This window comes from Hevea brasiliensis, chromosome 4 (genome assembly GCF_030052815.1).
Source record: "Hevea brasiliensis isolate MT/VB/25A 57/8 chromosome 4, ASM3005281v1, whole genome shotgun sequence".
Lineage (NCBI taxonomy): Eukaryota > Viridiplantae > Streptophyta > Magnoliopsida > Malpighiales > Euphorbiaceae > Hevea > Hevea brasiliensis.
In genome coordinates this window covers 101532656-101604744 of record NC_079496.1, presented here as the reverse complement: position 1 = coordinate 101604744, position 72089 = coordinate 101532656, and the positions used below count along the sequence as shown (strand labels likewise).

Genomic DNA, 72089 nt, shown 5'->3' with positions numbered 1-72089 from the left:
ATAAACAAACTTTATCAAAGAAAAGATTATTTTTCAAAAACTAGAAATCATTACCTTAGACCAACCCAATCAGATATATAGTAGGAAAAGAGAAATCAAGTTATACATGCTAAATATAATGGTGAGGCCATTTATAAATGGAATATAGATGGTCTATCCGAATATCAATTTTTAAATATTTTACAAAAAAATGACTATGGCATATTTTATACATAAATATAAAGGTAATTCTAATGTTACTATTGCACATTTTCTTGTTTCTAGGTTTACTAGTCAACTTAAACGATGGTGGAATAATTATCTTACATTAAAAGAAAAGCAAAAATTTCTTGGAGTAAGAAAAATAGTTATAAAATTAGAAAAAAAATCAAACAATAAAAATTGAAGAAGAAGAACCAGATAATTACTGTATGCAATTACTAAAAGCTTTATAGGAGAACCAGGTAATTATCAAGCAAGATCTTAGAAGTTGTCAAACTTAAACTTTCCAAAATTACAGGATTTTAGATGGTACAAAGATGTTTTTCTTATAAATTTTTTTTCGAGAATTGACTATAATCATTCTTATTGGACAAAAAAGTTTATAGCTGAATTACCAAAGTTATTTCCTGACGAGGTTAAACAAAGAATCAGAGATAATTATAGTACTAAAATCCCTTATGAAAGTTTGACTTATGGAAAACTTATAGACTTTATAAATAATGAAATTATGATTTAAAACTTAAACCAAAAATGAAATATGAATTACATTAAGTCTATAAAAGGAGAAATTATATAATAAATCAATGATACCATATAAGATATCCTATATGAAATGGCAATCTAATAGTGAGTGAATATGTATACATGTGTGAGTCCCAATGAGTGAATATGTAACACCCCCGTTTGTATAGCCTGGTATATTTCACTGTTCCGGTGACCGGTGTCGGTCCGGACAATTAAGGAGATTAGAATCACACTTAAGACAACTAAAGAAGCTATAAACACAAATAATTAGTAATGTCCAATTAGTTAAGTATAAATAAGAAAAACAGAACATAAGAGGCTAAATGAGCCGAGAGTCACAACGATGGGTGACCTTCTCGGGAACGACTGCGAAGTCATTTTAAACTCAAATTTCGAACCGTAAAATGTGATGCTGCAGTCCTTAAGACCATTATAAACACAGTGGAAAAGAGAAAATCACGAAAAAGAGTTGTCAAGCCAGTCAAATAATTAGGTCAGGGAGCTGGAAGAAATATTAAATTATTTGTAAACCGGGATGAACCGGCGAGGGGCAGTTTGGTCAATTGACCCCAAGAGCTGACTCCTGACCTAACTGTCACATAAAATCGGAGAAAAGAAAATTTCGGAATCGAGAATTAAATTAAAGAACTAATAGAAAAAAAAAAAAGAAAAAGAAAAGTTGAAAAGGTGATGACATCATCATGATGATGCAACTATGACTTCATAATTAATTTTAATTTAATTAAGTAATTGACTAAGTCAAATTAAAGAATAAAAAAAAAATTGAAAAGCCAAATTTTATCTTCTTCTTCTTCTTTTTTTTCTCACTTTCCCGTAGCTTCTCATCCCTCTCCCTTTTCTCACTAAATCCTCCATGGCTACTTAATTTCAAGCTTTTAAAGCTTGAATCAACCCCATAAATCCCATAATTTTCCTAAATAAAACTTGTTCTTGGATCTTGGCAAGCCTATTGAGAAAGAAATTTAACAAAAAAGAAAGAAGAAAAGAGGAGGAAAATTGAAGAATTGGAGCTAAAAATTTTGCTCACTTAAGGTTGGTACTCTTCCTTCATTCTCTCTTTGAATTTATGTTTAAGTAGCTAAGTTACATTTGTAAGCAACAAATAAGTGAATAAAATCAAGCATGGTGGACCAAATAAAAATGTGGGCAGCTAGGGTTTAGGTTTGAAGATGGATAATTTTGATACAAATTATGAATTAGTTAAGTGTGAATGAGTGTATAACTTTTAAGTATGCAATTAGAATTCAACAAGTGAGTTAAACATGGAAGTTAGGGTTTGAGACCTAGGGTCTTGAGGCAAAAATTTGGAGAAATTTGTAAATGGTGTCTTTGACCTAATGTGAAGTGAAAAATGGTCATTTTTGACCAAATAAGGTGTGTTAGAAGTGTGGGTTAGAAGTGTGGGAATCAAAAGCCAATTCGGATTGGATAAGGTCATGTGTGGCAGCATGACCAAAATCTCCTTTGAGGGACCAAAAATAAAATTTTACAAGTCCAATGGATATGGGACCAATTGGGGATGAAAATAGGCACTAAATGACACAATTTTCATTTAGGAAGCCTGCCCAAAAAGTGACTAAACCTAGTGAACAAAGTGGCCGAAGTCGGAAAATCGCAGGTTGCCTCTGCACAAACTGACCAAATGGACAGTATTTGTTCATTTGGTCATAACTCGAGCTAGACAGGTCAAAATGACTTAAAATTTTACCAGAAATTAGATAAGATATAGATCTAAAACTTTTATGAAGAACACCAACTCAAATTATGCCATTAACCCAATCAAAATACTGAGCAAAGTTGGTGACCTGAATCTGTGAGCTATGATTGCCATATGAACAGTAAAGTTTCAATGGCTATAACTCTCTCTAGAAAACTCTGATTTAGGCGATTCTTGAACCAATGGAAACCTAAGACATAGTAGAAAATTTCATATGAAGAAAATTAGACCAAATTATGGACCTAACTTGATCAAATTACTGAATGAAGTTAGATCAACAAATCTGCAGAACCAAAATTCTATAGCATGAACAGTAAAAGTAAATTGCTTATAACTTGAGCTACAAAACTTCAATTGGAGTGATTCAAAAAGGAGAATAAACTTAAGACAATAAGGAACATTTTCTATGAAGAAAGTTTTACCAAATTCCAACAGTAAAATTACCAATGGAACAGTGCAACTAGGAGCACCAAAACTGAAAATTTGACAATTTTGCTAAAAGGACTTAAGCTTTGAGAAAATGACCAAAACCAACAAATTTAATGACCAAAATGTGGTATGTGGGTGAAGTTGGAATTATCATACCTATTAAGCCTTAGAAAGTCAACAAATTGACTTGAATAGTATAGTGAATAGTAACTCGAAGCACAAAATTTTAAGAACGTCGAGTTTAGCACGTTAGAGCTAGGTAAAAATAAGGCTAAATTTATTTTGGATTTATGTTAAGTTCTAGTACTGAAACATTGTAAAATTGTGTATTTCAGTTGAAAAGAATATCGGGAAGGAACCCGAGGAACCGAGTCGAGGCTAAGGGACGACTCGCTTGAAGTTTGTGCACAACATCACTATGCTTTAAAATGAAGTGATAAAGTGAATGAAATACGTATTTTACATTTGCTTTGAATTGTTGAAAATTTATTTGTGACATTAGTTATGATGTTTTGACTATATATTTGAAATGACAATGTTTAGCAAATTGTTAAGATAAGTTTTGAAACCACAGTGTCATGACCATATATTTGAACACCTCACTAGCATGACTAGTGGGGGTAATTAGTTTCGAATTTTGATTCCTTCTCTGGAGAAGTGTTGAGGTGTGCCAGTAGAAGAGGATATGAATGGATATCCATATATTTGAGCTAGCTAGCCTTGTGATGTGATTTCTCTTTAGCCTCTGGCTATTGAGATTTTATTTGTTTCGAATGGCATGATTTAACTGTGGGTTTTATGAAATGTGTTTTGATACTTTGAAATGAACTTGGTTTGCATTTAAAATCTCATAATGCATGATTTGTACTTAATTCTCATGTTCAGCTAAATTTTTGAATAAATGTGATTTAAGTTTTGCATAAAGATTATTTTAGTATGTTGTGCACCACTGAGTCCTAGTACTCAGCGATAGCTTCTATTCTTTGTCGCAGATCTGAGAGACTAGAGGAGCAGCAGATTGAGCTGCTGAGGTGTAAGGAGCTATCAGCTTAAAGTCTTCGGGTATAATTTATACCCTAACTGTAAATATTTCTTTTGATGTATATATTGCACATAAATGTATGGACATGTAAAAATGGGTCTTGAGCAGTTTGTATAAAATTTGTATAAAGTTGTAATATATATTGTAGTTTGAAATTCTCTTAATGTTGTAATGATGTATATAAATTGTTTTATTTCTAATGAAATATGAATGAAACTATTTTATTTAATTTGAATGAAATGTATTGCTAGTGTAACACCCCAAAGTTCGGTAGTGCGTTCTGCTTCTCCGGTGACTAGTGTTGTCCGGACAGCTAGGATGCCAAGAACCGTACTTCGATATGAGTGAGAAGACATAAAATAATGAAATACAAGAAAAGAAAGTACAAGAAAAACAAAGGAAAAATGATAGCAAAGAAATGTGATCAAGTAAGTGAGCCGGGAAACCTAGCGATGGGTGACCGCACCGGGAGGTCACGGCGTGGACCGTTGACTAGCCCTGGACTGCGGGGAACCCTGGAAAATATTTTTAGGACTTAAATAGAACCTTATTGAAGTATAAATCTCATTAGAAAGATTAAAGAAAAATTAAATAATTAGTACAAAGAAAAGTGAGAAATCGAAAAAAACAGACAAAATACGGTTTTACCGAAAAATCGGGAACGTAACCCGAACAGGGGCATTATGGTCATTTGACATCCCAAAGTGTCTTTTGACCTAAATTTCCATTAAAAATAAATAATGTTACACTTAGAAAATGAAATGAAAAATTAAATTGGTGGTACCTAAAGTAAATAGTGAGAATTAAGGGTTTAATGTGGGATTAAGTGAAAGTAACTTATAATATGAATTAATTAGAGTAAGTGGACCACTAAGGGAATAAAATAAACACATTATGGGGCTGATGTAAGTCCACTATGTCCAGCAGCCACTTCATCTTCTTCATTTACCATCCAAGCCGTGAATGAAGGAGAGAAAACTCCATGGACATTTTCATGCAAGCTTGATCCCTCCTTCCATTTCAACTCCAAACACTTGAGTTCCTTCATTAAACTTTGTCTACACATCACAAGGAAGATATTGACACCCAATTTGAGAAGTTTGGTGAAGGTTTAGCAAGTTACAAATAAAGGTAAGTTTGCATTTTTGAGAAATCCTTTGTTAAAGTTTTTATGCATGTTATGGGTATTGGTTTGGTGAAGGAAAATTTTGAGTTTGAAGGGTTATTGTTGTTGCCATTTTGGACAGCCATGGGTCACGTTTTTGATGAGGTATTTGTGTATATAATTGATGAGAAATAATGTTAATCATGGTGATTTAGTAACCTAGTGATTTAATGCATGTATATATGGTGAATGATGCACTTTGATGGGAATTGGCATATGGTACGGCAATGTGATGTTGATGAATGAATTGTGGCAGCTTGTGGACACTTGAATAATGGTGTATATTGAAGGGAGTGTGGGCAGCATATTGACCTAGAAGGATTGATGATATGTATGTCAATTTACATTGTAAAGTGTATGTAAAGTTTGTAATGTTTAGATGTGTTTGTAATGGTACTTAGAAATTGTAATTGTGAATGATATTTGGTGTGTTGAGGGTGATTGGAATCTGCCCAAAATAATGCTAATGTTATGTAGAAAATGTTGTTGGTAATGTGCCAAAACAGTTTGGTAGGGTATGGAAGTAAACCTTGCAAAGGTAAGTGTGTGTTTGAAGTTGGGGTGTGAAATGCATATTGAGGGCAGTGAATATTTTAGCCTATAACCTTGAATGTGTAACCTCAATTGGTATGAGACCAATTTGGGGTGAAACTAGGCACAAAATGTGCCAACTTTCATTGAGAAACCATGCCAAAATTCTGCTTGCAAGGTGACCTAAAAATTTGACCAATTCGGATTAGGTGCAATTAGGACCTGAAAAATGACCAATTGGGCAGCAGTGAGTATTTAGGCCATAACTCACTCAAACCAGGTCCAATTGACCTGAAATTTTAACCATGAATAGTTAAGACCCATACCTACAAGTCTTATGAAGACACCAAAACCCAGAAATGACCATAAGCAAGTCAAACAACTTGCACAAGTTCGGGTCCAAAAACTGGCCGAACCAGAATTGACCAATTTGACCTAAAATTGACCTAAAATGGTACCACTTGACCAGCAATAGTGTAATGACCATAACTTGGTCTACTTAACTCGGATTGACCTGAAATTTTGCACCGCGTGCAATAAGACCTAGATCTACAAGTTTGTAGTTTCGACCGAGACCCGAAAACCGAGGGAACTAGATCGTCAGGTTAGGTCAAACTAGTGTCGGAATCCACAATTTGCATTAAAATGCACTAAGCGAGAAATGACTTTGGTAAAACATACCAAACCTAAAACCCTATCGAATATGACATATTAATGACACTAAGACCTAATTTACCTAAAACGCAACGAGGGTCGGTATATTAGGTGACTTAGCAGATAAAGGTATTTAGTGAATTATTTATCGAACATTATCGTTAGAGGCAAATTAATTTAGTACTGAAACACTTCAAATTGTGTTTCTCAGTTACCAAAGACTCAGGAAAAGGGAAGGAAACACTGAGTCCGCATCGAGAGATTATCGAGGTTTGTGCACAACTAGTTTTTAAGCGATTTTGTTTGAATATTTCATATGATTAAATGACATATTTTCTTATGAACTATGTTTAATGAGCATTGGATTTAATTCAATGGTTATTGAAATTGTTATAGTATGTATGACTTGACTTTGTGAAATGATATTTCCACCAGTATTAAGCATTGTTATGGATTGAATAAATTATGTTTCGAAAAATTGTGATAGAACATGTTTTGAATTGTAATGGTAATTTTCATGGAAAAATGCAAATTATTATTTGAATTGTGATGAGCATAAAAATTATTGGATATTGGAATTGAATTTGAATCGAATTATATTGTGATTTATGCTCACTAAAAGAATTGTGATATTGTTTTATATCTCACTATAGATGCTTGACTAGGTTATTACCCGTCTCTCATTTGTTGAGAAGACAATGGAGTGAGTTGTGTTTTGATTACCATGGTACGTGCATAGGCTTAGATTTTCCTCTGATTTGAGGTTAGATCTAAGTTTATTTTATCGTTATGGCCCTTGCGGAAGATTCATTATTGTGATGGTACTGTGCACGATGATTCGACCTCACCGACCATAGGGAGTTAGAATCGATTCGACCTCCCGACCATAGGGAGTTAGAATCACATCGAATATGGCCCTTCGGATTAGTCTTGCATAGTTAGTGAGATAAAGATTGATTTTTGAGATACAACATGGTTTTTGAGATGCATAATGACTTTTGAGATACTGATATGATTTTGAGATACAAAATGATTTTGAGATCTGAGAATGGCTTTTGAATGGTAAGGAATGGTGATTTCAATTATGGTTTGTGTGTAATTGATTTTGTTGGAATTACTTAAATGAATAGTCATGATTTGATAAATTGAATTTTGTGCTCCAAGTCATTTATACAAATGATTTACATTATTGGCAATGAATATTTTGAGTTGTGAAATTTGATCAGTATTGATTCTCAAATTATTTCTTGTAAAATTTGTCAATGTATATTGTACTATGTTTTAAATTATAGTTGTGCACCAGAAGTTCACCACTCAATGATAGCTTTGTATCTTGTCGCAGTAAGCATAACATAGAAGTTGATTAAGTTGCTTTGAGGATACATTCAGATCGGCTCGGGTATATCATAGATATACCCATGTACATAGGTTTTGATGTAAGCATGTAATAATATGTATGTAAATTACTTGAGCAGTTGTATAGAAACTCTTGTAAAATATTTTGGTATGTAATTAAATGTAAATTATCGTGAATGTAAATCTGAGATTTCATTTACTTAAATAGTTTTGTATTATATTTCTTGTATCTCAGTCTTTGAAAAATCACTATGGATTTGAATTGAGAAATATGTTGTGTTGAGAAATATATTGGAGTTGATATTTGCAAATACATATTGAAGTGCTTTTCTGAGTTTTCAAGAACTGTTTTATCCAAAATACAGATGGCACTCTGCCAAAATTTTCTGAAACTCCAATTAAGTCAAATGTGTCGGTTTATCACTTGATTCAAAAGGTTTTTAACACCTGTAAATAGTGCTCACCACTGTAAAAGAAGTAAGAAAAGTTTTGAAAATCCCTTGTAGTGTATTTAATGGGTTATCAGTAGACGGAGTTGGTAATTCATTAGGTATACTACGGGATCATGTTATGCCTTACAGAGGGGTAGGGTGTGACAGCTAGTATTTTGAGGATTATTGAATTTTGAACTTGAGAAATTGATTGAAATGATTGTGGAGTTGTTGAAATGGATTGAGTTTGATTGTGAAATTGAAGTAGTTGTTGAGAAAAATTTTTAAAAGTGCTTTTTACAGGTATTTGAAGAACTGTTTTCTCAAAATACAGAGGGAACTCTATCAAAATTTTTATAAAATTTGTGGAAAAATAAAATGGACTAAAAATATTAACTAGATTTACTTTTAATCATATGTTTTAAATACCTACTAGAAAATGCTCACCACTTAACAAAAGTAAGAAAATTATTTTAAAATCCCTTGTAGGGTACTTAATGAGTTATCGGTAGGTGAAGTGCGGTAGTTCATTAAGTATTCTACGGGATCATGTTATGCCTTACAGAGGGGTAAGGTGTGACAGAATATGTATACATGGGTGGGTCTCAAAAAATCTAAAACTACCTTGTCGTTTTCTTTAAAAAAAAATAATAATCATATAATTATGTATTTAATTATTAGTTGTGTATCATTCCATGTCAGATGTTGACATATAATTATAGTGATAATATATAATTTCTCCTAGAAAAGAATTAGGAAATTTTTGTTCTCAATATGGGTATAAAAAAAAAGATTTTACTACCTTTTGCAAAAGTAAAGAAAAATTTTCAAAAAAATCTTGTAAAAAAAAATTCAAAAGGAAAATCCAAAAAGAACAATAAAAAGCCTCATGGAAAAGTAGGGCATTATAAATCACAGTGTGAAATGTAGGGAAAAAAAAGCTTTAGAAAAAAAAATGCTTTAGATATTTCAAAAAAATTAAAAAAATCAAATGTAAAAGCTTTAGAAAAAAAATGCTTTAGATATTTCAAAAAAATTAAAAAATCAAATGTCAAATTTCTTACTTTCTAATAATGATTCTCATAATGAAGAAATTAGTGATTATCATGAAAATAATTTAATTATTTTAAGCGACTCTTCAAATTCTTCTAATAGTGAGTCTGTTTCACCTGATGGTCTTGAAATATGTACCGTCCTTGTTGAAATATTTTTTTTTATTAATATGATTTTTTTTGAAAAAGATTTGTTTTACTTAGATATTATAGATAAAATAGATGATCAAAAAATTAAAAAAGATTTTTTTCTTAAAATTAAAAAATCTTATTTTACAAAAAAAAATTTGCTACTAATACTGAACCTTATAAGCTCTCAAAAATATTTAAAAATTTTTGAAGTTCAAAAAATCTATTACTCCCACTATATAAGACTTACAAGAAGAAATAAAATATATATATATATATATATATATATATATATATTAAGACAGAAATTCAAGAATTAAAAGAAGAAATATTAATGTTAAAAAGAAACTTTTAATTGAAAGTTACGCAAATACATGAAAAAACTAATTTAAAACAAAAAAAAAATTATTAAAGAACCTTCAGAAGATAATAGATCTAATTATATCTTAGATGAATTTATTAATATTGTGTCTAGAATTGATTTTCAAAAATGGATTATTTTTATTATAATTTCAATTGGAAATGACTTTTTTCCTAACTGTTTTAATTGATTTTGGTGCTGATTAAAATTGTATTAAAAGAGGATGAATAGTAACTATTTTTTATGAAAAAATTGCTAAAAAATTACATGTTAGTTCTAGATTGTAGACTAAATATAAATTAACAAAAGCAAAATTTATAATCAAGGGGTATGTTTTAATTTGCATTTTATTTTAATGAAAAAATTATCTCAAAGAATAATTTTTAGAACTCTATTTTTATCTATGATATGTCTTTTTCATGTTGATATAAATTGTACTAATACTATAAAATTAGAAAAAAATTTGTTTTAAATTTATCTGTCCCATATATGAAAAAGTTTAATTATATTAAGAAAAGCATTTATATTCTTTTTAAATATTATTGAACGAAAGAAGAAACATATTAAATTTTTAAATGATCAAATAAAAATGTTAAAAATTAAGGATGAATTACAATAAAGTTTTATTTTGCAAAAAATAAAAGATTTAGAATTCATTTTTTAAAAAGATGTTTGTGCATATGTTTTTAATGCTTTTTATAATAAAAAGAAACATGTATTATATTTACCTTATAAAAAAGATTTTAATGAAAGAACTATTTCAATACAAAAGCCATACTATTCATATGAATTATTGCAAAAAAAGAAATTAATAATTTATTAAAAAAAGATTAATTGAAAAATCTAAGTCTCCGTCTAGTTGTTATGCTTTTTATGATCAAAATGCTATTGAAATAGAATGTAGAACGCTTGAATTAGTTATTAATTATAAATATTTAAATAAAATTTTACAATTAATTATGCATCTATTACCTAATAAAAGAGATTTATTAAAGTGATTATATACTATAAAAATATTTTCTAAATTTGATACAAAAAGTAAATTTTGGCAAATTCAAATTATTGAAAAAGATAGATATAAAACAAGATTTAATGTTTTTTTTGGTTATTAAGAATGAAATGTTATGTCTTTTGATTTTAAAAATGTTCTTTTTGAATTTAAAAGAGTTATGAATGATTTATCAAATAATATTAATATATACAATAAAATTTATTTTATCATAAAATAAAGTTATCTTTGAAGCAGTTTAATAATAATAATAATAAATATAATGATTAGAGAGTTAAACAATTTAAAAATACTTAAAATGACAATAATCGACAAATAAAATAGTGAAAAATTTAAATTTATATTCATACACTTAAGCAGTTTAAAAATTAAAATAAATAATATAAATTTAAAATTTAATTTATAAAATAAAACACTTAGATAAAAATTTAAAAAGGACTCAAGTGTTCCTTTTAACTACGAAGATTCAACTAATTAAAAAGAAAAAAAAATAGGGTGGCATGTGAAAATACTCCAATATATATCATTGAAAATTAAAAAAGAATCATATATTTTCAGTAAAAAATTAAAATATAAAGATACAAAAAGTGAGAAACTGCAATAGAGTAAAATGATCTATAACACTATTTTTAGAATATCACTTAATTTCAAATAAAATTGTTTTAATATTATATTAATAAAAAATAAAAAATAATTAAATAATTTTCAAATAATATATATATAAAATGGTTTTTCATTTAATATTAAAAACTTGTCACACTTTACCCCTCTGTAAGGCATAACATGATCCCGTAGAATACCTAATGAACTACCGAACTTCTCCTACCGGTAACTCATTAAGTATCCTACAAGAGATTTTAAAACAATTTTCTTACTTTAAACAAGTGCTGGGCATTTACAAATAAGTATTTAAAACATATAATTAAGTTGAAAGCTAGTTGAAAATTTTGGCCCATTTTATTTTTCCACAAATTTTATAAAAATTTTGGTAGAGTTCTGTCTATATTTTGAACAACCAGTTCTTCAAATACCTGTAAAAAGCACTTCTAAAAATTTTCCTTAACAACTACTTCAATTTCACAATCAAACTCAATCCATTTCAACAACTCCACAATCATTTCAATCAATTTCTCAAGTTCAAAATTCAATAATCCTCAAAATACTAAAATACATTTCATTCAAATTAAATAAGATAGTTCCACTCATATTTTATTAGAGATAAAACAATTTATATATATACATCATTACAAAATTTACATCAAAGAAAATTCAAACTAAATTTTTTTATTACAAACTTTTGTACAAGCTGCTCAAGACCCATTTACATGTCCATACATTTATATGCAATACATACATCAAAAGAAATATTTACAATTAGGGTATAAATTATACCCGATGACTTTAAGCTGATAGCTCCTCACACCTCAGCAGCTCAGTCTGCTACTCCTCTAGTCTCTCAGATTCATGACAAAGAATAAAAGCTATCGCTGAGTACTAGGACTCAGTGGTGCACAACATACTAAAATAATCTTTATGCAAAACTTAAATTACATTTATTCAAAAAAATTTGACTAAACATGAGCATTAAACACAAAACATGAATTATGAGATTTTAATGCAAACCAAGTTCATTTCAAAGTATCAAAACACATTTCATAAAACCCACAGTTAGATCATACCATTCGAAACAAATAGAATCTCCATAGCCAGAGGCTAAAGAGAAATCACATCACAAGGCTAGCTAGCTCAAATATATGGATATTCATTCACATCCTCTTCTACTGTCACACCTCAACACTTCTCCAGAGAAGGAATCAAAATTTGAAACTAATTACCCCCACTAGTCGTGCTAGTGAGGTGTTCAAATATATAGTCATGACACTGTGGTTTCAAAACTTATCTTAACAATTTGCTAAACATTGTCATTTCAAATATACATAATAACTTTCAACAATTTAGATCAAACATCATAAGAATGCCATAATCCAATATTTCACATTATTCAAAACAGTATGCAAAAGATGATTATAAAAAGTATACGTTGTGCACAAACCTCAAGCGAGTCGCCTCTTGGTCTTGACTCAGTTCCTCGGGTTCCTTCCCGATATTCTTTTCAACTAAAACAGACAATTTTACAATGTTTCAGTACCATAATTTAACATAAATCCAAAAATAAATTTAACCTTATTTTTACCTAGTTCTAACATGCTAAACTCGACATTCTCGAAATTTTGTATTTCGGATTACTATTTATTATACTATTCAAGTCAAATTGTTGACTTTCTAAGGCTTAATAGGTATGGGAACTCCAACTTCACCCACATACCACATTTTGGTCACTAAACTTGTTGGTTTTTGTCATTTTCTCAAAACTTAGGTCTTTTAGGCAAAATGGCCAAATTTTCAGTTTTGGTGTGCCTAATTGTACTGTTTCATTGGTCAGTTTACTGTTAGAATTTGGCAAAACTTTCTTCATAGAAAATGTTTCCTATTGTCTTAAGTTTATTATCCTTTTTGAATCACCGCAATTGGAGTTTTGTAGCTCAAGTTATAAGCAAATTACGTTTACTGTTCATGCTGCAGAATTTGGTTTTGTAGATTTATTACTCCAACTTTGTTCAGCAATTTGATCAAGTTAAGTCCATAATTTGGTCTAATTTTCTTCATATGAAATGTTCTAATATGTCTTAGGTTTCCATCGGTTCAAGAATCACCTAAATCGGAGTTTTCTAGAGAGAGTTATAGCTATTGAAACTTTACTGTTCAAATGGCAAATTTGCAGTCTGCAGATTCAGTGACCCAACTTGGCTCAGTAATTTGATTGGGTTAATGGCATAATTTGGGTTGGTGTTCTTCATGAAAGTTTTAGGTCTATATCTCATCTAACTACTGGTAAAATTTCAGGTCATTTTGACCTGCCTAGCTCGAGTTATGACCAAATGAACAAACACTGTTCATTTGGTCAGGTTGTGCAGGGCAGCCTGCGATTTCTCAACTTCGGTCACTTTGTTCACTAGGTTTTAGTCACTTTTTGGGCAGGCTTCCTAAATGAAAATTGTGTCATTTAGTGCCTATTTTCATCTCCAATTGGTCCCATATCCATTGAACTTGTAAAATTTCATTTTTGGTCCCTCAAAGAAAATTTTGGTCATGCTGCCAGCACATGACCTTATCCAATCCGAATTGGCTTTTAATTCCAACACTTCTAACACACCTCATTTGGTCACAAATGACCATTTTTCACTTCACATTAGGTCAAAGACACCATTTACAAGTTTTTCATATTTTTGGTCTCTAAACCCTAATGTCCAAACCCTAATTCACTAACCTCATGCATTTACTTGATTCCATGCCTCTAACCATAGTCATTCAACTAACTAAAGTTTATATACCCAATTAAATCCATCAAACCATGCAAATATACTCCCATATACATGCTAGCTGAAAATCATTCATGTTCCCTCAACAAATTTTTATTTCATTTTAAGCATTTTTCTAAGTTAATTAAGTTATAAACACAAGTAATAAACTCATTTGCAACTTAAATCACTAACCTTTGTGTAGCAACTTCTAACTCCCCTTTTCTCCAATTTTCTTTCTTCTTTTCTTCTTTCTTTGATGACCAATCTTCTTCTCAAGTTGCCTAGACAAGCTTTAACTATGGTGGCTTACTTTTCTATTGTGAAATCTTATAATATGCAAGCTCAAAATTGAGCTTTAATGGAGGTTTTGGTGTGGGAGAGGGAGAGTGACGTTTTTAAAGAAGACTTTTGTGTTTTTTTTTTTCTTTTTCTTTTATGTCTTAAGAAGACCAAAAATCAATTTAAGTAAATTTATTAATTATATTGTTTATGACATCATGCATGATGTCATGCATGATGTCATCTCCCTACACCTTTTTCATTTTATTTTTTTTTTTTTTCTATTAGTTCTTTAATTTAATTCTCAATTACGAAATTTTCTTTTCTCTGATTTTATTTGACAATTAGGTCAGGAGTCAGCTTTCAGAGTCAATTGACCAAATTGCCCCTCGCCGGTTCTTCCCGGTTTGCAATTAATTCAATATTTCTTTCGGCTCCCTGATCTAATTATTTGACTGGCTTAATAGTTCTTTTTCGTGATTTTCTCTTTTCCACTGTGTTCATAAGGGTCCTAAGGACCGCAGCGTCACTTTTTACGGTTCGAAATTTGAGTTTAAAATGACTTCGCAGTCGTTCCCGAGAAGGTCACCCATCGCTGTGACTCTCGGCTCGTTTAACTTCTTATATTCTGTTTTTCTTGTTTATACTTAACTAATTGGACATTACTAATTATTTGTGTTTATAGCTTCTCTAGTTATCTTAAGTGTGGTTCTAATCCCCTTAATTGTCCGGACCGACATCGATCACCGGAACAGTGAAATCTATCAGGCTATGCAAACGGGGGTGTTACAAAACTAATTAGAAATAATACGTTAAATTAAGCCTCTAAAATATCAACTTACTTACTAAGTGATTGAATTAATTTCAATTTTCATTTTCTATAAAAAAATAAGGAAAACCAAAGAAAACATATTCATCTGTAAATAATAGAAATAATTTTCTAATTCAAAAAGACAAGAAAAAATCATTATATTTTTCATAATTCAAAAAATTACTATAAAATGTATTTAAAAACTTGTTTAATTTTAAAAATTTTTTAATACATGTTATTCATTCATTTTATAATGATGTGATTATTTTTTTATTTACAAAAATAAATATTTTTTAAATAATTACTCAATTTTAATTATGAAAATCATAATATAATTTTAATTATAAAAAAGCTATTGTTTTCCATTTAAACAAAACATGAAAAACAAAATTTTTGTTATAAAAAAAATTTCTAAATCCAGTATTATATATATATATATATATATATATATATATATATATATATATATATATATATATATATTTGTTATTTTAATTTCAGTTGATTAGATAGAGATTAAATACATTTAAATCTCATTAATCCCATATTAGTGCTTAAAATTGGAGACTCTCTTACTGGTTCAATTCCAAATACACTATTTCGACTGTGTTGAAAAGAGAAGAAAAAAAAAAAAAACAGAGTTACATCAAGCAAAATTTAGGATCAGCAACTTCTCAAACTTATGGACGAACAATGTTTACTTCCCTCAAGTTTTGGGTGATTTTAGGTTACTCAATTTTTTTTCCTTTTTTCTTTTTAAGATAAATTGGTTTTTTCTTACAATTTGCCAATGATTTAAGAACCAGAATTTTGCTGCTTTTCCCTGCAAAACTTTATTCCATTTTTGAATGATTTGATGAAATATGAAGAGAGACAATAGTAAGTCCAGAGGTTTTCAAACAAAAGGAAAGGAATTAAAAACAATTAAGAAAGACTTTCTGGGTCCTGAATTTTTTATTACCAGAAACAATAAACAGGAAATCAAAATTTATAATTTTTATTGTATCATTTTTAAAAAACTAAAACATTTATGAATAACTAACCAAAAAAAAAACCACAACAAAATTAACTGAACACATTACGTGTTTTTCTCTCAAGCGTAAAACGAATAACCGCAAACCACGACTTCTATGAATATATCCTTTAAAAATTAATTTTCAATTCCTCATTTAAAAAATTAGTGCATGTAAACATGAAATACAGTTTTTTTTTATTTTTTTTAATTTCTCTATAAAATTAATACAATTTTCTATAGTTAAGCGGATACTTAGAGGGTGTTTGGTTTACCTGTTGGGTGCAGCTGATAACTGATAGATACCCAAACAGGTAAATTGTGGTGTTTGGTAAGCTTAAAAAAATAGAGCTGATAGCTGATGGATAACTGATATGATACCCATCAGCTGCAGTTTGTATCAGCTCTATTTTTAGAGCTGTTTCTCATCAGCTGATAGCTGATCTGATTTTATTTTTTATTTTGATCATATTATCTTTTTTTATTTAACTTGAAAATTAATATTATTAATATTTTTATTTATAATTTTAATATTTTAATTAACGTATTTTAACTTTGTTAAAATATTTTTTATTAATAACATAAAATATAAAATATTTATTTATATCTAAAAACTTAAAATTAATTATAAATTTTTCTATTAACAATAATAATTATTTTATTATTTTATCTATATTTTTAAAATTATTTAATTATCTTAAAAAATAATTATTTTCTTATTTCAATATAAAATAAATGATATAATATAAAAGATTAATAATTATATATTTATTTAAATAATATAATATATTAATTTAATAATTATATATTTAATTTAATAATAAAATAAATAATATAATGTAATAAATTTATAATTTTATATTTATTTAAATAATAAAATAAATTATATAAAATATATCCTTATCAGTCATTTTACATATTAACAGCAACAGTTAAATATAATTTTACCAAACATTTAATATAAAACAATTATCATCAGCTATCAGTTAACAATAACAGCTATCAATTAACAGCTATCGGTTGTATTCAACAATTAATCCAAATAGGCCCTCACTGTTTTAGAGCAAAGAGGATTTGGTAGACGGATTAGATGTGAGCGCCCAAAGTTAGATATTTATATGAAATAAAAAAAAATAAAAAAAAAAAACTGCAAAAGAAAAGGTAAAAAAAAAATGTGGTTACGATATCTCAAATCACTGCTCGGAGTCATGTTGACAAGCTACAATGCTTGAGTGATGCTTAATTTTTTATTATTAAAATTTTTATAATATTAAATAAATAAATAAATTTTTTATATGTATATATTTTAAATAAAAGTATTATTTATAATTATTGTAAAAAATATTTAATTATTTATATTTTTTACACAAGCAAAATATCTTATATAGTTTGGCAAAAAATAATGAGATGATTTTATAAATTAATATTCTTTAGGGATTATAAATCAATAATCTAAAGTGAACAATTCGATAATTTTTTAAAAAATTCTTTCTCAATTTCAATAATCATTATAATTACATTGTATTTTTATATGTATATATTTTATGCAAACATTTAATAGTTAAATACATTTAATCATCTTAAAAATATTTTTAATGAGATAAAATTTTAAAATTAGATATTACAATAAAAAAATTAAAAGTGAAAAATTGAGAGGGTTCATATATCTAATTAAAATAAAAAGAAAAAGAGATTAAAAAAAAACCTAATAAAATTTGTAAATACGTTCAAATAAGTTTATGAACTTTTCTTCCAACACAAAATAAGTCCAAAATGATCTTAGCATTAATTAACCAACAATTTTTTAATTAAATAAAAATTAATTTTTACCCACATATTGTGTAGATTATTTATTATTTTATTTTAATAATATAATTTAATATATATATTTTTTGTAATATATAATTTTATATACATATTATAAATTTTATTAATAATAATGTTCTTAATTAATTATGTTTTTATTTAAAGTGATAATCTATAAATAAGTTGGTCAATAGAATATTTACTATGATAAATTAATTTTTTATTAATAAACATAAAAATAAAAATAAAAAAGAGATTACGCTACATGGTAATTTTTAATATATACTTTTATTAAGATAAGTAGCATATTTTTATAAAGTAATTTTAAAGGCTTATATATATATATATAGTCTAATAAAATATATATTTTTTTAATTTTTAAATATTAAAAATTATGCGGCATGCATTATTTTGTTGAAAGGAATTTTATGTTAATATATATGCGAAAGAACCACTGAGCTTTACTCTTAAAGTATAAATGATTTAAAAAAATCTTGGTGAAAGTCCATTGGTTAAAATCTTGAAAAAAAAAAAAAAAAGAAAAGACGTGATAATTTGTAAGTTGGGACAATGTGCGGGTAATTTTCACTGGGTTAACAACTGTAAAGTAAATAAAAATTAGTAATTCTAAATAAGGTTTAATAATGAATCACTCATTTAATCAATAAATTAACGATTCAATCATTAAATTATTAAAGTAATAATTAAATATATATAAATTAAATATTATATTTATTAATATAATTAAATAAATTTTATTAATTAAAATTTATTTTTAAAATCAATATTTCAATATTTATGAAGTTATATTTGCTTATATTATATATCTTAATAATATTTTTAAATTTTATGTGAAAATATTTAAATTATTTAAATTTTAAATATTTTTATTTTCAAAATTTATAATTAATATATAAATTAAAAATAATTTTATAAATGCATATCTATCTCTTTAATATTTATGAAATATTAACTATATATTAAAAAGTAAAACATGAACATATTATTTTATAAAATTTATTGTATTACTATAAATAAAATAACTAAATAATATCTTATTTATTAGTTAAATATAAATATATATTTTTAAATATGAAAATGTTAGTATCATTGATATATTTGAAAATTTTTTATTTAAAAATTGTAAATTAATTGAATCGTTGGGTTAATGGGTTATTGTCACTGGCTCATCCAGATTTGTCTGGATCAATTTCTTGTATGGTTAGATGAGTGAGTCGACCCAATTTTATGTCTGAATTATCCGGTCACTGTGTCAATTCGCGGGGTCGGTCTTTTTAATAATTGGAATTAGGTTATGATTGGCATTTTGAAAAATTGTTCGGTGGCATTTTCGCCACTGAATTTCCAACCTTTCTCCGCTGTTCTGTGCCTCACGAAACTGAAAACAAAGCTTCTCAAAGCCAAGCCAAGCGACTACCATTTCTCTTTCTCCCTCGCTCTGTACTGCGTCTGCAAATCCAAGAAAGCAAATAACAATCCCATACTTCACTTGTTTTCCCAACTCTCAAAACTGCTCAATTTTGATTTTCTTCGGACTTCAGGTTGCCTTCTTCTTCTCAACAAATTCGCATTGACAGACTTTTGAAAATGTATCGGAAGTGGAAACTTCAATGGTTTTTCTCTCTTATATGATACATAGATAGCAACTTTTCCTGATTTTATTATTGTTGTTTCTGTTTTTGGTTTCTTTATGGGATAGTATGTGTTTGGTCATTGGGAAAGGAAGTTAACAGGAAGGAACATGTTTGTTTATTTAGGGAGTGTTTCTTTTGGATATGTGTTTTCTTATTTTTTTGCAAAAAAAAAAAAAAAAATTGGGGAATTCAATCTCTTAACTTCTATTTGTTATGTATTGGTTTCAATGCATATTTGCTTTGTTTGAAAGCATTTCATTTATTTGTTTGTTTCTTCAGGTTGGAATGATTGGATACATTGTAATATTGTGAACTATTAGGGGACTAAGAACAGCTTCTTGGTCCCCATCAGATGAGTTTCAATTTTGTCAAGAAGAGGCTGTGTGAGGGATAATAATGAGCTTACAATTCCAATCCTCGTTTCTTGGGATTCCGCTTTCCAGCTCTTTAAATGGCCAAAACCATGCCAATTCCTTGTATTTGGGAAGAGGTCCATTATCAAGAAGGATATTTCGCAAATGTATGTGCGCCAAAAAGCATAATGAATGGATTACTCAAGCGATTAGGTTTTCAAATTTTTGTGGCAAGTATGTAGTGTTTGTAAGGAATGCCATTGGATCAAGAAGTGGGTTGAAGGTGGAATGTGTGAGAGAGCCTTTTGCTCAAAGCAAAGCTCTTGTGCGGTCGTTGGCTCCTTTGTGGAAAGAGGGATTACTTCTAGTCAGAGGTTCAGTTTTTGTTGCTGTTATATCTGGGGTGTGCTTGTTGGTGTGGTATGGGCAGAACAAAGCCAAGGGTTACATTGAGTCCAAGCTTTTGCCTTCCATTTGTTCAGTGCTTAGTGATTATATTCAGCGTGAGATTGATTTTGGTAAGGTTGGGATGGTTTCTCCTTTAAGCATAACTCTGGAGTCATGCTCAATCGGGCCTCATGGTGAAGAATTTTCTTGTGGTGAGGTACCTACTATGAAGCTCCGTCTTTGCCCTTTTGCAAGTTTGAGAAGGGGGAAGATTGTGATTGATGCGGTTTTATCGCATCCTAGTGTTGTGATTGTGCAAAAAAAGGATTACACTTGGTTAGGTATACCATCATCTGAAGTTTGTCTACAAAGACACTTATCCACTGAAGAAGGGATCGATTATCGTACCAAAACAAGGAGAGTTGCTAGGGAGGAATTAGCTGCTTGCTGGGAAAAAGAGAGGGATAATGATGCAAAAGAAGCTGCAGAGAGGGGTTACATTGTTCCTGAGAGGGATTCTAACTTGTCTGAAGATGATGTTTGGCAGGAGGATGCGACCCATTTGACAAATTTAACAAACTACAAGTCTTTCTCTTGCATGGATGAAAAGATGCACTGGAGGGATCATCACTGCATGGATACAGGTCTTGATTATGATATGAAGCATGCTGATTTGGAAAAATCTTTTGGTGTAAAATTTCCTGGTTCAGGTCTTAAATTCTGGTCTAGTGTGATTAAAGGAACCAAAAAACGCAAATTTAAGAGGGGTAATGGGTGTAATAACTCAGCAGCTGGTGTAAATGCTAAAAGACGAATCCTTGAACGCAGTGCATCAACAGCAATTTCGTATTTCCGTGGCCTGTCCAATGGGGAGTTTGATGAACCTTCTCAATCATCTGATGGTTATGATATTATGAATCTTGACACTCTTTTGGTGCAAATCCAAGGTGATAATAATGCAGACATATCTGTTGATGCAAGAAGTGGGGAAGAATGTTTACCTGCCGGCAACTATAATGGAGGACCTGATGAAAATTCAGGAATCCAGCCTCTCCCAAGGAAGCGGCATTTACATAGTCATATGTATGATTTCAGTCTTATACGTGATCCATTTCTTAGAACTCTAGATAGACTTATTGAAGCTGCAAAAGTTGGTGAAAATTTTCCATCTAGCACAAATGTTGTAGGAGATGCTAAAACCAATGGTGTAAATGGTGAGGATTCATCAGTTGATGTTGTAAATAGAAATATGGATGCAAATGCATCTGAGATTAATAATTATACTTCTGAAAAGCTTTATTCTGAGCCTGCAATGGACCATTCAGTTTCAAGTTCGTCCCTGAGCTTAAATTCTGGCTTATCTTCCTTTTCAAGAAATATAAGGGGATTGCTATCTTATCTTTTGGTTGGTCCCATTCAGAAACTGAAGTCAGGATTGGGCCCAAAAGTTGAAGATATTGTTGCAGGGCTTGTTGATGGTGTAGATGTAGTGCCAAGTGAAGGAATTGAGAAGATGCTTCCAGTTTCACTAGATTCTGTTCATTTCAAAGGTGGAACACTAATGCTGCTTGCGTATGGTGACAGGGAGCCTAGGTGAGCACCATTTTAAAATCATATATTATTATTGTTTTATTCTTCAACAGCATTGCATTTCCTCTGGCTAAGAGTTTGTTACATAATTGATCCATTGTAGAGACTGAAGCAGGTTTATAAATTGCAAATTTTTCTTCCTCTTACAATTCATGGAATCGAATGACTTGTTGATTCACAAGTTGAAAAGTTTTATAGCATGGCCTGGTGGAGAGTCTTTATGAGGAAAAGGAAAACCTCCATTATTTGATAATTGAATGTTGTAGTTATTTGATTCTGTAAGAGTTACTAATTGGATGGCGTAGTCATTGTCTGACTGAGATAAAATAAATATATGTATGATTGTCAAAAACTTATAAAGAGAAATTATGTGAGAAATTTTCTTTACTTGTCAAATCAAGATTCGAATTTTGAATCGAAATCTTCATTTATGAATTGAGAATTGAGAATTGAATTGAATTGAATCGAATCAAATCGAATCATAAGATTCTATAAAAATTCACAAAATTAATTAAAAATGACATGTTCTAAAAAATAGTAAAAAATATCATAATGATATATTTTGATAAATATAGAATTATCAATTAGCTAATGAGAAGGATGGTTAGCTAATGAGAAGGATGCTTTATAATAAAACAATATATTCTTATTGTTTTATGTGATTTTATGTTATAAATTATGAACTTTTGAATTGTAAATAATGATTATTACTGTGCATATGCTGAAACTCCCATTTATATTTGATCAAATAATTAATTAATAAAAAAGGATAGTGGGTTAAATTAAAATGTTAGAATATATTAATATAAAATGTCATAATTGACAACTATAACTTCAGAGAAGTAAATTAATGAAAGCAAGGAAAAAAAGAAAAAGAATGAGGAGGGAGAGGGAAAAGAAAGGCTAGTAGAAGAAAAACAGCTAAGGGAAGGTTTTATGTGCACTTTTCAAAGTTAAAATGAAGTCAAATCTTAAATTTTGAAGCTATAGAATCTAACAACCTCAAGAAAAAGAATCAACTGAAACAGTGGATTCATATCTATTCATTTGATTCACTATTGTATCATAAGATTCGATCACAATTCAGGTACATTTGTGATTCACCTCATAGATTTGAATTTCTTGGATGAGGAATCGAATCAAATCGTACGATTTGAATAGAAAATCATACAATTCTAACAACAATGTGGTAAAACAATAATTAATTTTCTACTACAAGCAAGTAATGAATTTTAGCATGCACTATTATAGTGGTAAAACTGTAGCTAATAATTAGATGAGTGATTTTGTATAAAGATGCATTTTCTGATTGAGGATGAAGTGTTTTTTAGACAATTGAGACATTAACTATTGCTTTATGATTGTACTGCACTGGATTTAGAGAGATGGCGAACGTCAATGGACATTTGAAGTTCCAAAATCACTATGGTCGTGTGTATGTCCAGTTGAGTGGCAACTGTAAGATGTGGAGATCTGATGCAATATCTGAAGATGGTGGCTGGTTATCTGCAGATGTTTTTGTTGATAGTGTTGAGCAGAATTGGCATGCTAATATAAAAATTGCCAAACTCTTTGCTCCGGTAAGGTATACATTTGATGTGATATGTTTATTTAAAATTCCTTAGACCTTCTACTAACTGCAATATGTTAACCATGTCCTTTTGTCTTCTTTTTTTTTTTTTATAGCTTTTTGAAAGGATTTTAGAAATTCCAATTGCTTGGTCCAAAGGGAGAGCCACTGGTGAGGTGCTTTTCTAACCCATGTTCAATTTTTCCCATTTCTTTTGCAGAAATATACTAGCATATACATCAATTGGGACATTACTATTCAAGTTATAGGAATTTTTTATTCTCATGTTAGAAACTACTCGTGTGATTTGCTTTCATGGATTTTTTTTTTTTTCCATTTGTTGGTCATTACTAAAAATATTGCTATTTGGGGGTGGTTTAATAATGAAGTTTGTGCCACTTCATATGTTAAAATCTGGAATGAACAGAATTAAGAGAGCTAAACACTATGTTTTCATGTTATGTAGAAAGTTATGTTTTGACTTTTCTTTAGTCAAGAGGGATTCATTTCCATATCTATTGTTAGATTATCATTCATTTTATTGTACATTGTATTTGTTGATAAAATGGGCCGGACTTTGCTCCACCCACAAGACACTTTGTGGGGGAGGATTGTTCAAGTTATATATGAAGTATTTTTGCTTAATACCTAGCCCGATGTGGGACTTAACAGTCCCCCTCAACCCTAGGACTAGACATTTGGAGAGTGAAGTTTGCAGGTTTGGACATCTGCGGGTGCCCAATATCAATACTGCAATTGGCTTTGATACCATCTTGATAAAATGTATTGAGCGGGCCTAACTCTAATCCTAAAGACACCTTATGGGGGGGAGGATTGTCTAAGTCATATATGAAGCATTTTTGTTTGCTACCTAGTTGATGTGGGATGCAAGAAACCCTCTCTCATGCCCAAGGCTAGACATTTGGAACATGAAGTTTGCAGGATTGAACATTTGTGGGTGACTCAATATTAAGACTGGAGTTGGCTCTAATACCTTGTTGATAAAATTAACCGGATCTAATTATACCCAAAAGGCACCTTGTAAGAGGAGGAGGGGGGGGGGGGGGGGGAGTCATATATAAAGTATTTTTGCTCAATACCCTATTGATGTGGGACTTAACAGTCCCTTTTAGGCCTAGGACTGGACATTTGGAGTGTGAAATATGCAGGACTGGACATCTGCGGTTGATCAACATTGAGAATGGGGTTGGCTCAGCCACGATATTGATAAAATGGACCGAGTCTAATTCCAACCCAAAAGGCACCTTATGGGAGGGAGGATTGTCCAAGTCATATATGAAGCATTTTTGCCAACTATCTAGCTGATGAGGGACCTAACATAGTATTCATAGCCAACTATAGATTTTTATCTCCATACTTCTATAGATGGAACGATTAGTTTGTCAACTTGATATAATTCATATGCTTCTTGTTCAAATTAATGACAGTCGGCTAGGTTCATGAAATTTAATTAATCATAATTGTAGAGATAGATTGTTTATGAAGGTTTCTAATTTCTATTTTGGTTTAGAGTGCAGAGAGTAATAATTATCTTCCTTTATAAGGTTTTGCATTGAGTTCCCGAGACTCTATTTTTCCATTTGAAAAGAAGAAGAATTGTGTTTCATATGTATTCTTTTTGGTTCTTCATATATTTTTTTGTTAAGAAAATTGGCCAAGAAGTACAAATTTCATTAACCATTATGATCCTAGACAATTTTTGGGTGAATTGTATATACCTTTCTTGTTTGCAGGTTCATATTTGCATGTCCAGAGGGGAGACATTTCCTAATCTTCATGGTCAGCTTGATGTGACAGGATTAGCCTTTCAGATATTTGATGCTCCATCATCATTTTCTGTATGTTCCAGTTTCATTGATTCTTAAAATATTCACTTCTCTCCGCTTCACGGAGATATTTCTGTGTACTATGTTGTCTTTTAGTTACTAATTTGGGTGAGCAGAAAATTTTTTCAGGAAAAAGGTTCATAATATGCATATATCATTTTATATGTTTGCTTTTAAGTGACGTATAGTGAGGCATACTTGATACCTGGGTGATGTGTGAATTATGTGCTGATGATGCATTGTTTAGGTGATGAATCGGTGGCTTAGAAGTTCTTCATATATTATAGGAGCATTTTGCATCACTACGTCTTCCTTAAGAATTGGGTTCTAATGGAGGTCACAAAATTGAATTATTTTTGAGTGCTGAGTTGGTAAACAAAAAGAAAAAAGAACTTTTGTTAAATGTTATAGTTTTGAATGTTTATTTTATTAAACCGTATAATCGGTCTAGTATTTGATTCTCAAAGACATTTATATTTGGTTTGTATTGAAGGAAGTGGAGGGTTCATGGAACAGGAGAAAGGAATCTAAAAACAATTCTTTTTCTTGGGGGTTAGTTCAATTCAATGAGGCAGAAATTGCTTTCAAGGAAACACCTTTCCCAAGGCTTACAATTTATTTATCTTGATTAGAAACATTTTTATGAACAATACAATGGACATAACTTGTAAATGTAACAAAAGCCACCTTTAACTGTTGGGAAATTTGAAAGGAAAAAGGGAGGCATGATACTTCAGGATTTAATGGGTAATATTTCTCCGTTGAATGGATTTTAATGCTTCTGTATTTTGGTAGCTTTGGTTCAAGGCTTTTCTGAGTTCTTTTATTTGTCATATTCAAGCTATTTATAAACAGGAAGCTACTTGCATATGTTCTATTCCATTTTAACATACCATTGACCTAATTTTATGCAACCGTATATAGTTTTTTGAAATAAACATAATTGGTTCACAGTTATTTTGATGTAATGCTTTAGGCGTATACTGAAAGTGCAAAAATCATTGCAGTTACTCTTCATTTTGTTCTTTTGGAATTGGAGACTACTTTAGTCTGGTAATCTTGCACAGAACGTGCACGTATTCATTTTGCAGGACATTTCAGCAAGTTTATGTTTTCGTGGTCAACGGATATTCTTGCACAATGCAAGTGGCTGGTTTGGCAATGTTCCTTTGGAAGCTTCTGGAGATTTTGGCATTCATCCAGAGGAAGGGGAGTTTCATCTAATGTGTCAAGTATGATCTTACATATGCTTGCCTTTATTTTTGGATGCTTCAACCATTGATTTCAGCATCAATTCATTGTATCATGTGTGATCTTTCTTGGAATTAAAAGTTGTGCATGCGTGTTTAAATTGCTGTGTTTTAGACTGCTAGTCCTACACACTTTCTCTCCCAACAGGCCCTTATTCTAATTTAAAATTGCAAAAGGGATGTTTCACCAATGGAGTAGCTGTACCTTAGTTGGATGGCGGAGTTTGTAAATTACATTTTATGTGAACACCTGATCCTTTTGATGGCTTTCAATAGCTTCACTATTGATCATTATATTTAGATTATGTGCCTCTGAGATCATTGAAGGATTGGCCGTATTTTGAGTTCTCTAAGGCAAGTTGCCAAATACCTTCAATTTGTTTTTGAAGTGTTCCTGGTCTATCCTCTAACCCTTTAGTTTTGTTAGTAATTTATAATTGTTGAAGTTAGATTCTGATTTTAAATACATGAGCTAACTAAGAAGCCGGCAAGGGAAAAAGGGTGGGAAAAGGGTACGGAGAGAAACAAGAGGGAATGTGTGTGTGTATTTTCCCTCTTTATTAAAGTCCATGCCTAGGAGAATATGGTTGATATCGTCTATATTTGATTTAAAGGTAGAGATGCTTGGTTATTGGATGTTGTCCTTGCATGTGTGAAGGAGAATTAGTGAATCACTGTCACGTACAGAAGAAGGAAGTATAAGAATAAGTGAAATGATTAATTAGTTGTGATGGTAGTTGAAACTGTTTTAGCTTTCTGTTAGAGGTTGTTGGAGAAATTGTAGCAAAAGTTAGGCAGTTGTTTTTAGAGGGAAAGTGGCAATAAATAGGGCTGTGAGATATTGTAAAGATTCATTCAAACTCTCAATGAAATATTATCTTCTTCCTTACAATTCTCTTCTCTCTCTCTCTCTCTCTCTCTCTCTCTCTCTCTCTCTATCTTCTGATTTTCTGTTCTTTTAATTTCAACTCTGAAATAACTGTTGTTAGGGTTTCTACCTAACATTTGGTATCAGAGCCTGAAAACTGGGTAGATTCATCTGCAATCTGGTTCCTTGGTGTCGCAAATCATGACTAAATCAACAGTGGTGGGTCAAGATGCTGTTAAGATGGCACAAATGGAAGAAAGGTTGGATCTGTTGCAAGGGGAATCTCGGGAGACCAGGAAGGAAATGGAAATTTTGAAGCAGGACTTCAAGAAGTTACAAGAAGGAATCAAGAAAGATGCTACAGAGAATAAAATTGCAATTGAGACTGCTGTGGGAAGATTGGAAACCCTAATGCTAGGGTTTTTTGGGGAAAAAGGGAAGGAAATCATCAACTCTGATGAAAGGAATTCTAATGGAGTGATAGGTAAGAATTCTTTAACAACTCCAAAGGAAACTCTAAATCTTCATTCTAGAGATCAGGGTAGTTCTGATTTTTTTAGGGAATCAGTGGGGTCAGAAAAGATTTTGCCTAAGATTGAGTTAGTAACTTTTGATGGGAGTGAGCCAAGGGCTTGGGTTAGGAAGTGTTTCAAGTACTTTGAAGTTTTTAGGGTTCCTAAAGATAAGATGGTGGGAATAGCAAGCTTGTATATGGTAGGAAGAGCTGACTCTTGGTTTCAAAATTGGAATAAGTCTAAAATTAGTGGATCTTGGGAAGAATTTGAGATAGCAGTATGCAATAGATTTGGAGAACAAGGTTTTGAGGATGTAGTTGAGGAGTTTATGAGACTAAGGCAAGAGTGTAGTGTTGGGGAATATCAAGATAGGTTTGAGGATCTTAGGGTAAGAATGGAGAGGTTTATGCCTGATTTAGGGGAAGCTTATTTTTTGTCTGGATTCATTGGAGGATTGAGGGATGAAATTAGGCCAATGGTGAGAATGGTTAGGCCTACAACCCTAGCTCATGCTTTTGAAGCAGCTAGACTACAAGAGCAGTGGATGCTATGTAATAGTAAAGCCTTTTCTCTACCAAGATCTGGGTATAATAGTGCTTATAAGCCTAATTTTGTATCTTCTTCAAACCAATCCTATAAAATTTCTCAACCACTTTCTTATCCACCAAAACCTCCAAATGATAACATCCACAGCCAAAAACCTTCTACAACCATTGCTAAGTCCTCTTTTGCTACCAGTAGTAATTCACTACCTCAACCCTTGTTTAAACCAGGTTTGCTTCCAACTCCAGCAGCAAGTAGACAGTCCAAACCCTGTTACAGATGTGGGGAAAAGTTCTTCCCTGGTCACCAGTGTAAATCTAAGACTGCTATGGCCATTCAGTTGGAGGAACAAGGAGTGGAAAAATTGGAGGAAGAGTATCAAGAAATGGTAGAAGGTGAGGAAATTGGGGAAGGACAACCAGAAATGACTCTATCAGTTCATGCTATGGAAGGCAGTCAAGGTGTAGACACAATTAAGGTGGTGGGGAGACATAAGGATAGACAATTAATTATATTGGTGGATAGTGGGAGCACTAACAGTTTCTTGGATGCAAAAGTGGCCAAAGATTTAAAACTTCCAGTGGTGCAAGCACCTGTGTCAATGGTTATTGTAGCTGATGGAAGGAAATTACTAAGTTCTACAATGTGTCCTTCATTTCAATGGCACACTCAGAACCAATGTTTCTCTTTTCCTATGAGACTTTTGGAGTTGGGTGGATTTGATGTTATATTGGGAGTAGATTGGATGAGAAGTGTGAGTCCAATTTTATTTGATTTCAAGGGATTGCAAATCTCATTTCAAAAGGGGGATACTTTAGTTACTTTGCAAGGGATTAAAGAGGGGATGGAACCTGGTAGCCTTCAAGAATGTAATTCCTTGCAGTGATTGTTGCATAGGAAGGAAATGATTTCAGTCTCCATTATTCTGTGTTAATTTGATAGAGCAGTCGTTGGAATTCATTTTGTTCTTGCTACTACTCTGTTTGCACTAACAGAGGTAATATTCACCACGATATTGAAAGTTATTCATAAATACCCTCAAGTTTTTGCTGAACCTACTTCCTTACCCCCTTTTAGAAGTCATAACCACAATATTCCATTACAACCTGATACTAAACCTATAAATGTGAGACCTTATAGGTATCCCCATTATCAGAAAAATGAGATTGAAAAGTTGGTGACTGAAATGTTGAATTCCAAAGTTATTCAGCCTAGCACTAGTCCATTTTCTTCCCCTGTTTTATTGGTTAAGAAGAAGGATGGCACTTGGAGATTTTGCGTTGATTACAGAAAGTTGAATGACTACACCATTAAGAATAAATTTCCTATTCCTATCATAGATGATCTATTGGATGAATTACATGGAGCAAAAATGTTTTCTAAGATGGATTTAAGGGCTGGATATCACCAAATTCGAATGGATCCTCCTGATATTCCCAAGACTGCATTTAAAACCCACCATGGACATTTTGAATTCACAGTCATGCCTTTTGGGTTGACCAATGCCCCTGCCACCTTTCAAGCCCTCATGAACCAAATTTTCCAACCATTTTTAAGGAAGTTTGTTCTGGTTTTTTTTGATGACATACTCATTTACAGCCCTGATTTAGAATCCCATTTACAGCATTTAGAATCTGTTTTTAAGGTGTTGGAAGAGCAGCAGCTTTTGCTAAAATGTCTAAGTGCTCTTTTGGTCGAGTCTGTTGATTATTTAGGGCATATTATTTCGTAAAAGGAGTATCTACAGATCCGGACAAAATTGAGGCTATGGTAGCTTGGCCTTATCCAACTTCACAAGGAATTGAGGAGTTTCTTGGGATTGACAGGTATTACAGAAGTTTGTTAGAAATTATGGGGTGATTAGTAAGCCTCTTACAGATTTATTAAAGAGGACAACTTCCAATGGTGAAGTTACTAGACAAGCATTTGACTCGTTAAAAGTAGCTATGTCTTCTGCTCTGCTCGCATTACCAAATTTTACTCACCATTTATCATTGAACCGATGCTAGCAGCTATGGTATGGGAGCTGTATTACGACAAAATGGACACCCTATTGCCTATATTTCTAAGGCTTTTGGGGTTAGGAATCAAAGCCTTTCAGATACGACAAAGAGTTCTTGGCAATCACTTTTGCTATCACTAAATGGAGGCATTACCTTGAGCAAGGTCCCTTCTTCATTAAAACTGATCATGAAAGTATCAAGCACCTTTTAGAGCAAAGACTTCACACTAACCTACAACAGAAGGTATTTCTAAACTCTTGGGTTTAGATTATAAAATTTTGTATAAAGAGGGATAGAGAATAGAGTGGTGATGCTTTATCTAGAAGGCCACATTCTGCGTGACTCAATTATCATTGCTCATTCCAAATCATTCCTACTTGGATGGCTAATGTCCTTAATAGCTATGTTAATGATTCTAAGGCTGCGGATTTAATTACTCAACTTTCTTTGGATAGCAAGGCTCATTTGAAGTTTCATTTGAAGCAAGGGTTGTTGTATTACAACAATAGATTGTATGTGGGTTGTCATGGTAATTTGAGGAAGCAATTAATAGCATTGTATCATGTGATGCTATGGGAGGGCACTCGGCATTCACAATTCTTATAGTAGGCTGCGAGACATTTTTATTGGCTGGCATGTATCGAAGTCTTGCAATGGGTGCAACAATGTGCGAATGTGCTAAATGTAAGGGAATGACTTAGCTACCCACAGGTTATTACGACCTTTACCAATACCTTCTCAAGCATGGCGGCACATCACTATGGATTTTATTGAGCGACTTCCTAAGTGCGGAGGTAAGGATCTTGTCCTAGTGGTGGTTGATAGGTATACAAAATATGGCCATTTCATTGGATTGGCTCATCCCTTTACTGCATCTTCTGTAGCAAGGGTCTTTATAGAACACATTTATAAGCTTCATGGTGCCCCTGTCACAATTGTTTCAGATCGAGATAAAGTATTTACAAGTGTCTTTTGGAAAGACTTTTTCAAGCGGTGGGCACTACTCTTTCTTATAGTAGTGCTTACCACCCTCAAAGTGATGGCCAAGCAGAGCGTTTGAATCGGTGTTTGAAACCTATTTGAGATGCATGACTCATCAGCATCCCAAAGCCTGGTTTGATGGTTGTCACTTGCAGTGGTGGTACAATTCCTCATACCATTCTGCTATAAAAATGACTCCATTTGAAGCCTTATATGGCTATTACCCTCCATCATTACCGCTATTCCTTCTTTTGCATCACGATTCAGTTGACCAATTTTTTCAGAGAGGCAGCGGTTGAATGATGTTCTCAAGAGTAATTTGGAACAAGCTAGAACAGGATGAAATGACAAGGCGATAAGGGTAGAGTTGAGAAAGAATTTGAGGTAGGGGATATGGTATATCTAAAGCTTCAACCTTATAGACAAACATCATTTGCCTTAAGAAGGAATTTAAAGCTATTGCTAGGTATTATGGACCATTTCAAATTCTGCAGAAGGTTGGCAACGTAGCATACAAGTTACAGCTTCCTCCTATTGCTGCTATTCACCCTGTCTTTCATGTCTCGCTTCTCAAGAGAAAACTTGGAGACAATGTTGTGCCACAATTACAGTTACCCGAAATGTTGGAGAATGAAATAATAGTGGCCCCTGAGAAAATCTTGCAAACTAGAACCATTACAAGGAATGGTCAGGCTGTAATTCAAGGACTGGTCAAATGGTTTAATCTTCCATTAGAAGATGCTACTTGGGAGGATCAGTCATTCATCCAGGCCCAATTTCCCACTTTCATACATTCTTGGGGACAAGAATGTTCTCGAGATGGGGGTATTGTCACGTACAGAAGAAGGAAGTATAAGAATAAGTGAAATGATTAATTAGTTGTGATGGTAGTTGAAACTGTTTTAGCTTTCTGTTAGAGGTTGTTGGAGAAATTGTAGCAAAAGTTAGGCAGTTGTTTTTGGAGGGAAAGTGGCAATAAATAGGGCTGTGAGATATTGTAAAGATTCATTCAAACTCTCAATGAAATATTATCTTCTTCCTTACAATTCTCTTCTCTCTCTCTCTCTCTCTCTCTCTCTCTCTCTCTCTATCTTCTGATTTTCTGTTCTTTTAATTTCAACTCTGAAATAACTGTTGTTAGGGTTTCTACCTAACAATCACTTGCTCCTCCATGGAGAGCAGGTTAGAATTCTTTGCTGTGTTTAGTTTGGGCTACATTTGTTATGCTTTGGCAAAGAATTTTGAGATGGAGCTTAATGTATGGAACAATTCTCATTGTAGAGCAAGGTTGAGAATTCTTTGGGGATGTAAATGCCCTTGACCATCTTGTGGGTACCATGGTGAGACATGTACTATACTCTTGGATGAATTGAGATTTTAGTTTTGTTTATTTCACTCTATAGGTAGTGTCCCCCTAGTAGTTCTTAAATTTTTAGCGAGGTTGAGAATGCTTTGGGGATGTAAATGCCCTTGACCATCTTGTGGATACCATGGTGAGACATGTACTATAATCTTGGATGAATTGAGATTTTAGTTTTGTTTATTTCACTCTATAGGTTGTGTCCGCCTAGTAGTTCTTAAATTTTTATAGACCTGGTATACATGGATTACATTGAGAATATTAAATTTTTTCCATTATGTACAAGCAAAGTTGTCCTTGTGTCATAGCGGGTTTATAAATCATTATGTCTCTTTTTTTTTTTTCTATTTTTTCTCTGTATTTTACAGTAATTTGCAACAAGGCTATTATTCTCTTTTCATAATAAAGCAGAAAGCAAAAAGAGAACACTATTATTTCTAAAATCATTGTTCCTGTAAAAAGTGATTTTGGATATGATTTTATTTTGTGTATGTGTGTGTGTGTGTGTATATATATATATAATGTTACAATATAAATAAAGTAATTTAAGGTTGTGTTTGGATTCATAGATTTAAAGCTAAGGATTTGGATTTAGGTTTGGATCAAATAACTTATTTGGGAGGTTTAAAAAATATGGATTTGAATTTTGATCAAATCCAAGGTAAATATAAAGATTTTAAAAAAGTAAGAATTTAAAATAACAATCTTACCTATGTTATTTGAAATTCAAAGTCAACCTAAGGAACATTTTTTGTTGGATACTCACCTCCATTTTAAATTCAAAATTTGAAATTCTTTTTGTTATCCAAACAAAGTTTTTTTTTTCTGAATTTTAAATTTTAAATGAGTAAATTACTATTTAGTCCCTGTATCTTAACGAAACTAACTACTTGGTTCCTGTATTTTAAAAAATACACTACTTAATCTCTGTATTTTGTTTCCGTTAAACTATTTAGTTCCTTCGTCAATTTTTCCGTTAGTCAATAGTCCCACTATTTCAGTGAAACTAATTAGTTAGTTCTTATATTTTAGAAAAACACATTAGTTAGTTTCTGTAATTTGCCATTAATTATTTAGTCATATAATTATTTTTTATACCTAAACTACCCTAATCCTCTCCCTCTTATTTCTCTCATTCCATGTTTATTCTCCTCTATGCCCGCTCTCTTCTCCTTTTCATTCTCTCTTTGTTTCATCTATTGATAAAAGGTACAAGCTGTCTATATAAAAAAGTTAATCAGTTTCCTTAAATTTATAAGTAATAAATGAAATTTTTTTCTCAACAGAGAAAACACAAAAATGATGTCCAAGAAATTGAAAATTTAAGAAAAAAAAATGTAAATTCAGATTTAGTCTCTACATAATAAAATTTTTATTTTTATCCAATAATTTATTTTTTAAAATATTATAGTTTTTAAAATACATGGACCAACTAATTGGTTTTACTAAAATAGAAAGACTAAATAGTAGTATTTTTCAAAATATAGAGATCAACTAATTAATTTCTTTAAAATAGATGGACTAAATAGTAGTTTGAATAGTGTGAATAACGAAAAGTTTGACGGACACTAAATAGTTTGACGGAAGCAAAATACAAGGACTAAATAGTGTATTTTTCAAAATATAGGAATCAAGTAGTTAGTTTAGTTAAAGTACAGGAATTAAATAAAAATTTTCCCATTCTAAATTTCAAATCCAATATTTGAAATCCTAATACATAAATCCAGCAACATAAAGTTATTTTAATAAAAAATCATTAGTATAAGTCCAATAATTAAATAGTTAAATAAATTAAATAAATAATTAAATGTATATGAAAGAAAAATAAAATAATTATATAAGTCATACTTAAATTTAATGATTGAAAAATAAAATAAATTGAAATTAAAAAGATTTTAAAAAATTAAAGAAAAAAGTACGTAAGCAAAAGAGTGTTTGGATGCGTAATGGAGTTATGGAGCCTTATGGAGGGGATGAAGCATCGGATGGACTGGTATTCTTGTGACCAAAGAATAAAAATCTCAAAAGAACAATTAAAAAAAGTAGAAAAAAAGGAAAAAAAAGTATTGTTTCTTTGAGCAATGAATGCGGATATCATTTTAGTATATTGTAAAAAAAAGTAAATAATCTTTAAAAAAAAATGAAGTAAAAAATTAAAAAAAAAAAAAAAGAAAAAGCATTGTTCATAGGATAGTGCCAATCCTAAAATTGAAGCATTTGGAGTTTGAATTCTATACAAAGTTTCCAAGTACTTTTTACTCAATTAAGAAAATAGGAAAAAAACTAATATATCACTTATCAATTGATAAATCTTATTATTGCATAATCTATTAAATTGGATCAGCTGATGGATGGATTGGTGGTACTATTTTGTAAAAAGTGTAAACAATTTAAAAAAGGTAAGCAATTTAAAAAAGGATAAACTACAATTTAGTCCCTAAGATTTGGTTAAACCTATAACTTAATTCCTGCAGTTTTAAAACTAAGCAATTTAGTTCTTAACATTTTAACAATCGTACTAATTAGCCATTGTTATTAAATTCCCAGTTAAGTTGCCATTAATTTTAGTAAAAATAATCAAAATGCCATTAACTCTATTTTCAATATGAAAGCAATTTAGTCATTGAGGTTTTATTTTATTAACAATTTAATCCCTGAGGCTTAGTTAAATCTATAACTTAGTGGTTGTAGTTTTAAAATCAAACAATTTAGTCTTCGACATTTTAATAAACATATAAGTTAGTCTCCGCTATTAGAATTACCGTTAATTCCCTGTTAAATTTAGTAAAAAAGACTAAAGCACTCTTAATTCTATTTTCAATCTCAAAACAATTTAGTCCATGAGGTTTTATTTTATTAACAATTTATGTCCAGATTCATATTTTATGTTTCTTTATATATATAATTAATGATATGAAAATATTTATCGATTATTTATATATTATTAAAATAATAATGAAATAAATAGAATTTTACAAAATTGTAATGACTTATTCGTAAATAGTTATAATATCTAAGGATCAATTTGTAAAATATATGGATAATTTTGTAATTAATCAAAATTTTTAAGGACCTTAAAGTAATTAATCCTTATTTTTAATAATTACAATTTAAATTTAAAATTTTTAATTTAATGGGATTCACATGTTAAAAGTATGGGGACTAAATCTTTATTAAAACAAAATCTCTAGGACTAAATTGTTTTCGGCTTGAAAATAGAGGTAGGGCATTTTGATCTTTTTTGCTAAATTTAATGAGGAATTAACGGTGATTCTAATGGCAGGGACTAACTTGTAGGTTTATTAAAATGTCAATGATTAAATTACTTGGTTTTAAACCTATAGGGATTAAGTTGTAGGTTTAATCAAAGCTCATGGACTAAATTGTAGTTCACCAAGTAAAAGAAATAATGGAATAGTGCCAATCTTAAAATTGAAGCTTTTGGAGTTGAATTCTATAAGTGTTTTAAATGCTTTTGATTCATTAAAGAAAAAAAAAGGGTCATATATCACTAATTAGTTGATAGATTTTATTATGTCTTAATATCTCAAATTGAATTTGTTAATAGTGGTTAGAATTTTTTATAAAAAGTAAATAATTAAAAAAAAGGCTTATAGAAAAAAAGTAAAAAAAGAAAAGAAAAACCCTAAAACCATTGTTCCTATGAATAGTATTTTGGGATATTTTTAGTGTATATCATGGTTAACGTAATGGTTGTTATTTAAAAGTTTTTTAGCCTTTCATTACTGTTACACCCGTTATTTAAAGGCAACAGAAAAAATGCATCTATAACAGCCATAATGGCCTTTACGCAATGGTAACGGCTATTATTTACCGTTAAGTGATGGTAACGGTCCGTTACCTCATTGTTTTTTGGTCCAAATGGGGGCAGTGGCTCTTCCTCATGTTTTGTTTCTGGTTTGGGAGTTTTAAGTTGCTATGTCTCACTTTGTCTCTCAACTTTCCATATAAAGTTTTCTATATTTCTACAAATCTTTCACTTCTTGTCTCTTGATCTAAGATCAAAAACTATCTTTCTAGTTCTATCCATCCTTATCTGGCAAAAGATGAGTCATTTATTTATTTTTTGGTTTTTTTTGCTTATCTGTTGAAGAAAATTATGTTTGTTGTTAGACTTATTTTTTATTAAATTTATAGCATGAAGCATTAGTTTGCCTGATCTATATATATATATTTTTTTTTCTAAATTTGAACTATTTTCAAAATCAATTTTTTTGAAATACATAAGCAATTAGAAAAGATCATCAAAGAAACTTTTAGGCTCCATTAATGTTTGTTAAGTATAATATTAGTTCTTTACTATCTACATGTAGTTATTTTAGTTTGAAATTAATTAATGCTAATAATATCTAAGAATAATAGATTTAATGTCTTTATTTGATATATTTTTACTTATTACTTAGTTGTATATCTTAGTTTTGCTTATAGTTTTAAATATCTATTCATTTTGTGAACTTTGCAAAATTTTCAAAAATTTGCGTAGTGTTTCTGTTACCTGCGACTGTGATCGTGAATGCTGCCATGACTGCGAAATCCATGGTGTATATATATAACACAATGTGCTGTTACATAACAGATTTTTAGGGTACTGACATGATATTTCCTGTTTCTGTACACAAAATATGAATCTCTTATCGGATGATAGTGCCAATGTGGACCAATAGGCTTTGTTTAATGGGTTTTTTCTTTATTTAAGGCCTTAGCTTCTAATGGACTTGCTTTTAAACTTCTATTTGGTTTGTTGCTATCAGCCCTTTTATAAAAGGAGGGCTTCTAGCCATTTATATAAGGACATGATTTTTGTATCAAATAATTTTTTTTTAATTTGTAATTCATGCTAGATAAACAACTTTAATATTTGTAATGCTGAAAATTATTAATTTGTAAATGTAAGATTTATGTGTCTACTAGTTTATTAGGTTGATTATGAATTGAAAAGCATAATTTCTTCTCAACCAATAGTTATTTTAGATGTTGAGAGTAGCGATATGTTATATATTCAATAAAATATTTGTTTAACTTTGAATTTAAGTTAATTTTTTTCTCTTTTCAAAACTCAAGATTGAGCTAGCCGATGCTGTTATATTTTTTCCTGATATGGCCTGTTGCCAGGACAATTTGTCCAATTCTGATACTTGTGACTGATGCTGTTATTTAGAACCCTATTTGCACCACCTTTAGTGTCTTGCATGAATTTATTTGTTACCAGGAAAACATATACTGTGGAAGGTGAATATCCTTCATTCTTATTTATTTGTAAATTCATTGTGGTAATTTGAAGTTCCACTTTGTGCTTGACACTTCTGACTTCTTTTAGGCATTCAATAGTCATGTTGATCGTAAACTAGCCAATGGCAGTGGTTTGTTAGTTGTTTCTTTTCTAGCATCTTGTTCTGATTTATTCTGTATTCCAACTAATTGTTTGTGCATTCTTAATTTATTTAGGTTCCTAATGTTGAAGTAAATGCCCTGATGAAAACATTTAAGATGAGACCTTTATTATTCCCGGTAAGTGTATCAGGAGATCATTAACATTTTTTTTTCCCTGTTGAAATGTGTAGTTTAAAGTTCCATAATTTTATTTGCCAGTTGACAAGCGTTCTATTATGAATTTCTTCATCTGAGAAAATTGTTGGGAAGGCAATACCTGTCTTATCTCTTTAATCAACAAATTAATTGGTTAGTTATATTTTATGGAATCAAGTGAAAGGGAGTTCAATCTGGCTACTTTGAATTTAGCTTTCACCTTGTTTCTATATTGGCTGCAGTTAGCAGGTTCTGTAACTGCTGTATTTAACTGTCAAGGCCCCCTTGATGCCCCTGTATTTGTGGGAAGTGGGATGGTTTCCAGGAAGATATCTCATTCAGTTTCAGAAGTCCCTGTGTCCTCTGCGTATGAGGCAGTGTTGAGAAGCAAAGAGGCTGGTGCTGTAGCAGCATTTGACCGTGTTCCATTTTCATATCTGTCAGCTAATTTCACATTTAACACTGACAATTGTGTAAGTTGTTTTGGGTAGTTGATCATGCAAGTTTCTAGACGGATTGTTAACCTTTAGTCCAATTTTGGAACTGTTGTGCACGTATACTCTTTTTTTTTTTTTTTTGGCCTTTATTTAGCACTGTTGTTAAACTTTGTAAAGTTCACTTCACATCATTGGCTGCTGACGGAAAGTTCACTTCATAGGTTGCTGATTTGTATGGAATCAGAGCTAGCCTTGTGGATGGTGGTGAAATTCGGGGGGCAGGGAATGCATGGATTTGCCCTGAGGTGAACTTCTTTTGCTATGGACGTGCACATGCATATGCATATGTGAATTTTTTTTAGGAAATTGGATACTGTGTCTTCTTGGTTTTTGAGCTAGGTTAGCATTCTAGGTTTTTACTATTTTGTTTTGTCCTTAATAATTTAAATCCGACTGCTATGGAAGAATGCATGATTATGGTTGGATCATGATATGGGCCCGTTCTCCAAATGATATATTTTAGTATTTTATAGCTTGGATTTGGATTGTTTTATTTAATTGCTGTCAGCAAGCTGTACTTGGTCTTTCATGATCCTTTCATGCTATGAGTTTTATGGCTTTTTTGGTGCTTATGATTTGCAGTCAACTTTTTCTCTATAAGCGATTTACAGTTAACTTGTAATAAGTTTATACCAAGTAGACAGACATCTGTGCTGATTTTCTTTGCTTCCATCATGTTGACTGACCAGCTGATTAAAATAGAAATTGGATAAGTTATGTTCTTAATATTTATATGATGAGACTGGGTATTTTCTTTATAAAATTACTTTATTTCTCTATTCTAATACAGAATACTTTGTTGTAACAGGGTGAGGTGGATGATTCAGCAATGGATGTAAATTTCTCTGGCAATTTTTCCTTTGATAAGATCATGCATCGATATATTCCAGGTTATCTTCAGCTGATGCCACTAAAATTAGGAGACCTAACGGGAGAAACAAAACTTTCTGGATCCCTTTTGAGACCGTAAGCCTCATGCCTTTTCTTCTAAGCTATCATTATCACATTTTTTTTCCATTTCTTTTTCCCCGTCTTGCATTTGCATGTTCAACATACTTTGCTTTAATTGATTTATATTCTTTTTGGATATAGGAGGTTTGACATCAAGTGGGTTGCACCAAAAGCTGAAGGATCATTTAGTGATGCTCGAGGAGATATCATGATCTCACATGATTATATTACTGTGAACTCTTCATCTGTTGCTTTCGAGTTATACACAAAAGTTCAGACAACTTATCCTGATGAATACTGGCTAGACAGAAAAGAGTTTGATGCAAAAAATGGAATTCCATTTACTATTGAAGGAGTTGAGTTGGACCTACGCATGCGTGGTTTTGAGTTTTTCAGCTTGGTCTCTTATCCTTTTGATTCTCCACGACCTACACATTTGAAAGCAACTGGAAAAGTCAAATTTCAGGGAAAGGTTCTGAAGCCTTCAAGTATTGTTAATGATAAGGATCTTCTTTCTGACAAGAATGTGTCCCATGGGCAAATAGGGGTGAACAAAGAAAGTCTTGTCGGTGAGGTTTCAGTGTCAGGTCTTAGACTAAATCAGCTGATGCTGGCGCCTCAGTTGGTTGGGCAGTTGGGCATTTCACGTAACCGTATCAAGGCAATGGCTTAAATCTTTTCATCACTTATATATGTATACATTCACTTCTCTTTTGCCAAATATGTGATAATATATTGCTTTCCACAAGGAAATTGGAAAACATGAATTGCTCTGCTAATTTGGCTATGGTAGACCGCTGTTGCATTATGGTAATAGGAGCTGCAATCATTGAGTTCAACAAAATATGAAGGCATAATTTATAGATGTACTCTTAGAATACACTTATTGCCTTTTTTGGTTCCATATGGCAATTTATTCTAAAATCTGAGCTCTTGATGATAGTGCAGTTGGATGCCATGGGAAGGCCAGATGAAAGTCTTGCAGTTGAGGTTGTGGTGCCCTTACAATCTAGTTCTGAAGAAAACTCACAAAATGAAAAATTGTTGTCTTTTTCTCTTCAGAAGGGGCAACTAAGAGTTAATGTGTCTTTCAGACCTCTACATTCTGCTACCTTGGAGGTATCTATGCCTTGTGTTAAAAAATGCAGGATTTTTTTTTTTTTTTTGAGAATGTGGGTAATTGACTTTCGTGCCTGTGTATGACCTGGTTGTAGGTACGTCATCTGCCACTGGATGAATTGGAGTTGGCTTCACTTCGGGGCACAATACAAAGGGTAAGCCTAAGGCCATTGTTGAATTATGTCTTTCTGTGTTTTGTCCTGGTTAATGCTATTCAATTTTCATTGGAATTGTGTTTTTCTTCAGATGGTTCCCATAGGTAATAATATTTACTATTTGCAAATAAATTGTTTTCATTCTTTTCTCACATAGAGAAGATGAAAAAGGACTGTGTGTGTGTGCAGTGGTGGAACCAGAAATTGACATGAGGAGTGAAGTGTATATATATATATATATATATTTTCACTTCTAAAGAATGAGTGATCACTTTCAATTGTAGTAGAAAAAGTACATAGCTTCTAAACTTTAAAAACCTCTTTTCAAAAAATATGCATCAATAAATTTATTTTTACCATGATATTAACTTTTTAATTTTACTAACTTAAAATTTTATTAATTAGTTCCCAATTCAAACATACACATAATTACAAAAGTAATAACTTAAAATTTCTAGAAAAATTTTACAAGTTTGCAGTTTATATATGAATATAATTACCAAAATATGCAAGTCACTAAATATTAATAAAATTTTCATCCATCTGTACTAAATATCAAACTTAACTCAACTCAACTCAATTAAGTCTTTATCCTAAAAATTTATTGGGGTCGGCTATATGGATTTTGTTTCTCCACTCTAAACGATTTTGGGTTAAATCTTGGAAAATGTGTAATGCTTCTAGATCATATTGTATTACTCCTCTCCAAGTCAGTTTAGGTCTATCCCTTCTTTTTTTTTCTATTCTCTAATCCAATGTACTCTACTTGTCTAACTGGAGCTTTCGTATGTCTATACTTCACATGACCAAACCATCTTAATCTCTCTTCTCTCAACTTATCCTTAATTGGCACCACTCTCACCTTTTCTCTAGTACTCTCATTACAGACTTTATCTAGTCTAGTATGGCCACTCATCTACCCTAACATTCTCATCTCCGCAACTCTCATCTTAGACACATACGGCTCCTTCATTGCCCAATACTCACTGCCATATAACATGGCCAGTCGTATGGCTAAATGGTAAAATTTTCCTTTCAACTTATTGGGAATCTTGCGATCACATAAAACTCCCGTGGCACGTCTCCACTTTTAACTATCCGTCTTTAATCCTATGACTAACATCCTCCTCACATTCCCTATTTACTTGAAGGATTGAGTTGAGATATTTAAATTGATTACTTTGGGGCAATACCACTCCATCCAAGCTAACTCTTTCCCTATCACCAGTTCGGCCTTCACTGAATTTACAATGCATGTATTCTATCTTCGTTCTACTTAACTTAAAGCCCTTTGACTCTAGAGTACTTCTTCAAAGCTCTAGTTTTCTGTTGACTCTTTCTTGCGTCTCATCTATCAGAACTATATCATCCGCAAACATCATGCACCAAGGGATACTCTCTTGTATATGTTTCGTCAATTCATCTAGAACTAATGTAAAAAGGTAAGGGCTCACAACTGAACCTTGGTGTAATCCAACTGAGATAGGAAAATCTCGTGTCCCCTCCTACTGTGCGCACAATAGTAGTTGCTCCTTTATACATATCTTTCAATACTTGTATGTACCTAATAGATACTCTCTTTTGTTCCAACACTCTCCATAAGATATCTCTTGGAACACTATCACAAGCCTTCTCCTAATCGATAAAAACCATATGTAGATCTTTCTTTACATCTCTATATTTCTCCATCAAGCTTCTAATGAGAAAGATCGCTTCCATAGTTGAACGACCGGGCGTGAAGCCAAATTGATTGGGGGAGATAAAAGTGTCATGACGTAGTCGATGTTCTACAACTCTCTCTCACAACTTCATAGTATGGCTCATGAGTTTAATTCCTCTATAGTTTGAGCAACTCTGTATGCTTTTTGTATTTTTAAAAATAGATGCTAAAATACTCCTCCTCCATTCATCGGGCATTTTCTTTGAGTTTAGAATCTTATTAAACAATTTAGCTAACCATATCACTCCCATATCTCCCAAACACTTCTACACTTCAATTGGTATTCCATCGGGTTCACAGGTTTTACCCACTTTCATTTTCTTAAATGCTTCCTTTACTTTTGAAGATCTAATCCTTATAATGTAATTCACATTCTGTTCTATTGCTCTGTAGTCTATATTCACAGTACTATCACTTTGACTATTATTAAAGAGGTCATCAAAATAATTTCTCCATCTTTCTTTAATGTCCTCATCTTTCACCAACACTTTTCCTTCTTTATCCTTAATGCACCTAGCTTGATTGAGTTCTTGACATTTCTTTTCTCTTCTCCTTGCTAATTTATAAATATTTTTCTTCCCTTCTTTAGTTTCAAGTTTCTTATATAACTTTTTAAAGGCCTACGTTCTTACTTGACTAACCGCCTTTTTTGCCTCTTTCTTTGCTATATTGTACTGTTCATAAGTCTCATTATTATCACACTTAGGTAATTTCTTATACTATTCTTTTCTTTCTCTTTACTGCCTTTTGTACTTCCTGATTTCACTATCATCTCTTTTGAGGGTGGTCCATGTCCTCTAGACTCTTCAAGTACTTTTCTAGCTACTTCTCTAATCTTTGATGTCATCTGTATCCATATACCATTGGCCTCTACATCCAACTTCCATGCTTCGGACTCAAGAAGCTTATTTTTGAACTTCACTTGCTTTACTCCTTTGAACTCCCACCACTTTATTCGAGCTATAATATTTCTTTTAGCCCTACTTGAATTGTTCCTAAACTTGATATCCAAGATCACTAATCAATGTTGACTTGTTAAAGCCTCTCCCAGAATAACCTTACCATCCTTCCATAGAGCTATATTTGTCTTCCTGGTTAAGAGGAAGTCAATTTGGCTTCTATGTTGTCCACTTTTAAAAGTCACTAAATGCGACTCCCTTTTTATAAAGTAGGACTTTACTAGTATTAGGTCGTACATCATGGCAAAATCCATGATATTTTTTTCCTTCTCATTTCGGCTATCAAAACCAAAACCTCTATGAACATTCTTATAACCTTACCTATCACTTCCTACATGTCCATTCAAATCTTCAACAATGAGAACATTCTCTTTATTCATTATGCTTTGCATTAGATCATTCATATCTTCCCAAAATTTTTGTTTACTCTCACTATCTAGTCCTTTTTGTGGGGCATAAGCAATAACTATATTTATTGCTTCTCCTTCTAGTACTAGTTTTACTAGGATAATTCTATCTCCTACTCTTTTCACATCTATTACGCATATTTCAATGTCCTGTCTATGATCATGCCTGTTTCGTTCTTGTTCCTCTCCTTTCTGGTAAACCACAGTTTGTATCCTGAATTACTCACTTCCTTGCTTTTCTCTCCTACCCATTTAGTCTCCTGAATGCAAGCAATATTCACTCTTCTCCTTTCCAAGATATCCACAAGCTCTGTACTAAATATCAAAGTTTAATAAAAATTCTATAAATGAAATTATCAGTTTTAATTATAAAATAGAATGAATAAAAAAAAAAAAGAGTAGAGAATAGTGATAGATAATGAAGGAGAAAGAAAAGTTGAGCCTTGAGATTTTGAACTTTTAAGTTTTTAAGGGTGTATAGATGAGTAATTATGATTTGTTATTCTGATGGTCTAAAATTTATTTAATTGAGAGTTTGAATAATGAAATGGATCAAGTTAAGAATAAAACAGCAATTGGACTAACATATTAGAAAAGGAAAAATTTGGATTGGACTAATTCTGTAGCATTAGTCCAGTTAGGGGGGCAGCATGAATCTACATATAAACAAATATAGTACGCTCCTCAAAAGTTTTTTTTGGCTGGGGGGGCAGTGGCCCCTGCCGGGCCCCCCCTAGTTCCGCCGTTGTGTGTGTGTGTGTGTGTGTGTGTGTGTGTGAGTAAGAGAGAGAGAGAGAGAGCATAATCATGGATGGGAAATAAACTTGTCATTAGGATTTAATCTTCTCCATATTGCCTGTGCGTTTAAATTGCTGCTTGAAATTATGTTTTTGTTGTATGCTGGCTTTATTAATTGTAATATATTTGTTGTCAAGAGCTGAACATTATAATAATTGTTTTAGGCTATCAAGTTCCAACTGTAATGTTTCTCAGATATGACTGTCCTATTATTTGTTAAACTCCATCGTGATATATGGAAATTCCTTCACAGGATTGCCAAAGAGAAGAAATGATGTGATCCGTCAGCCAATTTTATTATTCATGTAAATCTTTCTGAGATCCAAATCTTTCTGAGATCCAATAGAAACAGGAAAACACTTTAGTTCCAACAATAATGTTCCATGTCTAGTCTTGTGATGTTGATGATACAGGAAGTGCATTTGAAATCTGTAAACAGTATTGCAGTAGGAAAAGATCAGCTATGTAAAATCTCAATAAATCAAACTCACGTGACCTTTTTATGGTGACAAGGTACCTCAGAATTTTCCCCCCTCCTAGTGGCAGGCTTATGATGACTGCAATGTAACATTGGATGAAAATTCATAATTTTGAGGGCGCCTTCTTTGGGCAATGGATGGTAAAAACTTCTTTGTTTGGAGGAGCCCTGATGTAGAACAAAGGGAAAGAATCAAAAACAAAGAAAAATCAAGGACTAATCCTTGAAGAAAAGAGAACTAATTCTCAAGATATTATTAAGCTTATAAAAATTGTCATAAAAAAAACTGCTAACAATGAAAACCTAGGTCTTATTTATAGGATTAGGAATCCCAATCTCATTAGGATTAGAGAACCCTAATTCAACCATAATTAAGAATTGAAGAATCCCAATTTAATTAGGAACCTAATCTATTTAGGATACACAATCATAAAAAAACTAAAATTCTTATTTTCTATATTTTTTCCTAAAATAAGTACTCTAAAATCTTTAGAAGTGTATTCTGCATCAAGCGCTCATCCTTAAGTGTAGTTGTTGGGAGGAAAACAACCATGTCAACCATTTTATGTTAACTTGTTTGAAATATTGGATATGCAAGAGTGTTTGTGTAATGTGTGCATACATGAAAAGTAAATGAAGAAGAATCCCACAAACCCACATTAGAAAGATGAAGGCCAAGTTATTAGCGGAAAGGACCCATAGGGCCATTGCATTGAAGTTTTGGGTTGTCAAGCCCATGTATACAAGGACCTGGATGATTTCTCTCCAGGTTTGTCTACCCTGCTCTTAGCAGGACATTTTCATTTCATTATATTTCTGAAGTCTAATAGAAGTATTCATGCCATGCATTCTCGTAAGTCAATGGGCATAAAATTCAGCCTTTTACTGTATTGTTTATGAAGTTTCTCAAATCACATGAAACTAATGCCTTGCTACTGCTAGTTGCTGGAAGTATGACGTAGTTGGCTTTTTATGATGCTTGATTATTCTAGTGGTATTCATTTTATACTTAAAAACTATTACTCAGGCCATCTGTGCTTATTTACTTTCAGGCAGAAATTCAGCTTAATCTGCAGAAAAGAAGGGGTCATGGTGTGTTATCTGTGCTTCGTCCAAAATTTAGCGGTGTGCTTGGTGAAGCCTTAGATGTGGCTGCTAGATGGAGCGGTGACGTTGTGAGTATCTGAAGTTTTTGTACAATGAATCTGACAATTTTGTTTAATTACTGAGGATTCTATGAGTCAAGATTTTTATCATAAAACTAATCTTACTTCAAAGTACATCCTTTTAATCTTACCATGTTTTAAGATCGACTTGTTTTATCGGTGGTCACAGTCTTGGAGTTGCATGTTCTTGGTGTGCCTACTCCATAGTTTTATGCTAACATTCTGGTTGAATTAGTGTTCTCCAAAAATCATCTTTCAGAACCAATCTGCTATATATCCGTCTTCCTTTCTTGGCTCTAGAAATAGCTGAGATCTTCTCAATTCTTTCTCATCGGTGGGTTGTTTTGCCAGAAATTGTGCCATGATCCCTTTTTTACTATTAGTAACCAGTTATTCTTCTGATTGTTGCTGAAAGGATATTATTTCAATTTATATCCTCCCATGTGAGTTCTTCAAAACTTTTTTTTCCCATAAATTTTTCAAATCAGCCAGTGAAATATCTTTATATGTTCTATGTTTCCACAACATTGGGGGAAGTATACCGGCTGCATATAGCTAAAAGATGAATATTCACCACACGTTGAGATAGTGTGAGCTTCCATATCTATATAATACATAGATGTTCTAGTGCATGAGGCCTCCTACATAGCCAGCTTTTGGAGGGTCAAATATATGCAGCCTTTCCCTTGCATTGTCAATAAACTATTTCTGCAGTTTTAATCCCTGATCTTTACATTATAATGGAGCAACATTACTATTGCACTGAGGCTCATCCTCATACTTTGTAGATAGATATTTTTTTCCTTTGTAAATGTTGCACTCAATGATGTGGTTGATGTTCTTACTTGGTGATGTGGCGCGTTTAGATCACTGTTGAGAAAACTGTTTTGGAGCAAACCAGTAGCCGTTATGAGCTTCAAGGTGAATATGTGTTACCTGGCACCCGAGACAGAAACCTTGCTGGAAAGGAAAGAGGTGACCTGTTTAAAAGGGCAATGACTGGACAACTGGGTAGCGTCATATCTTCTATGGGAAGATGGAGAATGAGACTTGAAGTTCCTCGAGCTGAGGTTGCTGAGATGCTTCCGCTTGCGAGACTTCTTTCTCGAAGTGCAGATCCTGCTGTTCGATCTAGGTCAAAGGTTGTACTCTGCTTAAACATGTTTGAATTGTTATATATCATGATAGTCATCTGAAGGTGGATTAGAAGCATGTGGCTGCTTATTTACTTTACAGTCTGCAATGCTGCAAATCTTTTAAATTTGAGATCACTAATTGGTGCATGTCTTCCATGCAGGACCTTTTCATTCAAAGTTTGCAGTCAGTAGCATTATATCCTGAAAGTCTTCAGGATTTGCTTGAGGTATATTTTTCATATAATTCAGCTTCTTATTTAATACCTTCATTTCTTATTAACATTCTTCATGTTTATGACATTGATTGTATTGATACTCATAGGGGGACCAACTTTCTATTTGTGTCTATTGATTTAACCGCTCTATGAAATTTCAGGTCATACGGGGACATTGTACTCCATCAAATGAAGTCATACTGGAAGACATAAGTCTTCCAGGTTTGGCTGAACTTAAAGGCCGCTGGCATGGTTCTCTCGATGCTAGTGGTGGAGGCAATGGTGACACAATGGTATAAATTTTCAGTTTTTGCATGAAGCCATAATCTCAAATTATGTATTATCTGCCTTTTCACAACTGTACATGTGTGTATTCCCAGGCAGAATTTGACTTTCATGGTGAGGAATGGGAATGGGGAACCTACAAAACTCAGCGTGTTCTGGCAGTTGGTGCATATAGCAACAATGATGGTTTGCGCCTTGAGAGAATCTTTATCCAAAAGGATAATGCCACAATCCATGCTGACGGCACTTTGTTAGGGCCCAAAACCAATCTTCATTTTGCTGTTCTGAATTTTCCTGTCAGTCTAGTTCCAACTGTGGTTCAGGTGATTGAATCTTCAGCTTCTGACACAGTTCATTCTTTGAGACAACTTTTAGCTCCAATTCGAGGTATATTGCATATGGAAGGAGATCTCAGAGGAAGTATTGCAAAACCAGAATGTGATGTGCAAGTAAGGCTTTTGGATGGTGCCATTGGTGGCATTGATCTTGGACGAGCTGAAATTGTTGCTTCTCTAACATCGACTAGTCGTTTTCTATTCAATGCCAAATTTGAACCAATCATCCAAAATGGCCATGTACATATTCAAGGAAGTGTTCCCATCAATTTTGTCCAAAATAACTCATTGGAGGAAGAAGACATAGAAACAGATAAAACTGGAGCAACTTGGGTGCCTGGTTGGGTGAAGGAAAGGAGTGGAGATTCCACTGATGAAGCCAGTGAAAAAAAAAATTTTCGAGATAGAAATGAAGAAGGTTGGAATACTCAATTAGCAGAAAGCCTAAAAGTCCTGAATTGGAATTTCTTAGATGTGGGAGAAGTTAGGGTTGATACTGATATTAAGGATGGGGGAATGATGATGTTGACAGCTTTATCTCCTTATTTCAACTGGCTTCATGGCAATGCTGATGTTATGCTTCAGGTGGGTTAAGAAATGCTTTTTGCGGGCTTTTGTATTTTATTTACTATCTACATTCTGTAGCTTAATTTTGTGATGCTTTTGATGCATTTGTAATCAAACAGATAAGAGGTACAGTTGAACAACCTGTTCTTGATGGATTTGCATCATTCCACAGAGCATCTATAACTTCACCAGTACTTCGAAAACCACTTACAAATTTTGGTGGGACAGTACATGTAAAATCAAATAGGCTATGCATCACTTCACTGGAAAGCCGGGTGAGCAGAAGAGGAAAGTTATTTGTAAAAGGCAATCTACCCCTCAGAACAAGTGAAGCATCTCTTGGTGATAAAATTGACTTAAAATGTGAAGTCCTGGAAGTACGGGCAAAGAATATTTTGAGGTATTTGTTTTCTAACATGAAGATCTTTATAAAACATGACTTGGTTCACGGACAGCGTCTTTCATCATTTAAATTTATGAATATGTAGTAGGTGTTGTCTTTTAATTATATTTTCCTGAGTGAATGCTGGTTCTGTGCGCTCAAGAAAAGAGCTTACTTTATTACTGTCCAATATTTTCCCATTTTAGGTTCTGTGCGCTCAAGAAAAGAGCTTACTTTATTACTGTCCAATATTTTCCCATTTTACTTGTTTACAATGTAGCTTTTTTGGTTAGCTCTTAGTTGTTTCAACTTCTTCATCTTCTTTTTGTGCGGCCAGGAGAACTAATGTCTTAATAAACTCAGTGGCCAGGTTGACACTCAGTTACAATTAACTGGTTCTATACTACAACCAAACATATCAGGAAATATTAAGTTGAGCCATGGAGAAGCTTATCTACCACATGATAAGGGTAGTGGAGGTTCTGCTTTTAATAGATTGGCATCAAGTCAGTCCAGGCTTCCTGTCAGGGGGCCCAATCGAGCAGTTGCTTCCAGATATTTTTCACGGTTTTTCAGTTCAGAACCTGATGCTTCAGGGACCAAGTTCCCTCAAACCACTGGTAACATATTATTCTTCATTTTTTTTATGCTGTGAAATTCTTCTCCTTATAACCATATGCTGATATTAGAAATCAAATTCTATCTTTTCAGAGAATTGGAATTTACTTTAATTTTCTTTGCAAAATTTTCCGACTCCTGAAATATCTGTTAACGTGGAATGATGGGGTCAGACTTGAAGGATTACTGGATTTGTTTTTCTTTGCTAATAAAGTGCCTGACTTTTATGCTGTTGATTTTAAGTTTTCAGCAATAGTTCTGTGAAATTTTACTTATTTTATGATGTTTATTTTGTGCATTTGCAGTTAAATCAACTGAAGCTAAGAAGGACTTGGAGCAACTTAGCATTAAACCGAATGTAGATATTCGCCTTAGTGATTTGAAGCTTGTGTTAGGACCAGAGTTGAGGATAGTTTATCCGTTAATTCTCAATTTTGCTGTTAGCGGAGAGCTTGAGCTAAATGGTTTGGCTCATCCAAAATGGATAAAACCTAAAGGTGTTCTCACATTTGAGAATGGTGATGTCAATCTTGTTGCCACTCAAGTGAGTACTTTATTTTTCTTGCAACGAACTTTTTGTCCATGCAGCACTTATTTCATTTTCCATTAGGCTGGCTTGTGCTTTCACTAAATATGCTGACATTAAAATTCTGAATTACAGGTGAGGCTTAAGCGAGAGCATCTAAATATAGCAAAATTTGAACCTGAGCATGGACTAGATCCTATGCTAGACTTAGCTTTGGTTGGATCTGAGTGGCAATTTAGGATTCAAAGCCGGGCCAGCAATTGGCAAGACAAACTGGTGGTGACCTCCACACGTTCTGTGGAACAGGATGCTCTCTCACCTAGTGAGGTAACAAGGGAATTAATTACCTAGACGAGTGCCATAAGTCAGACCTTTGTCATCCTAATTATCTGTCCAATATGCAATGTGCTGACTGTTACAGATATGGCAGACCTTTGTCATCCTAATTATCTGTCCAATATGCAATGTGCTGACTGTTACAGATGTGCTTGTACATTGATCAGAATGAGCCTCTTTTGTGAGACGTTATATATTGAACTCTGAATATATGATGCAACTCTAACCCTCTGTCAACTAAGAAAATATGCATCTCAGATTTTGGATGGTGTTCTTTTAATGTATTATTATATATCAGGGTAAGAAGGTGGGAAAAGGGATGAAGGATGATGTGCATTTTTTTTAATTATCAAGATATGCATTTGTGCTTTTTTTTAGCCTATGGTCTTATTGGAGGTTCTAAAATTCAGAGTAAATAATGCCATTTATTAGATTTGAACGCACTGATTTTATGAAAATTTCTCATTTGATAGGCTGCTAGAGTTTTTGAGAGTCAATTAGCGGAATCCATATTGGAGGGTGATGGCCAGCTTGCGTTTAAAAAGCTTGCAACTGCAACACTTGAAACACTGATGCCGAGAATAGAAGGGAAGGGGGAATTTGGTAATGCTAGATGGAGGCTGGTGTACGCCCCACAGATTCCTAGTTTACTTTCTGTCGATCCTAAAGTTGATCCTCTGAAATCTTTGGCCAACAGCATTTCATTTGGTACAGAAGTTGAGGTGCAGCTTGGGAAACACCTTCAGGTTATCTCAATTCTACTAATTACGTTCCAATTTTTATTTACTGAAATCAATTCAATATTTTCTTCTAAGTTTGTTATTGGATTCTGGAAAGTTCAACAACAAAAACAAGGATTAATATATATATATATATATATATATATATATATATATATATATATATATATATATATATATATATAGTCTACAGTTTTGATGGTTGTGTTTTCTGGATGATAATTATTCAGATGTGGCCATAAGATGACTGTTTTTAAGATTCTTTATCAATAACTATCTAATACTCATAAACATTCATCTTGCTCTGTGTATAGGCGTCTATTGTAAGGCAGATGAAGGACTCAGAAATGGCCATGCAATGGACTTTGATATACCAGCTTACAAGCCGCTTGCGAGTGCTCCTACAATCTGCTCCTTTCAAACGCCTTCTTTTTGAATATTCTGCAACGTCGCAGGACTAATTAATTAGCCACTGCCGCCATTTGTTTGCTGGTCTACATTAGAGCAGATGATTGGTTATTGTGATTATGGCAAATGCCTGTCAATATCAATTTTAGTAAAATTCTAGTTGCAAATAGAACAAGAACAAAATAGGTAAATGTGTAATTAGATAGATAGATGTATTGTGATTATTCTTTGCTCAGAAAATGAATGAATGAAATCCATATGTTAAACATTATTGAAAAGGCAAAAGCAATAAATGAAATTTATAAATAATGGAACATTTTGACAAATATAAGTGGAAAAAAGCGTTTGGTTTTACTAAATGATAAATATACATGAATTTGTGAAATTTGATTTTATTTCATGAATTACTCTCTCAACTTATGTTGCTGAACGGTATAAATAAGAGGCCTTTTGGTTATATTTAAATTATTAAACATTACTTTAAAGGTTGTGGTTAAACAAGGCCTATTAATGATAAATGTTCATGAATTTGTGAAATTTGTTGGAGCTGTGGGATCAATGCCTCATGATTGTTTTCATTTGCTCTAAATTGGGTATTGCAAAGTCTAGGATTCAAGCATAACATAGCCTAGTATACACCAGCTATTTTCATTTAACAATATGAGGACAAGGGTGAACTCCATTCGATGGATGCAGAATTTAGGAATGGAAATTTTATTCCTCCCAATGAATTGCTTCCCTTCCTTAAGCTCTTTGCAGCGCTCATGCTATGCTAATTTCCACCGCTCCAGTAGTTTATATCTCAAAACCCATTCGATGTCTCGCGGTGTGGCTGTGGCAGTGCAAGAATGGGGCACTTCGAAAGTAGTGCTATACCTGTCTTGTGTCCGCTCCACTTCTGCTCATATTTGCTGCAATGTTTGGTTTTAATATGCCATCTGCTTGATAGGGATGTGTACGATTTTTGAGAAATCGAATCAAAGAATCAAAAAATAGTATCGAATCAATAAGAATTGCATTGAACTAAAGTTATTTTAATACTTTAGTTTGGTTTTTAATTTTTCACTAAAAATTGATTCTCGTACTAAACGAAAACTAAATTTATACATATATTTTTTTATATTTTTTTTAAATGTATTATATACTTTCAAATATATATATATGTGTGTGTGTCATGTCCACTTCACTTCTGCTCTTACTTGCTGCAATGTTTGGTTTTAACAAGCTATCTGCTTGATAGGGCTGTGTACGGTTTTTCAGAAATTGAATAAAAAAATAGCATCGAATCATTAAGAATTGCATCGAATTAAAGTTATTTTAATATTTTAGTTCGATTTTTGATTTTTCACTAAAAATCGATTCTCATACTAAACGAAAACTAAATTTATACATATGTTTTTCTATACCTTTTTAGATATATTATATAATTTCAAATATATATATATGTCTCATGTCCAGTCCACTTCTGCTCTTATTTGCTGCAATATTTGGTTTTAACAAGCTATCTGCTTGGTAGGACTATGTACGATTTTTGAGAAATCGAATTAAAAAATAGCATCTTATCAATGAGAATTGTATCTAACTAAAGTTATTTTAATACTTTAGTTCAGTTTTTGATTTTTCACTAAAAATCGAATCTCATACTAAACGAAAACTAAATTTACATATATGTTTTTTTATATTTTTTTAGATATATTATATACTTTCATATATATATATATATATATATATATATATATATATATATATATATATATATATATATATATATAGCCTAATATTATATTTTATTTATTTATATTTTCTTAATAATTTTAGTTATAAATATATTAAATTACCTTATGATTCTTAATTATAAATATACTATTATTTTATATATATGTTAATTCTTAATTATATTTATATCTTATAGTTAAATATTAAATAATTCATAAATAGTTAAAATGTATATTATATGATAAATTTATATTATTATATTATATTATGTATTAATAACTTAATTTTAAATTTAAATGCTAATTAAGTATGACTTTTAAGGAAATAATTACATAAAATTATTTTAAAATTTGAGGACCGAACCGGAATCGAAAAAATATATCGAAATGAAACCAAAATAATAAAGAACTGAATAAAAACTATACCAAAATTTTGGTTCGGTTTCGTTTTCTAGGCAGACTCCGAACCGAACTGAAACCACACATCTCTACTATTTGATATGGGTAAGGTTAGTTTTGAAAACTTCATTTGGAATAAATCATTTATATACTTTATTTTTATTTTTTAAAAATAATTTTTTTAAAATTGAAAAGAATTAAATTTTTTTATTTCAAATATAAAAATTAATAAAATAATTAATTTAATTGAATTTTTGTAAAATTTTAAATACCAAACAAGAAAGAATAAAAAAGTTGAGTAGTATCAGATTAGTGGGTTGTATTGTGCTGAACATATGAGAATTGGAAACCAATTTATATTTTATTATACTTTAGCCATTATGTTCTGTTGAACAAGCTAAAAATATAATAATGTCATTCTCTCCTATTTATGATTATGACTTGAACAAAAGTAGAAGTTACATAGAATCAAGAGAACTAGAAGAATTCTTGAATAAGAAAACTGTTGACATGTATATCATCTTCATCTTGCTCATAAAGAAACAGTTTATACATACGGACTGTTACAATAACTGCCACTCTTAACTTCTCTAATTGGTACAATAACTGCCACTCTTAACTTCTCTAATTGGTATACTGTAACAAACTAACCAAAAAACTAGCAATTGTTATATCAACATGCCTTTGACTGCAAAAGCTAAAAGTAAACTAAACTACAATAAGACAGATTCTACCAGTGGTGGCACTACAGGCCCTACAGGACCTCCCCAAGACCTCCATGTTGAAATCCCAGATGATGAACCAATTGGGCCAGTGAGTTGAACCTGAACTTTAAGGGCAGTGCTAAGATGTGGATCTCTTAGCGATGCTCTGGTATCCACTATCCAAGTTCCTCTATCATTATAATCTGCAGTACTAGTAATAAAAGATAAAGCATGTATGTTAGTTACAAAATTGTTGACATGCGCATAAGAAGAATCTGCGGTACCCTTTCCTTCAAGTATCTTCCTATTTCTTGCTGAATCGTAAGTAATAAATTGGCATTAGATTACTCAACACCATCCAAAGGTGTATCAGCTGTTACTTGTCTAGTAACTCTTGATTGTGCCTTCTGCTTCTCCTTAAGCTCTTTATACCAATCCAGATAGCCATGGAGCTTAAAACATGTCTTTTTTACATGACCATCCATGTTATAATGATCACAGTGCCTTGCTCCTTTCTCTGCAGAATCCTTCTTCTTGTTATAACTAAAGTTTCCTTTTAAACTATTTGCATTATTGAAGTCCTTGGTTTTAACATTCTGTGACTTAGTTAACATGGCAGAATGATATTGAACATCTACGAGATGTGTGAGTGTACTTTTCTTTGCCTCCCTACTCAGAGTAGGCTACTCTGACTACTATGGAATACGCCTTATTTGGACTTGGATTTAAGCCCCATCAGAAATTGTATTAATCTGTTTGATTCAGTTGTTTCCATCATAGCATTAGCTGCTCCACATGTGCACTATGGTGTAGGCATCAAACTGGTCAAATCCTCCCATAGTCTCTTCATTTTAGTAAAATACATAGCAACTGGCATATTACACTGAACCAAAGAGTTAAGTTCCCTTTGGATTTGATATTTGAGAGGACCATTTCTCTCTCCAAAATGTTTCACTAATTCACACCACAACACCCTTACTGTAGTAGTGTAAAGAAAAGAATCTATTAGATCATTAGCAATTACATTAAGTAGCCAAGTGGTTACCATAAAATCTACTTTCAGCCATTTCTCGAAATTTGCTGAAGTTTTCTCTGGCATTGGACACTTTCAGTTGATGAAACCTAATTCATTGCTCTGCTCCAGGTGAAGTATTTGTTTCCATTGAAAAGTGGGCTGAGCATTCGGTCAGTTTGGCTCAAAATCGAATTGAACCCAATAAATTGAAAACAGAATTTTTCATAAATTTAAAATTTGAATTAAATAATAGTGTATAAAAAAATAAAATAAATTTAACCCGATATGTTTTAGTTTTTATTATATTTATTTTTTTTGTTTTAATTCTTATTAATTTTATTTTTCAAATTGATTTAGAATTACAAGAAACGTGCACATCTCTACCTTCAATGTTAAAAGGAATACAAATAAGAAAACGCTAATAATTATTATAAAAATATAATATGTTTCAAAAATTTTATGCAGTAAAAAAAGTAATTGAAATTTGTAATTATTTATATATTAAATATTATAATAAAATTAATTTTGACTTAAGTGTTGGAATTGAATTTTTTTTATTAGGAATATTAGGAAAATAAAATTATAAAAAGAATAAAATCGTGAAAAAAATACTATTCCGATATTTTTTTATAATTCTATTAGAATTCTATTTTTATTATTTAATTTATATTAATTAATATATTTTATAAATAATATTCTTAAGATAGCTAATTGGAAAGAAAATTTTAATACCTATAAAATATCTTGAATACAAATAAAATACAATTTCATTAGGATTTTATTTTTTTTAATATTTAATTTATATTAATTAATATTTGTTATAAATAATATAAACTTATAAATATATTCTTTCCTGTTCATAAATTTGCTCTCTAATTCGTATTTTTATATATTACTTATATGCGTTGCATATGAATCAAATATTTTATATTTTATAATTATTTTATTTATAAAAAATAAATATTAAAAATGAAATTGCTTATTTATGTAAAAATATTAATTTTCAAGTTAAATTTAGTGTTAAAAATTAATGTTATAAATAGAAATAATTTTTAATTAGTAAAATCTATTATATCTCCAAATTTCAAAAGAAAAAAATATTGTATCTCCATATCATATTTTTCAAAGAGTTAAATATAATAACATGTTAAAATTTTAAATTTAAAAATTCAATAGAGTTATTCTTTTTATAATATTAAATGAAGTAAAATAAAATAATATTCAAATTTAATTTCTTAAAAATAATTTTTGTAAAATTTAACAATAATATAATCATGGATGTGTAATAGATAATGATATTATGAATTTTTAATTATTAATTATAATGAATCTATTATTTACAAAAAAAGAAATATAAAATAAATTCTAATTATAGACTAAATCTTTATAGGGATAACTTTTTTCAACGAATTGATAATTAATATAATTAAAAAAATTATATACATTAATTATATTTTCATTGAAAATGATGTATTATAGTTTATAATATTACATTATTAATAATTTTACGTTTTATTAAATAAAACAATAAAAAACTTTTGAGTGCAACAATATATTAAGAGAAAGAAATTAAAATAAACATATAAAAATAAACGATTATGTTAAATATAATTTTTCTCTGGTAGTAAATTTGTTGAGTTTTTTTTTTTTTTTTTTTTTTGTCCCTTAGTTTGTAATTTTAAATTTGTGGGTGGTTATACTAAAATTCGGTCTTTATGATATAATATATCGTTTTAATATTCTTTTTCTAAGATTGCATTGTTAGAAAAATATAATAATTAATATGAAAATAAGATTAAAACTCTCCTAAGTATATATATATGTTCATTGTTATAAATAATGCATGGCTAAAGCTACAGTAAAAAAATTACAAAAAAAATCATTGTTAATAATTTTAAATATATAAAAATATTAATATTTTCACAAAATATTATACCAAATTAAATATTATAATTTGTAATTTTTGTGTTTCCAGGTTTGATTATGCACGAATGCTCATTGTTACATATTCTCAAGAGTTTATTAACAAAATTGTTGCGGTGGATTTGGATAAATCCAGATTTCATATTTCTGCTATTGACACTATATAAATCTAGATTTTAATAACACTTTTTTAATATTATTTTGTATATAATGTTAACGCATTAAGTAAAATATTTAGTCATCAAGATTAGGGGTGTGCAAATGGTCGGTTCGGTTCGAAGCCGAACCGAACTAATAAAACCAAAAATCAAAAATAAAAAAATTTAAAAATCGAACCAAATCGATTAATAAGAGAAAATCGAATCGAATTGAACCGATAAATATCGATTGGTTCGGTTTTAAACCGATCAAACCAAAATTTATAAAATTCATATTTTTAACATTAAATCTAAATAATAAAACATAAAAACAAAAAAAAATTAGAAATCAAAACTCAAAAATCTTAAGGTTCGGTTCGGTTTTCTTTGATTTTGATTCGGTTCGATTCGGTTTGATTCGATCTAGTTCGATTTTCTTTGATTTTCTATATATATTAATAATTTTGATTCGGTTTGATTTTTTTAATTTTTTTTATGAAAATAACCAAATCAAACTGATTTACATCAAAATTATAAACTGAACCGAACCGATTGAATTTTAAAACTGAACCAATTGAACCGAATTGAATCGATTCGGTTCGATTTAAACCGAAAACTGCTCTCCCCTAATCAAGATTACATATAAAGCATAAATAATATATATATAATATAATATATAATAGTGTTATAAATTGGTATAAAAATATTGTTAAAAATTTTAGATTTTAGAATTTATATAAAATATTATGTGCTGATAATTTATTATTAACAGCATTTTAAAAATTTTAATAATATATAAAGCATGTTATTTAAGTTTAAATTTATTGTACTGTGATGAGCCATGGTTTAAACTTTTTATCTTCCAAGTAACAAGAAAACCGCAATCATTAGTGTTAGTCCTTCATCAGAAGAAGAAGCAGATGAGGTGGTACCAAATTGCAGGAATGAAGACCTCTCCAATGATGTAGATGTCTCTGGTTTAGCACATGGCGATGAGAGTTGTGAGAACAACCCCATTACCTCCCCCAATCTTGATGGCGTACATGAAGATAATAGTGAGACATCACCCCAATAGTCTAGCTGCTTACTTTTGAATACGGTCCTCCAACCTCTTTGGTATAATATAAAATAATTAGTTAAAATAGTGTCTCACCTCTCATGTCCACAAATTTGACTTGGAGCCTCATTGGGACCAACAACATTTAATAACTTATAGTAACATGAATCTTTACATTTGCCTGTAAAGAAGTTTAAGGCACAAGGACCTATGCCCACTTGCCTAAATCACCTTACAAATGTAAGTGCATGCATATTCTTTAATATTGTATCCACTTGCTATAACACTCCTTATTCCATTTATAGTATAATTGAGTAAAAAATGTTACATTCTGTGTTGGAATACCTTACCTTATTTTACTTTATTTATAATTTATTTTAAATCTCATTTTAAAACTCAATTGTCATACTTTATTCATGATTAATTTTTTTTATTTTTCCTTTGTTATTTATTTCTGAATGTTTAAATAGAGAAAACAGACAGAGTTTTTCCTGTTTTATTAATATTTGACGAGTCACACTATTTACCTGTTTTAAAAATATTTCATATCAATTCATATACTTATCAACATTCTCAAATTTAATTCATAATCTCAATCCACAATTCTCAATTTCAAGTCTTCAAATTCAGTCAAATTTTATCCATTCATGCTCAATTTATACATGAAATTTTCAACTTTATTAATTACATCATATACAAATTTAATTACATGAACTCATAATTTACATTACAAACTTATGTTTATATAAAAGATGACAAAAATAACTAAAATAGCCTAGCAGGTCCTACCAAAATGCACTGTGAAGTGAGGTGACACGCTGGACACTAGCTGCATATTTGTACTCCCAAAAATTCTAGTCTGGAGTCCACTGGATTTAATATTCAGTACCTACGCGATGGAAAAACTAATGCGCTAAGCATTTCTGCTTAGTGGTGCAATAATACAATAAAAATATAATATACAAATAAAAGTAATATTCTCCTATTTGTAATACTTATCAGAAAAATGCATATTTGATGAAATATATATTTGTTTAAGGCTAATTAAAATTTATGATATCAACTCCCTTACGTCTCTTATTAGTTGGTCCTATAGTGATTTTAAACATTATTTTACATTTTATTAATCTTTGGGAATATTTATTTTATTAGGATCTTTCTTTTTCTTTATCTTGATATTCAATTTTCCTTTTTGTTTTAACACATATTTTATCTCGTTAATGCTTTTCACTGCCCAAGTAACCGATAACAGACTGACTGGACTGGATAAGCGGGTAAACTAGTACTTGACACACTTGTGTCACGGGCCGTCATACCATGGGATATATAATGTCAACCAGGTATACAACAGAATGGCTAAAAAGCCATAGTAATAATCAGGCATAAAGCCATATACATCATCTTGTAACAGAATAGCTGGAAGCCATGATAACAGGATGGTATGAAAGCCATGATAACAGAATGGCACGAGGCCATAAGCAATACTGCAAATTAGAATCCTATTGACATGCCAATCTATCCAACCCATACATAAAGTTTAGGCATACATGGGCATATTAGTACCTTAAGCATTTGTTCTTTACATTATGTCATTGCATTTACTATTTATTACACTATTCATTGTACTATTTATGCTCAATCTTGGTTATGTCCTTCATAATGGGGACATAAGCCCTAAATTCATATTCACCCCACATTTTAGTTCATTCAGCTATTGGCATTAATTGCCAACCATAATTCAAGTCATTTTAGGAGTATTTCAAAATTTTCAGAATTTGTAACTTGTGTTTACTATTACATGAGACCAATCTGCAGTAGAAATCTGACCTCACTTTCTTATCAAAGTTATTCCTTTATGTGTTAACTTTAATTCTCTTTTTGCATCACTCAATTTAGAGTTTTGTAGCTCAAGATATGGTCAATTTATCAAGACTGGTTCATTGATCCTTTGCTGTTCCAGAACCTGGCAGATTCTGGAACCTCATTTTGTCCAGCCATTTGGACAAGCTACAATCATATTTTTGATGAGGAGCCACCAGAACCACTTCCATTGTTCAAAGGTCCCATTACTAGAGCAAGGGCAATGGAACTTCAAAATCTAGTTATTGAACATTGGAGGTGCCAGGAGACAAATGCCAATCACATTGAACTGTCATGTTTACTATTGGAGACCAAGTGGATCATTCTCACCCAAATAGGCAATATGCAGCACGGCGCCATGTCATCAACCAGTTGTGCCACGTCAGCACCCAAGTGGTGACATGTCATCACCCAAGTGTGCCACATCATCACCCGCGAGGTGACATGTCACTCCCACATTCAGCCAGCCTGGCATTTGGAGATTACTTGGCTGCCATCTTACCAGTACACATGGCTTTAGATGATTTGGTCAATTGAGCATGTAACACCCCCCCTGTAGCAACTCCGTACGTTCTACTGTTCCGGTGACCAATGTTGGTCCGGACAGATAAAATGTCTGGAAAAAAATTTAAATTAAAGTGAGGAACCATAATTAAGTCAAATATTAATAAGAAAAATTTATGAAAAATTTTAGAAATAAAATACAATCAAGTTAAATGAGCCGGTGCCCTAGCGATGAGTAACCTAGTGGGAAGTTGCGGTTCTCGCAACTAGGAGCCCTAGACCCGGGAGAAAATTCATAAAATTATTTTTGGGACTCCAGAGAAGGGTCATTGAGGTTCCTATGGCATTAGAATGCCAAGAAAATACTTAGAAAAAATTTTCAATCGGTACAGATAATTTTAGTTTGTTAAGCCAAACAGAGGGCATTTTGGTCATTTCGCCTTCAGAGGTGATTTTTGGCCGACTTGTTAAGTAAATAATTATTATGACACAAAATGTGAATAAATATTACTAAAAATTAAATTAAAATTGAGTAAAAAAGAAAAGAAAAGGAAAATGGAATTAAATTAGATTTATGACATAGGATGACATCATTAAAAAGCTTCCCACCAATTAGAAATTGACAAGCCAATTAAAATGAGATAAATACAACTAAAATGAAGTAAAAAAAACAAACACAATTTCTGCAATTCTCTTCCCATTTCAGCCGTAACCCATTTTCCCTTCCACCCAAACCACCATTAAAGCTCCCTTTAAGCTTCATTTCCCACTTCAATTCACCTCAAAACCTTATCCTCCCTTCACTAAAAATTATACCCACACCATGGAGAAGTGTTTGGCAGCCAAGAAAGAGTAAGAAAGTAAAGAAAAATTAAACTCTTGGTTGGCTTGGATTTGAGCTACAAGAGGTTAGTGCTTATTTATGCATATTTCTCTCTTTATTTCATGTTAGGGACTTAAAATGAGTATGAAATTGTAAGTCAAATGAAATAAAACTTATGTGTATGTACACCATGGAATTTGGCAGCCCTAAGGAAGGGATAATTTTGATGGATTTAAAATGGCTTAGAAATGGTGTTGATGTGTAGACATAAATTTGAAATGGATTAGTATGCCTAATTGACATGTGTTGTGTGAACCTTGAATTTGAGCTAGGGTTTGGACACCAAAACTTGAATCTTATTCATGTGTTGGTGAATGAAAGTTTAAATGGTCAATTAGTGACCATTTGGCTGTGTATGATGAAGAATTGAAGTGAGTTGTAGCATGGGATTTGAGTTTGGTGTGGCTGCCCATGGTGACCTGCAGAATTGGACATGAGTCCAGCAGGTTTGGGCAGCCATAACTTGAATTTTACAGGTTCAATTGGTGCAAGGCCAATTGGACATGAAACTAGACACGTAATGGCACAACTTTGGTGAAGAAACCATGCCCATAAAACCAAACCAAGTGGACCAAAAGCTTGCCCTAATCTGGGTGATCTGCAGTCTGTTTCTGCAGAATGACCAAATGAACAATGTTTGGTCATTTGGCCATAACTCAGTGTAGAATGGTCCAATTGACCTAAAATTTTACCAACAACAAGCTGAGATATAGACCAAAAACTTTCATGAAGAAACCTAACCCAAATTATGACCAGAACCTATCCAACAAGTGAGTTGCAATCATTGTTCACTGCACTATAGATATAGTAAGTCCAGAAAAATTTCAATCCGGCCAGTTGTGGTTTTTAGACCATAACTTGAGCTAAAAAACTCCAAATGGAGTGTTTCAAAAAATGAAATGCATCTAGACAAAATAAGGAACAACTTTCATGTTGATCAGTTTGCCAAATTCCCACTGCAAAATTGACCAATGGAACAGTAAAAACAAGGTATAAAAAGTGAAAATTCTGCCCAACTAACATTAAGCTTAGAAATGGTATTGGCAACCAATACCAACAAATTTTGAATGCAAAATGTGGTATGTTGATGATATTAAAACCAATGTACCTATTGCCTATGCAAAAGTCAACATTTTTGTTGACCAATGAATGGAATAGTAACACTAAAACTTAAATTCCAAAAATTGTGAAACTTAAAAGTGTGAAATGCCCTAGTATACCTAACAAGATTGGTTTGGATAGCTTGGCATGCCAATAGGGTTCGATTAGCGATCGCACATGGCATTATGCCATTCGTGATTTCATGGCTTTTAGCCATTCGACATTGTGTTGATATTTGGCCTTGTGCCTATTGTTATTACAAATTATTAGGCATCGCTGCACACCGGGAGATGCATATGTGACCGATGGTGTGACGGCCCGAGGTACTAGATATCCAGTGCCAGTTTACTCGTTTATCCAGTCCAGTCATCCAGTTTAGGTTACTTGGGCACCCAAAAATGAAAGTGAACAAATTTAATGAAATAATGAATAGAACAAGTACATAATAAATAAGATTACCAATAATGATAAAAAAAAAATTATCTGCATATGACATCAAAGCATGCACTGCATATTTATTTCCTGTTATTTCTTTTTATTTTATTATTGGTACCACTAAGCATTATTGCTTAGCGCGTTGCTTTTGCCACGCGTAGGTTCTGGAGACACTGATCGAGAGCCCAATAGACCACAAACTGGGTGAGACCTTCTGCAGCTCTGCATAGTGTCCGTGTCACCTCACCATCTTCAGTGCATTGGTAGGACATTAGGTTTCATTTTGGTATTTTGTAACTAATTTTTATTTTCTCTTGTGTAATTGAGACTTATGTAATGTATTTTGATGTTAATGTAAATAGTGGAAATTGTGTTTATGAATGGAAAATTGAGTATTTATTTATTGCTTATATATGAATACCATGAGAAATGAATGATTGAGAAATGGAAATGTTGTTGAAAAATATTGAGATTTTGATGATTATTTGAGTTTGAGAATGATTGGAAATGATTATTGGAAGTGTTTTTCACAGGTTCCGAAGAACTGTTTTCTCCATTTTTAGCCGGTACTCTGCCGGATTTTCTATAAAATTTTTGGAACCTCAAATAAATTATAATTTCAATAAATGACTTAAATGAATTATATTTCACAAATTATATTGAAAACTATGATAAAAATAAATTAAGGAAGAATAAAAATGATTGAGATAAAATAGAATGTTCCGGTACACTGGTGGCATATCTTACTCGGATATACTGTAGACGGGTAAGGGGTGTCACATTTAGTGGTATCAGAGCACGGTTTAGGCGTTTCTGCGCCTAGATCGAGTCCATACCATGCATTGCATTTGTAAGAGTCGAGGTGACACTAATGCAGATCTGTTTGTCTTTGTTATTTTGAATAGGATATGGACCCCATATCTCAGAGGGCAGTTGAGGAGAAAGTGGAGAGTCATGCTCCACCTGCACCAGCTGAGACTAGGGGTAGGGCGAACTCGCCACCAGCTCCATCGAGCTCGCCACCTCCACAGGTCGTGTTCCAGCAAATGGCCGAATTCTTCAAACAAATGGCTGGGGTAATGCCACCACCACCACCACCTCCACAACCGAAATCACACCTGGAAAGATTGAGAAAATTTGGAGCAGTGGACTTCTTTGGCAAGAGAGGAGATGATTCTGTTGCAGCCGAAAATTGGTTGAACAGAACAAGCAGAGTTTTAAAACAACTCCACTGCACTCCAGAGCAAAACCTAGAAGCTGCCATATCTCTGTTGCAAGATGATGCATATGAATGGTGGGATACGGTGTCTAGTGAAGTGCAACCAGAAGTAATAACTTGGGACTTCTTCCTCTCAGAATTCAAGAAAAAATATGTGGGTAGTGTATACCTGGAAGAGAAAAGAAGGGAATTCATTAACCTGAGGCAAAGACAGTTGACAGTGGCCGAGTATGAAAAGGAATTTGTCAGATTGAGCCGCTACGGAAGGGAGATAGTCCCTAATGAAGCTGAAAGGTGTAAGAGATTTGAAGAGGGATTAAATGACAATATAAAGATCATGATCACTGCATTGGGAATCACAGACTTCACCAAGTTAGTGGAAGCTGCAATAAAAGTTGAAATAGTAAGAATAAGTGAGCAGACTAGAAGGGAGAAACAGCAGAAGAGGGGCTCGGGTCAGTCTAGTTCATCTCCTGCACCTGGGAAGAAGTTCAAAGGTCCACCTGCACAGAGTTCAGGTCAACCACAAGGTCAGGGTCAGTCTCAGGGGCCCAGGCCACAGTTTACTCCTAGGAGAGGTTAGTCCACACCATCAGTGGGCAGCTCTCCAAGGATGGGGTTCAGGGGACCAGCCCCAGCATCTTCTGCATGTCCACATTGCCTGAAGTGGCATAATGGGGAGTGTTGGAGAGTGACTGGTGCCTGCTTAAGGTGTGGTCGACAGAGCATCAGTTGAGGAACTGTCCACACAGAACTACTACAGTTGCTCCAACACAAGTAGACAGACCTGCTCTTGCACCACAAAGGGGTAGGAAATCTGGCAAATCTGAGGTAGTGGGGCCATCACAGAGGCCTACATCTGAGCCAGCAGAGAGGCCTGAGGGCAGACCACCTGCCAGAGCCTATGCCATGAGAGCTCAGGAGGAGCAAGATGCCCCGGACGTTATCAGGGGTACATTCTCCCTCTACAATACATCTGTGCATGCATTGGTGGATCCAGGATCCACTCATTCATACATCTGCATCAACCTACCCATAGAGAGGGGGATATTAGTAGGAGAGAGTGACCAAAACATTCTAGTCACTAATCCATTGGGCCACAGTGCAGTGGTGAACAAAGTGTACAAAGGTTGCCCGTTAAGGATTTAGGGGTATGAATTCTTGGCAGACCTGATTGAGTTGCCTTTCCATGAGTTTGACGTGATTTTGGGAATGGACTGGTTATCACGTCATCAGGCAATAGTTGATCGTAAATTGAAGAGAATTTCTTTGAAAACTCCTGAGGGTAATGAAATTACAGTTGTGGGGGAAATGACAGATTTTCTTGTCCAATGTCATCTCAGCCACATTTGCAAGAAAATTGATGAGAAAAGGTGGTGAAGCCTACCTAGCACATGTGGTGGATACTAGGCAAGCTAAGCCAGATCTGTGTGACATACCCACAGTAAAAGACTTCCCAGATGTGTTCCTTGAAGAATTGCCTGGTTTGCCACCAGAAAGGGAAGTTGAATTTGTTATTGAGATACTGCCGGGTACAGCACCAATCTCTATTGCTCCTTATAGGATGGCGCCCACAGAATAAAAGGAACTGAAAATCCAGTTACAGGAGTTGCTGGATAAGGGGTTCATACGCCCCAGTGTGTCACCATGGGGAGCTCCAGTGCTGTTTGTGAGAAAGAAGGATGGGACTTTGAGGTTATGCATTGATTACCGGCAGTTGAATAAAGTGACTGTGAAGAATAGTATCCATTACCTAGAATTGATGATCTGTTTGATCAGTTGAAGGGAGTAGGAGTATTTTCCAAAATTGATCTCAGAACAGGGTATCATCAGTTGAGGGTGAAAGAAGCAGATGTGCCAAAGACTACATTCAGGACTCGGTATGGGCATTATGAGTTTTTGGTGATGCCCTTTGGCCTAACAAATGCACTAGCAGTATTCATGGACCATATGAACCGTATCTTCCATCCATACCTAGATCAGTTCATAGTGGTCTTTATTGATGATATTTTGGTGTATTCCAAGACTAGTGAAGAACATGATGAGCATTTGAGGATTGTTCTGCAAACCCCGAGAGAAAAGAAGCTGTATGCTAAGTTGTCCAAGTGTGACTTCTGGTTGAATGAGATTGCATTCCTTGGACAAATAGTGTCAGCTGATGGGATTAGGGTGGATCCCAAGAAAATAGAAGCAGTGATGGAATGGAAGCCTCCCAGAAATACAACTGAGGTCAGAAGCTTCTTGGGGCTAGCTGGGTATTACAGAAGATTTGTGAAGGGATTTTCCTTAATAGCTGCTCTAATGACCAAGTTGTTATACAAGAATGTCAGATTTGACTGGAATGAAAAGTGTCAGACCAGTTTTGAGAAGTTGAAGGCTATGTTGACAGAGGCGCCAGTGTTAACACAGCCAGTGTCAGGAAAGGACTTTGTGGTCTACAGTGATGTCTCTCATAATGGGTTAGGGTGTGTAATGATGCAGAGGGGAAGGTGGTCGCTTATGCTTCCAGGCAGCTAAGGCCACATGAGCAGAATTACCCTACCAATGATCTAGAGCTTGTAGCAATTATCTTTGCACTGAAGATATGGAGGCACTACTTATATGGTGAAAAGTGCTACATTTACACAGACCACAAAAGTCTAAAATATTTGCCAACTCAGAAGGAGCTCAACCTTAGACAAAGGCGATGGATTGAGTTCCTGAAGGACTATGATTGTGTAATTGACTACCATCTTGGGAAGGCAAATGTAGTTGCTGATGCTTTGAGCAGAAAATCCATCACAGCTTTGAGATCATTGAATACCCATCTATCTTTGGTTCGAGATGGAGCTATTTTGGCTTAGTTGCAAGTGAGGCCAAACCTGTTACAGCATATTTTAGATGGGCAGAAGGTAGATGAGAAGCTAAAGGCTATTATGAGAAAAATCCTAGAAGGGAAAGAAACTGACTATGAAGTGAAAACAGATGGGTGTCTGTACTACAAAGGAAGAGTGTGTGTACCAGATGAAGGGGAATTGAAGTCCAGTATTCTAAAAGAGGTACACACCAGTGTGTATGCTATGCACTTAGGAAGTACAAAAATTTATCATGATCTGAAGCTTCAGTATTGGTGGCCTGGTATGAAGAAGGACATAGCTGACTATGTGACTAAATGCTTGATATGTCAGCAAGTCAAGGTAGAACATCAAGTTCCATCGGGTTTGCTACAGCCTATACGCATACCTGAATGGAAATGGGATCTAGTCACCATGGATTTTGTAAGTGGTCTACCTCTCACCTAGAAGAAACATGATGCAGTATGGGTGATAGTAGATAGATTGTCGAAGTCAACACACTTTCTGCCAGTTAGGACTGACTACTCACTAGAGAAGTTAGCAGAATTGTATATCAGTGAGATAGTTAGACTGCATGGAATTCCACTTTCCATCATATCTGATCGAGACCCAAGGTTTACATCGAGATTTTGAAAGAAGTAGCATGAATCCTTGGGTACACAACTTCACTTCAGCACAGCTTTCTATCCTCAGACGGATGGGCAATCAGAAAGAGTAATCCAGGTAAATAATTGAAACCAATTGAATTAATACAAATATTAAACTAAAATGATAATAATAACATGAAATATATGTCAGGTCCTTGAGGATATGCTGAGGAGTTGTGTCATTGAATTTGAGGGAAGTTGGGATAGATACCTCCCACTGGCAGAATTTGCATACAACAATAGCTACCAAGCTAGCATTCAAATGGCCCCGTATGAAGCACTGTATGGGAGAAAATGTGGAACTCCAGTGTGTTGGACTGAATTAGGTGAAGACAAACTGGTAGGCCCAGACTTGGTGAAACAGACTGAAGAGAAGGCAAAACTAATCAAAGCCAATCTGAAGGTTGCCTCAGACAGACAGAAATCCTATGCCGACTTGAAGAGAAAAGAAATAGAATATGCGGTTGGCGACAAAGTGTTCCTCAAGGTGTCACCTTGGAAGAAGGTACTGAGGTTTGGAAGAAAAGGTAAGTTAAGCCCTAAGTTCATTGGCCCATATGAAGTTTTTGAACATGTGGGTCCAGTGACCTATAGGCTAGCTTTACCTCCAGAGCTGGACAAGATTGACAATGTGTTCCACGTATCTATGTTAAGAAGATACCACTCAGATCCTTCACATGTCATCTCCATGGAAGAAATTGAAGTACAACCGGATTTGACATATGAAGAAGAACCCATACGGATCCTGGCTCGGGAAGTGAAAGAGTTGAGAAATAAGCAGATTCCACTGGTGAAAGTGCTTTGGAGGCACCACAACACCGAGGAGGCAACTTGGGAAAGTGAAGAGACGATGAGGCAACAGTTCCCTCAACTGTTTGCATCAGGTAAATTTCAAGGACGAAATTTAAATTAGAGGGAAGAGTTGTAACACCCTCCCTATAGCAACTCCATATATTCTACTGTTCCAGTGACCAGTGTCGATCCGGATAGCTAGAATGTCCGGAAAAATATTTAAACTAAAGTGAGGAATCATAATTAACTCAAATATTAATAAGAAAAATTTATGAAAAATTTTAGAAATAAAATACAATCAAGTTAAATGAGCCGGTGCCCTAGCGATGAGTAACCTAATGGGAAGTTGCGGTTCTCGCAACTAGGAGCCCTAAACCAGAGAGAAAATTCATAAAATTATTTTTGGGACTCCAGAGAAGGGTCATTGAGGTTCCTATGGCATTAGAATGCCAAGAAAATACTTAGAAAAATTTTTTAATTGGTACAGACAATTTTAGTCTGTTAAGCCAAACGGAGGGCATTTTGGTCATTTCGCCTTCAGAGGTGATTTTTGGCCGACTTGTCCAATTAAGTAAATAATTATTATGACACAAAATGTGAATAAATATTGCTAAAAATTAAATTAAAATTGAGTAGAAAAGAAAAGAAAAAGAAAATGGAATTAAATTAGATTTATGACATAGGATGACATCATTAAAAAGCTTCCCACCAATTAAAAATTGACAAGCCAATTAAAATGAGATAAATACAACTAAAATGAAGTAAAAAAAACAAACACAATTTCTGCAATTATCTTCCCATTTCAGCCGTAACCCATTTTCCCTTCCACCCAAACCACCATTAAAGCTCCCTTTAAGCTTCATTTCCCACTTCAATTCACCTCAAAACCTTATCCTCCCTTCACTAAAAATTATACCCACACCAAGGAGAAGTGTTTGGCAGCCAAGAAAGAGTAAGAAAGTAAAGAAAAATTAAACTCTTGGTTGGCTTGGATTTGAGCTACAAGAGGTTAGTGCTTATTTATGCATATTTCTCTCTTTATTCCATGTTAGGGACTTAAAATGAGTATGAAATTATAAGTCAAATGAAATAAAACTTATGTGTATGTACACCATGGAATTTGGTAGCCCTAAGGAAGGGATAATTTCGATGGTTTTGATGGATTTAAAATGGCTTAGAAATGGTGTTGATGTGTAGACATAAATTTGAAATGGATTAGTATGCCTAATTGACATATGTTGTGTGAACCTTGAATTTGAGCTAGGGTTTGGACACAAAAACTTGAATCTTATTCATGTGTTGGTGAATGAAAGTTTAAATGGTCAATTAGTGACCATTTGGCTATGTATAATGAAGAATTGAAGTGAGTTGTAGCTTGGGATTTGAGTTTGGTGTGGCTGCCCATGGTGACCTGCAGAATTGGACATGAGTCCAGCAGGTTTGGGCAGTCATAACTTGAATTTTACAGGTTCAATTGGTGCAAGGCCAATTGGACATGAAACTAGACACGTAATGGCACAACTTTGGTGAAGAAACCATGCCCATAAAACCAAACCAAGTGGACCAAAAGCTTGCCCTAATCCGGGTGATCTGCAGTCTGTTTCTGCAGAATGACCAAATGAATAGTATTTGGTCATTTGGCCATAACTCAGTGTAGAATGGTCCAATTGACCTGAACTTTTACCAACAACAAGCTAAGATATAGACCAACAACTTTCATGAAGAAATCTAACCCAAATTATGACAAGAACCTATCCAACAAGTGAGTTGCAGTCACTGTTTACTACACTGTAGATATGGTCAGTCCAGAAAAATTTCAATCCAGCCAGTTGTGGTTTTTAGATCATAACTTGAGCTACAAAACTCCAAATGGAGTGTTTCAAAAAAGGAAATACAACTAGACAAAATAAGGAACAACTTTCATGTTGATTAGTTTGCCAAATTCCCACTGCAAAATTGACCAATGAAACAGCAAAACAAGGCATAAAAAGTGAAAATTCTGCCCAACTAACATTAAGCTTAGAAATGGTATTGGCAACCAATACCAACAAATTTTGAATGCAAAGTGTGGTGTGTTGATAATATTAAAACCAATGTACCTATTGCCTATGCAAAAGTCAACATTTTTATTGACCAATGAATGGAATAGTAACACAAAAACTTAAATTCTAAAAATTGTGAAACTTAAAAGTGTGAAATGCCCTAGTATACCTAACAAGATTGGTTTGGATAGCTTGGCATGCCAATAGGGTTCAGTTAGCAGTACTGCACATGGCATTATGCCATTCTGTGATTTCATGGCTTTTAGCCATTCTGACATTGTGTTGATATTTGGCCTTGTGCCTATTGTTATTACAACTTATTAGCTGTTCTGTTGCACACCGGGAGATGCATATGTGACCGATGGTGTGATGGCCTGAGGTACTAGATACCCGATGCGGTTTACGCTTATCGATCCAGTCATCCAGTTTAGGTTACTTGGGCACCCAAAAATGAAAGTGAACAAATTTAATGAAATAATGAATAGAACAAGTACATAATAAATAAGATTACCAATAATGATAAAAAAAATAAATTGTCTGCATAAGACATCAAAACATGCACTGCATATTTACTTCTTGTTATTTCTTTTTATTTTATTATTGGTACCACTAAGCATTATTGCTTAGCGCGTTGCTTTTGCCACGCGTAGGTTTTGGAGATA

General features: G+C 32.6%; 1 protein-coding gene across 2 annotated transcripts; it reads left to right on the top strand.

Moving 5' to 3' along the window:
• Window positions 1-19232: 19232 nt before the first annotated feature.
• Window positions 19233-52469, top strand: LOC110657441 (protein TIC236, chloroplastic). 2 transcript variants are annotated; one of them, XM_021814642.2, is made up of 24 exons: window positions 19233-19455; window positions 19828-21881; window positions 23260-23458; window positions 23565-23624; window positions 25203-25307; window positions 26387-26527; window positions 38282-38344; window positions 38605-38835; window positions 39021-39104; window positions 39668-39825; window positions 39952-40471; window positions 40759-40929; window positions 41025-41084; window positions 46499-46621; window positions 47479-47754; window positions 47910-47975; window positions 48125-48256; window positions 48344-49168; window positions 49270-49550; window positions 49896-50152; window positions 50456-50694; window positions 50812-51003; window positions 51486-51758; window positions 52067-52469. In XM_021814642.2, exons 2-24 carry the CDS (start codon window positions 19945-19947, stop codon window positions 52211-52213), a joined length of 6540 nt encoding a protein of 2179 aa, XP_021670334.2. In that variant the 5' UTR covers window positions 19233-19455; window positions 19828-19944; the 3' UTR covers window positions 52214-52469. The 2 variants fall into 2 exon arrangements, with proteins under 2 accessions (XP_021670334.2, XP_058001744.1); XM_058145761.1 differs by having other exon boundaries at window positions 19233-19503.
• The last annotated feature ends 19620 nt before the right edge of the window (window positions 52470-72089 follow it).

Coding starts and splice junctions, on each gene's coding strand:
- LOC110657441 (XM_021814642.2), top strand. CDS start 19,945: ATGAGCTTACAATTCCAATCCTCGTTTCTTGGGATTCCGCTTTCCAGC. Junction 39,105..39,667: donor ATGCATGGATTTGCCCTGAG/GTGAACTTCTTT, acceptor TTGTTGTAACAG/GGTGAGGTGGATGATTCAGC. Junction 40,472..40,758: donor TTTCACGTAACCGTATCAAG/GCAATGGCTTAA, acceptor ATGATAGTGCAG/TTGGATGCCATGGGAAGGCC.